We start from the raw sequence: 62500 nt of genomic DNA, 5'->3' as shown, positions 1-62500 counted from the left end.
TTACAAAAAGTGCAGTTTTTCTTTTATTTGCTTTTTTAAAACTTTTTGTATTATTTATGTATTTATATTAATAAAACATGTAGTTTTCATTCTTTTTAAAATTGCAATATTCTTTACCATTCATTTTAGTTTCAGTCTATTTCTTTTAACTCTATTGTATAATATGTATATAAGCAAATGTACAGAAAAAGTATGTGAACCCTTTGAAATTACCTAGTTTTCTGCATTAATTTGTCATAAAATGTGATCTCATCTGCATCTAAGTCCAGAGTATAGACTAACACAATGTGCTCAACCTAATACCACACAAACAAATATAATATTTCATGTCTTTATTGAATATATCCATTAAACATTCAAAGTGTTGGTGGAAAAAGGAAATTAATCCTTGATTTAATAACTGGTCGAACCTCCTTTAGCAGTAAAAACCTCAACCAAACACTTCTGATAGCTGCTGATCAGACCTGAACAACGTTCAGGAGGAATTCTGGACCATTCTTGCTTTCAGAACTGCTTCAGCTCAGCCACATGGAGAGGATGTCTGGTGTGAATGGCTCTCTGGAGGTCGTTCCACAGCATCTGTTGGATTGAGGTCTGGGCTCCGACTGGACCACTCAGATTTTTTTTTTTTAGTCATCCTGTAGTAGATTTACTTTGATGTTTAAGGTCATTGTCCTGCTGCATCAGCCAACTTCTACTGATCGTCAGCTGGCAGACAGCCACGCTGTCATTAACCTGTAGAATACCTTGATACAATTAGGAATACATTTTCCCCTCAATGATAGCAAATGGTCCAGGCCCTGAGGCAGCAAAAAAAGCTCCCTCCATCATTCTTCACTGTTGGGATGATGTTCTCATGTTTCAGTACAGGGCTCTTTTTAAACCATACATAAAGCTGCATATTCTTTATGAACAATTCAGCCTTAGTTTCATAAGTCAACAAAACATTTTCCTAGTAGTGTTGGGGAGTGTCAAGGTGCTCTTTGGCAAACTTCAGGCATGCAGTGATGTTTCTTTGGAAAGCAGCGGCTTTAATCTTGTGTGTGTGGTAGACTAGAGATGACTAGAGATGTTAACCTGTTCCAATGACTCCTTAAAGTCTTCACTTGTTACTCTGGAGTTCTTTTTTACCTCACTGAGCTTTCTGCATTGTGCCTTTGGAGTGAACTTGGCTGGACGCCCACTTCTAGGGAGAGCAGCCACAGCACTAAATCATCTCCATTTGTGGGCCATTTGTCTAACTGTGGACGGGTGAATACCTAAAGTCTTTGAGATTACTTTGTAACCCCTTCCAGTCTGATGCAAATCAACCAGTCTTTATCTCAGGTCTTCAGAGATCTCTTTTTTGCGAGGCATGGTTTACATGAGCAGATGTTTCTTATGAATAGCAAACTCAAAAGTTGTTTGTGTTTTATATAGGTCAAAGTATCTCTACACCTCACTCAAATCTTGTTTCATTGTTAGGACTCCAGTTTGCTAATTCCTGACTCCAATTAGCTCTTAATGGAGCCATTGGCCAAATTGGTACACTTACTTTTTCTAACAGCATTATGAATGTTTCATGGATATATTCAATAAAGACATGAAATGTTATAATTGTTTTTGTGGTATTAGGTTATGCACGTTGTGTTTGTCTATACTTGGGAATAAGATGCAGATCAGATCACATTTTATTACAAATTAATGCAGGAAACTAGGTAATTTCAAAGGGTTCACATACTTTTTCTATCAACTGTATGGGTATGTGAATATTTTTTTTGTGATTTATTTTTGTAATAATATGCACATAATTACTTATACTTTTCTTTAAAATAAAATAAAAAAATAAATAAAATAAAATAAAACTATATAGCATATTGTTTATCTGGGGGGCAACTTTTCCAAAATGATTCTGGTTTTTATCAGCTCTGGACTGACTTCTGGATAATAAAGTGAAAATGTTCAGAGGGACAGTAAAGGTGAGGAGGATGTTGGTGGGAGGTGATGCTGTTTTGCAGGTACATACACTGATTGAGCGCACGGGCAGCGTGGCCGTCGAAGGCGTCCAGCAGACCGCTGAGCATGTAGCAGAAGGCGGCGGGCCAGGGGCAGCAGGGCATCAGGTAGAAAGAGATCAGAGCCAACACGATGCGGGCGTAACCTGCAGGGACAAAGTACAAGAGACACCTGAAGCCCCGGAGCAGCAAACAAGGAGCTCTGACCCGTTTAACGGCTGATAAAGATAATAAACTCAGTAGTTCCAGATATAATTCCCCTACTCTACACCTCAGAGAGAAATATTGTAATTTTGTAATAATTCACTAAAAACAAAGCAATAAATGAGGAATAAAAATAAACTTAATCCAGTGTAACACACATTGGTGTGACTAGTCTCCCATTAGTGCCACTGTAAGAAAAAATAAATAGATTACATTATGATTAACTTGTTTTCTATCATCGTGTCTTTTTTGAGTCGAGTTTGGTGTTATTTGTCTCCCTTTAGCGCTGACTGTAAGATAGATACATAGATGGAGTAGATGGACACCATATGGAGTTTGGTATGAATGGTCTGTTTGCAGCGTCCACTGTAAAACTGATTGATAGATTACATAATGTCTGACTGAATTTCCCCACTGCGGGAGAAATAAAGACTCATCTTATCTTGTACTTGCTTTCTATAATAAACAGATTACATTATGATTAACTTGCTTTCTATAAACATGTCTTTTTCGAATGGAGTTTGGTGTGATTGGTCTGATAGCAGCGTCCACCATGAGAAAAGTAAATAGATTACATTATGTGTGACATTTTCTATAATCATGTCTTTTTTGAATGGGATTTAGTGTAATTTGTCTCCCATTATCACACCCTGTAAGATAGATAAATAGATTACACTATGTTTCACTTGCTTTATATAATCGTGTTTTTTTTTAATGGAGTTTGGTGTAATTTGTCTCCCAGTAGCACCCACTGTAAGACAGATAATAGATTACACAATGTGTTAGTTATTTTCTATAATCATGTGTTTTTGAATGGAGTTTGGTGTAACTAACGGATAAATAGATTACACTATGTGTGACTTATTTTCTAAAATCACGTCTATTTTTAATGGACTTTGGTGTGATTTGTCTCCTGCAGCATCCACTGTATGGAGGCTAAAGCTAAGCTAGCTACATGTTGGTTAGAGGCGGTAAAACTCACCGATCAAATTGGGAACGAAGAAGAAAATATTTTCCTCCGTCATCTTTGATGTTTCGGTGGATTTCTGTCGTTGTTTTGTTTCGGTTAGCTTCGAGTTTTGACTCGTATTTCACAGGAAAACTCACTAAAAGCGCCAGTTGGATATTTGTTGAGCGATGACTTCCTCTCAGCAGCGAAACGTCAAGTTTCTGATTTCACACCGACACAACGGCAACACTACTTCCTGCTTGTTTTCAGAATAAGAGCGCCATGTGACTACTTTTTAAACAAAACAATCTGAGAGCCATATAAAAACAAAACATCAGCTTTTTCGGAAATGTTCTGATGGTCATTTTTGTGTGTTAACACTGCACTGTATTTATAGTATGCACTGAACAAGACATTTTAATGAACAAAACGTTCAAATAAACTGTCATTAAGTGAAAATACAGTGTGAAAGGGTCAAAGTTATGAGACCAAACCGGTAAACGGCCGCACTGTATTATTTTTTTGTAAATTAAGTTGATCATTTGGAGCTGTTTTTATAGGCAATATTCATCACAGTATCATCAAGTTTTTTTCTGTGTTGTTTGTTTATCGTCCAATAAAGAAAATAAACACTAGTAAATATTTTTTCTGGCAATATCCAAACAATGGAGTGATGAATATAAAATAAGGGCACACTAGTTTATTTAAAATAATAATAATAATAAAAATAATAATAATACATTAAATTTGTATAGTGCTATAAAATGTACTCAGAGACCCTTGATATAATTGCAGTATTTTTTTCAGATATAGTATTTTTACTCAAGTACTGTACTTTAGTACAAATTGGAAGCACTTGTACTTTACTTGAGTCTCTTTTTTAAATTTATCTGACAGCTTTAATTACTTTAAAATTAAGATTTGTACACATGAAAAACATATGAGTTCATAAAATACAGTGTTCGTGATAAATAATTATGCCAACACTTTATACACGACACTGAAACAATTTATCAATAAGTAATGTTGTAGTTGACCGATATTTATGTTACGTTGTGCTTTTATTTTTAAGAGTCTTGTTTTTACCGAGTCTGTGTTTCCGGTTGGTCGTGTCGTGACGTCATGTGACGCGAGCACGGCGTGCAGCGCGCGCCTCCCCTTTAATAACGTCTCACCGAAACCCCTGATCGAAACAAACTGAAAGTTATTTTTAGGCTTTTATTCTCTGAGGTCACCGGAAGTGCATTTCCGCCACGGCAAGAAAATAAAAGTAAAAAATTAATTAATTTAGATACATAAAATAAAGACTAAATAAATATACCACATGAATGATGGGTGATCTGACTATTCAAAATTGTTTTTGTTATTTATTTTACGATAATGGTGTAGGTGACAATATTTAAGAGACTCCCAGGTCGCCACATAAAGACAATAAAGACTTCTGGGTGTCCACATAAAGACAATAAAGACTTCCAGGTGTCCACACAGAGACAATAAAGACTTCTGGGTGTCCACATAAAGACAATAAAGACTCCCAGGTGTCCATGTAGAGACGATAAAGACTCCCAGGTGTCCATGTAGAGACAATAAAGACTCCCAGATGTCCACATAAAGACAATAAAGACTCCCAGGTGTTCATGTAGAGACAATAAAGACTGCCAGGTGTCCATGTGGGAGACGATAAAGACTCGCAGGTATCCACAGAGACAATAAAGACTCCCAGGTGTCCATGTAGAAACAATAAAGACTCCCAGATGTCCACATAAAGACAATAAAGACTCCCAGGTGTTCATGTAGGGACAATAAAGACTGCCAGGTGTCCATGTGGAGACAATAAAGACTACCAGGTGTCCATGTAGATACAATAAAGGCTCCCAGGTGTCCACATAAAGACAGTAAAGACTCCCAGGTGTCCATGTAGAGACGATAAAGCGTCCCAGGTTTCCACATAGAGACAATAAAGACTCCCAGGTGTCCACATAGTGACAATAAAGACTCCCAGATGTCCACATAAAGACAATAAAGACTCCCAGGTGTTCATGTAGAGACAATTAAGACTGCCAGGTGTCCATGTGTAACGGAGTAGATCTATGCCAGTTAAAGCATGGCAGAAAAAGGTGCAACACCGCCATCTATTGGCGCAGTGGTTAGCGTGGGTTCTGCTCAGAGGAAAGAGGACTTTACTGTGGTGAGACGTCCTCTTGTGTGGTCCGGGATAATTAATTAATTTCTTCTAGTTCCAGATGTTTATACTTTATATTTTTCTATGTTACGTATTTACTGTGACCTATTCTAACAGTTTTGAGTATTTATTGTTATTTATCGGACCGTAAAATGTTGTTTAGAGACTTGTTCATGATGTTCAACTAGCTTAAATGTTTCCCCTCGTGTCTGGTGTTCAGATTGTCCCGAGATTCATGTTGGCTTCCCCTCACCACTGTGGCTGTGTGCTGTGTTGCAGGTGATATGTTGTGTACTTTTTGTGTGACTTTTCATGGTGTTTGTTTGGCTCACATTTGTTAATAGTTATGTTAATGAATTGAATTAGTTAATAAGCTACTTGGGATTTTTATACTTGTCATGTTAAATGTTGAACGTGTTCATAAAAGACATTTCATGTTATGTAAGGGTTATGCTGGGATTTTTCACCTATGATTTATGAAATAATATACTATACGATCACACAGGATGTAACTTTTATTTTTATTTTATATGGACAGGTTTCTGTATTTTATTTTATTTTATTTTATTATTAATTGAGTCAGAGGAAAGAGGACTTCACTGTGATTGTCCCGAGATTCATGTTGGCTTCCCCTCACCACTGTGGCTGTGTGCTGTGTTGCAGGAAAGAACAGTAATAAAACACCCATAATCCACCTGGTCGTCGTCTGTGGTCTGTAGGAGCAACAGTAGTGTGGAGCTGCATCTCACAGATAGCTGTGACCCGTCACACATGTGGGAGACGATAAAGACTCACAGGTATCCACAGAGACAATAAAGACTCCCAGGTGTCCACATAGAGACAATAAAGACTACCAGGTGTCCATGTAGATACAATAAAGGCTCCCAGGTGTCCATGTAGAGATGATAAAGGCTCCCAGGTGTCCACATAGAGACAATAAATTACTTGTTATGTAAAAATGTGACACACTGAAGTCCCGTTACTTCAATCAACATTGTTTACTTTTGGTTTCACAGAGCTTCCTTCCTTCTCTTCACTCTCACACTCCGTCATGTCTCTTCGGCCTTGATGGTCTCATTCATACAGTTGAAACCAGAAGTTTACATACACTATATAAAAAGTCACGGCACGACGAGGCGGAAGGGGGAACACGGGCCGTGGTGGTAAAGCACCCCAGGGCCCAAAGTCCCGGTCCTAACGTTACATCTTCCCCAGCCTGCCTTCACCCTCAGGGGTCCCGGGCTTCATGGGTGGCCCTGGGTGCAGACCCCTGGGTTGTTTCAACAATGATCGAGGGGTATCGTCTTCAGTTTCTGAGCGCCCCTCCTGTGAATTCGGTGCCTGCACTCTCCGTCATGGCAGATCACCAGCACAGAGAGGTCCTGCGCTCAGAAGTGTCCACTCTTCTGACCAAGAAGGCCATCAGAGAGGTAGGACTGGGAGACAAGCAGGCGGGTTTTACTCCCATTACTTTCTTGTTCCGAAACGCGATGGGACACTCAGGCCAATTCTGGACCTCAGGGGCCTGAACAAGTTCCTCCGGCCCCTGAAATGCAAGTTGTTGACTGTGCCAAGAGTGAAGCAGGATGTCCTTGTGGACGACTGGTTTGCAACAGTCGACCTCAAGGACGCATATTTTCAAATCCCAATTTGGGAGGGCCACAGGAGATTTCTCAGGTGTGCCTTCGACGGCAAAACCTTCAAATTCTGTGTCCTCCACTTTGGCATCTCAATTGGCTCCCCGAACCTTCACCAGGTGTATGGATGCGGTCTTGGGGCCTCTGTGGCGGCGGGGTCTCAGGATATTGAATTACCTGGACGACTGGCTCATATGCGCTCAGACAGAGCAGCAGTGTCGTTGCCATGTGCAAATGTCACACATCCAGGACCTGGGGTTGTGTATCAACGACGAAAAGTGCAGTCTGCAGCCAGGTCAGACCACTCGGTTCCTCGGCATGTGGCTGGATGCCAGGATGCTTTTTTTCTCACTGTCTGACATGAAATCAGACAATCACTTTTCCTGTTTTAGGTCCGTTAGGATTACCAAAATTATTTCTATTTGCTAAATGCCAGAATAATGAGAGAAGGATTTTTTTAAGACAATTTTTTATTACTTTCTTCAAAGTCAGAAGTTTACATACACTAACATTATCATGCCTTGAAACAATTTGGGAAAGCCCAGATGATGCTGTCATGTCTTGGTTCATCCTTGGGGTGCAATTTCCAGATGCTTGAAGGTGCCACATTCATCTGTTCAAATAATTATACCCAAGTCTAAACACCATGGGAATGTCCAGCCATCATACTGCTCAGGAAGGAGACGGGCTCTGTGTCCCAGAGATGAACGTGCTTTGGTCCAAAATGTGCATATCAACCATGGACTGTATAAAATGATATCAACCCAAGAACAAAAGCAAAAGACCAAGATGCTGGCTGAAGCTGGTAAGAGTGTGTCATTATCCACAGTGAAACGAGTACTGTACCAACATGGGCTGAAAGGCCACTCTGCCAGGAAGAAGCCATTACTCCAAAAGAAACTTAAAAAAGCCAGATTACAGTTTGTAAATGCACACAGGGACAAAGACCTTAATTTTTGGAGACATGTCCTGTGGTCTGACAAAACTGTTATCTGGCTGTTTTATGTTTCTTTTGATGGCTGGACATTCCCATGGTGTTTATACTTGGGTATAATTATTTGAACAGATGAATGTGGCACCTTCAGGCATCTGGAAATTGCACCCAAGGATGAACCAGACTTGTGCAAGTCCACAATTGTCTTCCTGATATCTTGGTTGATTTCTTTTGACTTTCCCATGATGTTACACAAAGAAGCAGTGTGTTTCAGGTGTGCCTTAAATACATCCACAGGTGTGTCTCGAATTAACTCAAATGTTGTCAATAAACCTATCAGAAGCTTCCAAAGACATGACAGCATCATCTGGGCTTTCCCAAATTGTTTCAAGGCATAATAATGTTAGTGTATGTAAACTTCTGACTCTGAAGAAAGTAATAAAAAATTGTCTAAAAAATTCTTCTCTCATTATTCTGGCATTTAGCAAATAGAAATAATTTTGGTAATCCTAACGGACCTAAAACAGGAAAAGTGATTGTCTGATTTCATGTCAGACAGTGAGAAAAAAAGCATATGTGACTTTTTATATAGTGTATGTAAACTTCTGGTTTCAACTGTATATACTATACATATATACCATGTATGTTTGATCTCATAATTTCAACCCTTTCACTGTATTTTCACTTAATGACAGTTTATTTGAACATTTTGTTCATTAAAATATCTTGTTCAGCGTTTGGTTGGAGTAACAGACACTCCAAGGAGTTGCTGTTCAGTTTTCTGAGGTAAGTAACGTACATTTAGTTTTTGTTTTTTGCCAAATATAACATCCCAGTTAATGCTCCAGTTAATGCTAACATGAATCAGTCAGGTTGAGGTGTAGAGAGGCGTGTAGTCAGTGTCGTCAGATCTCTCTCGCTTCTCCACAGTCCTAATATGGTCTGCTCCCCGTATCAGAAACAAGATGGCGACAGGTGTAACTCCAAATTAGATGCCTCAAACGAGCCTCAAACCAAGATGATCCATGATAGACAATTGTTTTTTCTGGCTTTTGACAGCATTTATGTGTGGATTTAAAAAAAAAAAAAAGGTCTACCTGTCTTTAAGGATTCAAGTTAACTTCAACTTAAATGTGTCAGTGAGAGACACCGCCGGCTAAACCCTGACAATGTGGAAATCTTTATTTAGAATGAACAAAAGGAAAAACTTGAGTCTCAGTTGTCCTTATAACATTTTATTACAACACAAGTGTATGCATATACATGAACACAGAAATACTAAAAAATATATCAGAAGGTTTCAAAATGACTTTTGGACGTTCAAACTTTTTGTTAGAAAAACAAACAAAACTTTTGATTTCAAGATTTTAAACCACAGATGGATTTCATCCATTTGTGCATATTGGACTGATTACAATGTTATACTGGGACAACAGCTGTGATGGGATTTAGACGAGCTGATTCAGTTAAATTGTTCATCTTTTCACCGTTTTAGAGTGCTGCCCCATCCAGAGCTGTTTTTCATTATTTTATAAAATTAATAATTATTTTTGATAATTATTTACAACTTTGAAAGCCATCTTAACACATTTTTTAAACCAACATCAGTGGTGCCCAGGTTTGAGAAATAGTGAATCCCAACAGAGACAAACCTTTTAGATTTACAAACAGAACTTTTAAATTTACATTAAGAATTTAGATTTGCAATCAAAACAGATACATAATCAAAACTTTTGGATTCGCAAACACTTCTTTCATTGACATTAATACATTTTTTTTTTATCACAAATTCTTTTGATTGAAATAAAATAAAATCAAGATAATTTAGCTCTTAAAATCTAAATATAGAAACAAAAGAAACAGTCAGAAATCAAGATGTAGAGTAGAGAAAGCATAGTGCGCATCTAATTCAACAATAAGAAACATCAAAATAAAAAGGAAACACTCGTAATATGTCAAATATGAAGTGTTTTAGTGAAACAATTAACATTTTGATCATCAAAGAGATTAAATCAGACGAATTAATGTTTTGTGTTTGAGTCTGAGACAGATCTGCTTCACAGTGCAGAGTGAGTGATGGTGAACAGACTGAACTTTGATTTCAGTCAGCAGAGTTTCTGTCCACAGGAGAGACTCTCAGACCTGCAGAGGACACAGAGACACTGAGGAACCAATTGACCAGAACCTAAACCCAGGATAAAGAGGTTGAGTGAATGTGGTGTTGAAGGTGTGGAGGTGGATCAGTGTGTCAGAGGAGACTCTGTAGAAGGACAGAGTGCCAGCAGGACAGTCCACATACACTGCTACTCTACCAGAGGAGGAGGAGGAGGAGGAGGAGGAGGAGGAGGAGGAGGAGGAGAGGCGTGTTTTGCAGTCATTGTGGAGGACAGAGTAACCACCATCAGAGCACCTCAGACTCCAGGACTGATCATTCACTCCAGACCCACTGTGATCACTGCGTCCTCTCCTGCTGATTCCTCTGTAACTCACTGATATATGAACCCAATCTCTCCAATCGACCTCCCAGTAACAGCGACCAGTCAGACCAGTTCTACACAGCAGCTGAGACCAATCAAATCTGTCTGGATGTTCAGGATATAACTGATCCTCCATCACACGTGTCACCTTCCTGTTGTTGTCAGACAGTTTGAGAAATCCGTTTACTGTGTTTGTGTCCAGTTCCAGTTCACAGACATCTGATGGAGAAAACAAGACACACACACAACAGCTGCAGGTTATCATCTGTTGATTTATTAACAACTTTACTGACAATTACTGAAAGAAAATCCTTCAAAGTTTCAAAGTGTAACAGGAGATGTAACAAGATGCTTTTCATCAGACAGGGGCAACATGCAAAAAACTCAACACACAAATTATCAAACACATTGTTTCTTGTGCATATGTGTCGTACATGTGGTCGCAGGTCTCCCAGTCAGGGAGGAACTGGAAGGTAAATCCACCTCAACTCACTTTATTCAACTTCTCAACATCTGTTCACATTAAATATGTCCTTTTTTCTTTATGACTTATAGGTTTTTCAACACCAATTTATTAAAGACATCCAGAGAAGAAAAGTGAAGGAACAAAACAACTTTTATTTGTCAAACTTGTGAAGTTTACGTGCAGCACCTGAAGGCAACAGAACTCTTGTATCAAATCAGTGAGAGTCAAGAGAAGAAGAAACAAAGTCAGCTTTCTGTTGGCTCCATTCTTAATGAAATGTATTTATTAATTTGGTTGGATCACTGTTTTCACTTTCGTTGTGTTGGAGGATTTTAAATGGATTGATTGAATTCTAACATCTTTACAGCCACACTGACTGAAAACAGAAGCTGACTCCTGATTGAATCTCTGGAGAAATTCATCATCCAACTTGAGTCAAGAAAAAGTCTAAATGTGCTGTTACATGTGCAGCTGAGTTCTGATGAATGAAGATGAAACACACTTACACTTCCTCACACCAGGTCTCAGTCTCTGCAGTCCACCATGGTCCACCCTGCAGGAAGAGACACAGTCACAATCAACTTCATATTAAACATCAACCAGAGACACTCAGTCAGAGACAGAGACACAGTGGCCCTCATTTATCAAACGAGCGTAGAAACCAGCGCAGATCTGAGCGTATATTTCGTCTTACGACAGGGTTCACGTGGGAAATATCAAACGATCGTATCTCTCCAATCGCAGCGTAAGAATAATCGTCTGTTGATAAATGTGGCAGCTCGAAACAAGCGTCATTCAAATGTCACGCCCTAATATATACTCGATTCAGATGGCTCGCCTTCAGAGTTTACGACACAGAAGGACGCAATACGGCCAAAAGGAGGATTTTTTCCCCCTAAAGTCAGCTTTATTAGCAAAGTGCACCGTTACAAATAACAACAGTAGCGAAATAGGCATATTACAGAAATATGCAGCAAACGGAGGTTTATGAAATAAAAGCACTTATAGTTATAAACTCAAACAAGTTCACTGAATATTTTACATTTGGAGCACGGACTTAGAAGTTTTCACAGCTTTTTGGTTGAAGGAGGTAAACAATGTTTTAAAGTACGTTTTAATTCCAAAAGAAGAGGAATTTCTCTGAGGCAGAAAGTGAAACGCTGACGTCCAACAGCTGCAACACAACAAACTGGTTTTGTTTGGCAGCAAAAAAAGTGAAAAACAAGGAAATCAGTGGTGCTGTCAGCAAAGTAGCAGACCATTAAACTCCCGGCCAGGTTTGAGTAATTACATTGTGATATATAAAGCCTAATAATCTATATAATATCCGAATATTGCTATTATTATGATGGAGATATATTATTCACCTCTTTACATTTACTAAGAATGATGTCCTTGTCAGAGGAGCGTGTGGCAGCGCTGATTGGAAATGTTTCTATTCGAGCAGAACCGGTGGTGAAGGAGACACTGACGCTCCGGTGTCGGAGCTGGATAACAGTAAACAGCAGAAGACAACAACATTTAATATCCTCTGCTGGTATTCTGTTTAAAGAATTTCACGATCGCAGGGTGTATTTATTTTTGGATTATGTTTTAATGATAAATGATGTAGTCTAAACATGTTTTGCTTTGTCACCATTAAAAATCAAAACACCACAGAGTTTTATCAGCTCCAGGCATCGATACAATAGTCTGAGATCAATTCTCAGACTCAGACGTGTGGACTTCACGCTGACTCAAATTTGCGTACACGAGCTGAGAGCAGACGTGAGATCTGATCGCACCCTCCGCTCACGTCCAAATTGATAAATGCCGAGGCTTGTGTAGAAATTATCTTACGCCCACTTTACGCTCACTTTCTGACGTACGCTCGTTTGATAAATGAGGGCCAGTGAGAACTGCCCACACCTAAGAGTGTCCACCTGTCTGTCTGTCTATCTGTCTGTCTGTCTGTCTGTCCATACTAGAGAGTGCCCACCTGTCTGTCCATACCTGAGAGTGTCCAGTCTCCAGTGTGGATCCTTCAGTCCAGCAGACAGGAGCTTCTCTCCTGAGTCTCCTGGATGATTGTAGCTCAGGTCCAGCTCTCTCAGATGGGAGGGGTTGGAGCTCAGAGCTGAGGCCAGAGAAGCACAGCCTTCCTCTGAGATCATACAGCCTGACAAACTAAACACACACACACACAAACAAATGCGTTTTAGTTGCTCAAAAATTGCACAAACGTAAGCATAGTGGGTAGAATTCTAAAAAATCGTTTGTTTCTGATTTAATTCTGACCTAAGAGTTTCCAGTCTGCAGTTTGGACTCTTCAGTCCAGCAGAAAAACACTTCACTCCTGAATCCTGCAGCTCATTGTTACTCAGGTCCAGGTCTCTCAGACGAGAGGACTGGGAGCTGAGGACTGAGGACAGAGCGTCACAGCTTCTCTCTGAGAGCTTACAGCCACTCAGCCTGGAGAGGAATCAGCAAAACATGAGAACAAATACAAACAATGGAAACTACATGTGATGTGGATAGTGATGTGTGCACTTACAGACACACACATACACACACACACACACACATTATGATTCTATAAATTTGAATTATTTTCTTGCTGGATGACACATTTGTACTGTGTTAAAAAATTAGTTTTAGATGCTCAAAAATCTCACAAACTTAAGCATAGTGGATAGAATTCTAAAAAATCGTTTAATTCTGACCTAAGATTTTCCAGTCTGCAGTGTGGAATCTTCAGTCCAGCAGAAAAACGCTTCACTCCTGAATCCTGCAGCTCGTTGTTACTCAGGTCCAGGTCTCTCAGACTAGAAGACTGGGAGCTGAGGACTGAGGACAGAGCTTCACAGCTTCTCTCTGAGAGGTTACAGCCACTCAGCCTGGAGAGGAATGAGCAAAACATGAGAGAACAAATACAAACAATGGAAACGACATGTAATGTGGATAGTAATGTGTGCACTTACAGAGCTTTGTTGGAGGCTTTGACAACTGGCAGCAGCCTCAGAAGAGCCTCCTCTGAAGCAGAGTATTTCTTCAGGTCAAACACGTCCAGATCTGTTTCTGATGACAGTAAGATGAAGACCAGAGCTGACCACTGAGCAGGAGACAGTTTATCTGTGGAGAGACTTCCTGATCTCAGGGACTGTTGGATCTCCTCCACTAGAGAACGATCATTCAGTTCATTCAGACAGTGGAACAGGTTGATGCTTCTCTCTGGAGAAAGATTCCCACTGATCTTCTTCTTGATGTATTCGGCTGTTTTCTGATTGGTCTGTGAGCTACTTCCTGTCTGTGTCAGCAGGCCTCTGAGGAGAGTCTGATTGGTCTGCAGAGAAAGACCCAGGAGGAAGCGGAGGAACAAGTCCAGGTGTCCATTCGGACTCTGTAAGGCTTTGTCCACAGCACTCTGGTAGAGATGTTTTAGTTTAGGTTTGTCTCTGAAGACTTTGGACAGTCGGGAGGCTGTTGGTACTTCTGCCATCACATTGACTCCAGACTTGATGAAGGTCAGATGGACATGAAGAGCAGCCAGAAACTCCTGAACACTCAGATGGACGAAGCAGAACACCCTGTCCTGGTACAGTCCTCTCTCCTCTCTAAAGACCTGTGTGAACACTCCTGAGTACACTGAGGCTGCTCTGATATCGATGCCACACTCTGTCAGGTCTGAGTCATAGAAGATCAAGTTTCCTTTCTGCAGCTGATCAAAAGCCAGTTTTCCGAGGGACTTAATCATCTTCCTGTTCTCTGGACTCCACTGTGGATCTGTCTCAGCTCCTCCATCATACTTGATGTTCTTCACTTTGGACTGAACCACCAGGAAGTGGATGTACATCTCAGTCAGGGTCTTGGGCAGCTCTCCCCCCTCTCTGGTATTCAACAGATCCAGAACTGTAGCAAAGATCCAGCAGAAGACTGGGATGTGGCACATGATGTGGAGGCTTCTCGATGTCTTGATGTGGGAGATGACTCTGCCGGCCTGCTCCTCATCTCTGAATCTCTTCCTGAAGTACTCCTCCTTCTGTGGGTCAGTGAACCCTCTGACCTCTGTCACCATGCCAACACAGTCAGCAGGGATCTGATTGGCTGCTGCAGGTCGTGTGGTTATCCAGAGGCGAGCAGAAGGAAGCAGTTTCCCCCTGATGAGATTTGTCAGCAGCACATCCACTGAGCTTGACTCTGTGACATCAGTCAGGATCTCAGTGTTGTGGAAGTCCAGAGGAAGTCGACACTCATCCAGACCGTCAAAGATGAACACAACGTGGAACTCTTCAAACCTGTAGATTTCTGCTTTTTTGGTTTCAGGAAAGAAGTGATGAACAAGTTCCACCAAACTGAACTTTTTCTCTTTCACCACATTCAGCTCTCTGAAAGTGAATGGAAATATGAAGTGGATGTCCTGGTTGGTTTTGTCTTCAGCCCAGTCCAGAGTGAACTTCTGTGTTAAGACTGTTTTCCCAATGCCAGCCACTCCCTTTGTCAGCACTGTTCTGATTGGTTCATCTCTTCCAAGTGAGGCTTTAAAGATGTCTTCTTGTCTGATTGTTGTTTCTTGTCTGTCTGGTTTCCTGGATGCTGTTTCAATCTGTCTGACCTCATGTTCATCATTGACCTCTGCAGTCCCTCCCTCTGTGATGTAGAGCTCTGTGTAGATCTGATTCAGAAGGGTTGGGTTTCCTGCTTTAGAGAGCCCCTCAAACACACACTGGAAATCCTTCTGAAGGTTAGACTTTAGTTCACGTTGGCACACTCCAGAATGACTTCCTGAATGAACAAACAACAGATGAAATCAGTGAGTGCATCCTTTATTTAACATTTCATCTTTCATCATGTTAAATTTGAGATAAATCCACTTACTGCTCTGCAGACAGTCAGCCAGCTCCTCCTGCTTCATTCTTCTTAGGAAGTGAAGTGTGATCTTTAGGAACTCCTCTCTGCTTCTCCTCCTCTGCCCCTCATCCTCATCCTCAACCTCCAACACCTCCTCATCCTCCCACTGACTCTCTAAGCATTCTGGGTAATCTGGACTCAGAACCTTCTGGATCTTCTTCAGCTCGTTCTTCACAAAAGTGATGATGTTCTCCTCCAGCAGCTGGAACAGAATGATAAACTGAACCTTTAGTTTAAATCTCACAACATGTGATTCACCTGTCAGTCTGAAGGCCTGCAGCATAGAGCCTGTTAGGACCTGAAAGGTAGTTCAGCATTAATCTGTAGTTTATAGTGAAAGTTGCACATACCATAAATATGGAGTCCAGATCTGTTTGATGCTGTGGGGCAGACTGACCACTGAGGCCCTCTGAGCTCTGCTGCTGAACTCTGCAGAGAAAACATCAAGTTTAATGACATAAACATGCAAACAGCTTTCTAAAGGAGTTCTGAGATGATGATACAATGACAGAACAGAGGCTCATACGGAGCCCCAGAGATGACATGGGGAAAAAAAAAAATATATATATATTATTTCGTTCGCACAAATTAGTATTTCGTGGCCACGAGATACTTATTTTGTGGGAACGAAATAAGTATTTCGTGGCCACGAGATACTTATTTCGTGGGAACGAAATAAGTATAACGTGCTGCTGTTTACAGACAGGCTGGATGACGTGGTTCACATAGTGGTGAAGATCGCTGGCTTAAATAGATGGATTAATGTGAGGAGATCATTGCAAAAGTTTTCAATTTCATCAGAGTCAGATGTGCTACATGTGTTGATAACTGGACAGAGTTAATTATGGACTATTTCCCCGCACCGGTAGGTGAGGAGACGAGAGGAGAGAGACAGCCGGACCTCCAGCTAGGACGCTAAAGGTCTGCTGTTTACCGGAGGAGACGTGAGAAGACGCGACCTAGTTAAAGAGATGACTGATGGTAAGCGCTTAAACTTTATCTACACGATCCTCTTTTTTCTGGTAATAAGGGCTAATAAAATCACTAGAGCAGGTTAAGAAAGCAGCTAATAATGCTGTGTGATAACAGCAGTGTGTAACGTTAGCCCAGGTGTGGGCGTGTCTCAGGTGTCTACTGTCTCCTATAAATTACATTTATTAATATAATGAGGAAAATCAGTGTTTGAACATAATCCAGGCAGTGATTACTTTATCACCACACAACTGAGGCTAATTATTTAACAGTAATATACAAACATAATTTGTAGGAGACAGGTTTGCTGTGAGACACAAAGTTGAGGAGATCTTTAGGCTATAACAAAATAAACAGCCTAAAGTATGGTAAAAGTATAGTAAAAGTATTGTTTAAAAGATCTGATATGGTGAATCATAAACTGTGTGGTAAATATGTTATGTTTCTGAATATGGGGCTGTATTAAATCCTGTGCAGTCTATCAGTGAATACACTGATCATATTGAAGCAATAATACAGAAATGATCAGGCCTCATTCAACAATGATTCAATGTGATTTAGCCAGCCCAAAATGTTTGTGATGACTGGATTTTTCATTTTTGCTATCGTATTTTGTAGATGAGAAACATTTGGTCCATCTTGTGAAGCTCCATACGACTCTATGAGAGGATGCAGTGTGAGAAGCAGCAACACCAGCGGACTGCCTACTTCCTTGATGCATGTGACAGTTTAATTATGAAATAATAATAAATATGAAATAATATAAAATATATTCTGTATTATTATTATATTAAAAGGGTCATTGTCTGTATATATATTTTTAATTATATGGATATGCACTTGTAAGTAAGTGTAAGTACATGTGTGCACGTGGCTCGATATTTAATATTTTATAAATATTCTTGATATTGATATTTTTTAATTACTATTATATTTAAATACCCATCATATTGTATTACGTCATATGTACAGTATATTTGTTCATATATTATCATTATTGTATTCCATATGTTTTGGATACTTGTCTACATGGGCTTCTAGGCCTGTACTGTGTTGTGTATGTGCTCGTGCACGAGGTCACGTGCACGTGTATGTGTGACAGTATGAGTAGACTACACATACAGATGTGGGGTATCACCTTTGACCCAAAAATATTGTGTTCATTTGGAGTCTAGTCTTAATAAATGTGTTTTAATGTGAAACATGGAGGAATCTGTATCATTTTCTTTAAAGCCCTTTTTCTCAAAACTAACTTTTGATAACAGTCGAATTTTGGATGATCATATCATGGAATATTTGGCGTAGAAACATAATTTTGGTATTGACATGAAGCTAAGAGTCTCCTCTTTACATACACATCAAAATCTCAAAATGTGTTTCGGGGTCAATGTGACTCACATTGATGGAGCAGGTCACATATTAAGAGAAGCCCCTGGCTGCAGCCTGCAGTTCGGGGCGGAGCTCAACGGACGTTGAGGTGGGTGGAGTCAAATGTAGAGCTGGAGGAGTATGTTAGATTTACTCAACGGCACCACTCATTGATGACAGCCGCGAAGCACCGTTCGGTTGTTATTACTGGCCGCATATAAACAAATAAGGAGCATATATATATTTATATTTTTGTATGTAATGACTCAAGTAAAGAAATGAGGACTATTAGTTTTATATGGAATGACTATTCAGCATTCACAAGTATAGTTAATTTTGACTGACTTGATATAAGCAATGATAATGTTATAAAACAGCAGAGAGTTGTATGAAAGCAATTAATGCATGTCCAAAAGCATTTATAATTTGTTGTAAGGAGAAACTGCTACTATGATGAGCACAAATGACTAAATGTTGAGGAGGTTGAACTAACTGTTGTGCAAATGTTAATATTGATGTGAGAAATGCACCAAATGACAAATAAGGGAGTTTGAAGCGGCATTAAAACTTTAAAAAGCTGTTGTCATTCCCATTTTCATCATGCCAAAATAGTTTGCATCCTTTTGAAGTCTAATGTCGAGTTTTTTTTGCCTTTAGTGAATTCTAGTAAAATATGGGTCATTGTTTATTTTGATAAATGTTAAAACTTTATCTATCCTAATTTATAATGCTATTATGATGTGTCATTTGTAACATTTTACTTGTACTAGAAAAATTCTGTCAGACACACTGACAAGGTGAATGTGCTTTGTACATAAGGTTATACCACTTACGTAAGAGATCAAAGACTGAGGTGACTTTAACATCATCTTTATTGAACTGAACACAATTAAAAATCAAAGATAACATATTTAAAAAATAAGAAATAACTGAATTAAAAATCACAGCAAAACCCCTCTATTAAACAACATAACACACTACTAAATTCAAAAATCAAAGCAAAAAAACCCTCTGTTAAACAACATAGCACACCAATAAATTCAAAAATCAAAGCAATACACAACACAGTACAGGCCTAGAAGCCCATGTAGATAAGTATCCAAAACATATGGAATACAATAATGATAAAGTATGAAATAATATACTGTACATATGATGTAATACAGAATATATGATGGGTATTTAAATATAATAATACTTAAAGAATATTAATATCAAGAATATTTATAAAATATTAAATATCAAGCCACATGCACACATTTACTTAGTTACTTACAAGTGCATATCCATACAATTAAAAATATATACAGAAATGGCCCTTTTAATATAATAATACAGAATATATTTTATATTATTTCATATTTGTTCATTATTATTTCGTAATTAAACTGTCACATGCATCAAGGAAGCAGGCAGTCCTCTGGTGTTGCTGCTTCTCACACTGGATCCTCTGATAGAGTCGTATGGAGCTTCACAAGATGGACCAAATGTTTTCATCTACAAAATAAGATAGCATAAATGAAAAATCCAGTCATCACAAACATTTTGGGCTGGCTAAATCATATTGAATCATTGTTGAATGAGGCCTGATCATTTCTGTATTATTGCTTCAATATGATCAGTGTATTCACTGATAGACTGCACAGGATTTAATACAGCCCCATATTCAGAAACATAACATATTTACCACTCAGTTTATGATTCACCATATCAGATCTTTTAAACAATACTTTTACTATACTTTTACCATACTTTAGGCTGTTTATTTTGTTATAGCCTAAAGATCTCCTCACCTTTGTGTCTCACAGCAAACCTGTCTCCTACAAATTATGTTTGTATATTACTGTTAAATAATTAGCCTCAGTTGTGTGGTGATAAAGTAATCACTGCCTGGATTATGTTCAAACACTGATTTTCCTCATTATGTTAATAAATGTAATTTATAGGAGACAGTAGACACCTGAGACACGCCCACACCTGGGCTAACTTTACACACTGCTGTTATCACACAGCATTATTAGCTGCTTTCTTAACCTGCTCTAGTGATTTTATTAGCCCTTATTACCAGAAAAAAGAGGATCGTGTAGATAAAGTTTAAGCACTTACCATCAGTCGTCTCTTTAACTAGGTCGCGTCTTCTCACGTCTCCTCCGGTAAACAGCAGCTAGCAGGCCCCGCTGTTGTGAAGCTTGCGGCTCGACTTGTACTCCCGAGCTATCACAGTCTCTTTAACATTGTCCTCGTTTAGATAACTACAGTCAGAGACATTGTATGCTACCATCGGCTCATCCATGAGCGCAATACACCCCTGCCCGTCCTCTCCGCTCTGCATCAGCCAAACAGCTGGCGACTCCCACCCTGCGTGGGTCAACTCGCCTCAAAACCACTTCCAGACTTTTCTCTGTCTTGGCTCCCAAATGGTGGAACGAGCTCCCCACCGACATCAGGACCTCAGACAGCCTGTACATCTTCCGCCGCAGGCTGAAGACTTATCTCTTCCAACAATACCTCGGTTAAGCCATGGTCACCTAACACATATATATATTAAAAAATAAAAATAAAAAAAAAATAAAAAATTGCTATTCTTCTTCTTCTTCTTTTCTATTCTTTTCTTCTTTAACATATAGCACTCCTGTAGCAATGACAGTTAGCTCTTAAAGTTATGTACTTACTTGATTCCTGTGGTCTATGTCTAGTACCATCAGGTTGAATGCACTTATTGTAAGTCGCTTTGGACAAAAGCGTCTGCTAAATGACATGTAATGTAATGTAATGTAATATCTTCCTCCTCATCTTCCTCCAAAACTCACTCTCTCCGGCATTATCTTGGCTAACTAGCCGGACCTTTAGCGTCCTAGCTGGAGGTTCGGCTGTCTCTCTCCTCTCGTCTCCTCACCTACCGGTGCGGGGAAATAGTCCATAATTAACTCTGTCCAGTTATCAACACATGTAGCACATCTGACTCTGATGAAATTGAAAACTTTTGCAATGATCTCCTCACATTAATCCATCTATTTAAGCCAGCGATCTTCACCACTATGTGAACCACGTCATCCAGCCTGTCTGTAAACAGCAGCACGTTATACTTATTTCGTTCCCACGAAATAAGTATCTCGTGGCCACGAAATACTAATTCGTGCGAACGAAATAGTATTTCATGGCCACGAGATACTATTTCGTGGGAACAAAATAGTATCTCGTGGCCACAAAATAATTTTTTTTTTTTTTTTTTTTTTTTTCCCCCCATGTCATCTCTGGGGCTCCGTAGGCTCAGGAGGAAAAGTGGGTGGTATAAAAGCATTTCACACCAACATTACTAAAGCATTACTAAAGTGTCCTACTGACAGAAGCTTTAGAGCAGCTGATCATGTTTGAGCTGACTGTACCCTGGGCCAGACAGAAAGAGGACCATATGTCAGATGTTATAAACTCAGATGTTAGAACAGTGTCTGTAACTCTAACTGTTGATGTCAGATGCGGAGGATTTTCTGTCTGATTGTTCTGCAAGTCATCAGGATCACATCAGAGTGTCTGAAAAATCCAGATGGTGACTGACCAGAGGGAAGGATCTATGGGGTCTGATCAAGGTGGGATGGGTCACCTGGGAGATGGAGTCCACCAAGAAGAGAACTGAAACACCCAAAGTCACCAGATCACATCACTGATTTGTTAAAGTGCACCGTTGGGTATATCTCAAACCATTAAGTCTGGTTTAGCCAGTGACACCTAAAGACAGACTTGGAGACAAACAACAACAGGTTGGTGATGACTGGAGGGACAGCTGGCAGCAGGAAGGTTAGCAACCCAATCTGCATGTTCACTGAGGAAGAACTCAAGTGAGCTGCAGACAGACCTTCAAACAAATACTTCCTGGTGTTGGTAGGGGATGAGCACCTCAGCAAGATGTATTATAGGACAATGATCTTTACAAAAAAATTACTGTAACAAGTATGACATCCATCTGTAGTAAGACTTGCAGCTGTGCATCAGGAAGTAGAGCTGTCGTCCACTGATCACGTTTGTAGGTTTTATAGCTCACAAAGTGTCCTGAATCCACATCGATTACTGGAAATATCAGTGAGTAGCCGCTAGCATTAGCCGGTCGCCGGTCAGTACATAGATATAGTGTCGAACTGAGGTCAACCGGAAAGGGGGCCATATTAACCCGCTGAAACGACTCATATCGGCACCCAGTGTTGAGGAGGAGGACATGTTCCCGTCAGACATTCAATTTTCTCAGTTGCATGTAAAGTGGGACTAGGACAGAAGTCCTTTTAGATGCATATATTGATTTTTAAGCATAGCTCGATTAAACTGTGCATGTAAACGCACTGAGTGAGTTTGAGTCCCAGAGTCATTTCCTGGACAATGTCTTCACACTGACACTTTGGATGGGTATAACTGAAGGTTTCACCATCACAGCGGTATTTGGTCATGGCAGCTGATACAACAGATGGATCCAACAGCTTTTTAAAAAATGTTTTATGTGGGCAGAGATGGATCCAGATTTCTGGTACTGCTTCAGGTCTTACATGGGTTTGAGCCTCCGGCACTGACTTAGTTCGTAATGCAGAAGGGTAGTTATGGAAGGCGAACAACCAGAGAGGACAGTTTGGTAAAATACAGACGTAGCAAGTTTGGGCACTTCTGGAAAACTCCTCCAACTGAATTAAAGAATACTAATCAACTAACTTCTAAACATGAACTTAAGAGACTTAAGCAAACCAAATGTGCAATCATGAGTAATCTTACTACCTCATTTCTAATACTCCAGTCACTTTGATTACAATGACAGTATTAGTCACTGTCATTGTCATTGTTTAGATATTTCTGTATTGTATTGTGGTATACTGTAGTGCTTGCTGAAGCATTGTACTCACCTCGTTTGTCAGTAATATGTAATATTAGGTAACTCTGGCACATTAACATTGTGATGAAAACTGAAATGAAATTATTTTGTTTTTAGAAAATTCATTCAGCTTATTTGTTAAAAGCAAGAAAAAGAAAGAAGAAAAAGCTTGGGGTCCAGTGGCAACTTCTCAGCTAAAATTTGGTCAATCATGTTAATGATATGGGGCTACGCGGTGTGGAGTTTGCATGTTCTCCCTGTGTCAGCGTGGGTTCTCTCCAGGTACTCCGGCTTCCTCCCACAATCCAAAAACATGCACATTTAATTGGTGACTTGCCCGTAGGTGTGAATGAGCGCGTGATTGTCTGTCTCTATGTGTCAGCCCTGCTGACATTGGCCGCCTCTCACCCGATGTCAGCTGGGATCGGCTCCAGCATCCGCGACCTGAATGCGGATAAGCGGTTAAGTAGAATGAATGAATGAATGTTAATGATATCTTGCCAGAAGGATTTCACTATCGCACATTCCCATATACAGTGGTACAATGTTCTTCTTGCTTCATTGCATTTAATACATGCATCAGGGATGTTATTATTAAATTTGTGCAATTTGACTGGGGTTATGTATGTGCGCATCAGCTATTTATACTGAATAAGTTTCAGATTGCTGTTAATTAGGGGTGTGACGAGATCTCGCGAGATTAAACTCGACGATATTTCTCGTTGCGTTAAAAATCAGTCTCGAGAGATTTGTGAGTTATCCAAACTTCTATTTGTGACCTGTGGGGCAGTAAAATGAAAAGAAGAAGAGGAGGAGAAGGAGGGGCAGTCTCTCCCAGCTGCAGAGCCGGAGTCTGCAAATTGCTAGCAGGCTAACAGTTAGTTCTGTAGCAGTACAGTGTGTATGTGCTGCTGCTGCTGCAGGAGGTGTTCACTTAGCGATCTCTGTTTGTTTACAACAAGCACCAGACACTCTGTGCACAGTTAGCGATGCCGGTTAATTCATGATCGAATTGTTTATGATAATTAGTCATGCTGCTTTGTTTTGATCAGCTGCTGCGTCTCCCGTCTTTAATCCATCGCGTATGTGATCAAGGTCGAAACTGTCCCTAAGCGATTACGAGACGATAGAAAACCATACGTCACCTCCGGAGTCTCATTAATCCCTGTGGGGGATTTCAGTTTTTTATTTATCTTATTTTAACATTTATAAATTTTAGTTTTAGTTTCAATTTGTGGAAGTTTATTAAAAGCTCATGCTTACATCATGCATGTAAAGAGTTATAATAAAACATTTCAAAATGCATGTGCAACTCGGTTAAATAAAAGTCTGTTGGTGCAGTCATTTTGTCATTGTAGTTTTCTTAAAATCTTGTCTCGTCTCGTTCTCGTGAACCCAATATCGTGTCTCGTCTCATCTTGTGAGCTGAGAGTATCGTCACACCCCTACTGTTAATTGTTTGATTCTGAGCTTTCATGCATGCCTCTTTCCAGTGTTGTAGTGATATTTCATCACTCATCTTCCATCCACAGTCTCAACTTATGTTCTGAAGATTCATTAGACCCGGATATGAATAGGTCGTACAGGGATGAAATCAAACCTTTATCATAACAATGTCCTATTATTACTGTTGCTAATAAGGAATTAATAGGCATGTCCAATGAACGATTTTGAGATGAAAAAAATAAATAGAAAAATAATAAAATAAAATATATATATATTTATATATCAGGTAAAAGTCTCATTGAGATTAAAAAAAAAAATTAGGGCCGGGACTTTAACGCGTTAATTAAGATTAATTAATTACACAAAAATGAACGCATTAAAAAAATGTACACATTTAAATCGCACTTATTTTTACACCGTGGAACGTTTCTCACTGGATGAGTTTCAGGCGGACCGATTAAACTGGAGCACCAACTAGCGTTCATGAGTTCAGACAACAACAAACCACAGTGAACATGAACGAAGAAGCTGATGAGAGCGCTTTGGTTGGCTCCATGGATGGGAAATTTTTTGTTACAAAAAACAAACAGATGGAAGCGTCGATAAAAGCATGGTTGTGTGCAAGCTATGCAACAAGGAATTCACATATCACGGCAGCACATCGAGCCTCAAGTATCACCTTAATGCAAAACATATAGCAGCTAGCGGCTATTGTGGTAGCTAGCGTGCAGCTAGCGGCTAGTGTGGTAGCTAGCGTGGATTGTGTTTTACTTAAAAAACCAAAGTATTATTGTTTACAAAAGGTCTACCTACCTATAGGCTACCTGAATTTCTGAAATGTACTATATTTCTAAATATGCTATTGCTACACCTAATGGCAAAAATTGCACTGGTCTGTTGGACTTGAACAAAAATAAACAATATTTTTGTTGCTTAAACTTATGTATTCAGTCATTATTCAATGGTACACTAAAAATCCATGTGAAAAAAATTACTTCTCACTGTTCTCAGGTCAAATATTTATATGCGATTAAAATGCGATTAATTTCGATTAATTAATTACAAAGCCTCTAATTAATTAGATTAATTTTTTTAATCGAGTCCCGGCCCTAAAAAAAATATTTTCCAGGAGACCTGGCCAAGAAAGCAGCATAAAAAAGAGACAAGTTACAACATTTAAACACAGCTATCATAAAAAATTAAATACAATTAAATACAAATACAGCCATCATAAACACACTGAAGGAGCCTCAGTAGCCAACTTATAAGGAGCAGTCACACCGACGAAGGGAAGAGATTTCTTTGTTCTTTAGAATCAATTTGAATTCACAGATTGTGATCACTTCAGACAGTTTTAAGTCCTTTTGCAAATTGTTCCATGATCAAGGGGCAACGTATCTAAAAGCTTTCTTATCTAACTTAGTTTTCTCTCTTGGCACCAGCATCTGTACAATATTTTGAGAGCACAGACCATGTTGAGTTTTCTTTCGACACATGTATGCACACAGGTATGAGGGAAGCAGCCCAAAAATAGATTTATAGATGAAAACTAACCAATGAGACTGCCTGCGAACATACAAAGACGGCATTTCAGCCGTGGTATACAAAGCACAATGATGTGTGCGATTTCCCAAGCCAGTAATGAAACGCAGAGCACAATGATAAACACAGTCCTACTTCTTAAGGCTCTGATTTGTTGCATTCATAAAAAGCAGATCACCGTAGTCCAGTAAGGGCAAGAAAGTTGTAGAAATCAAATATTTCCTTGACTAATAGGAGAAGCAAGATTTGTTTCTGACAAAGAATCCTAATTTTAGTTTCACTAAACTCTGTCACAAGGCTTTCAATATGGGGTTTAAATGACAGCTTCTGATCAATAGTGATCCTTAAATATTTATAAGCCGTGAACCTTTCAATTTCATTACCTTGTACTGTAATTATCTTTGGCAAATTGGATGTCAAGTCTTTACCATTTGAAAAGATCATAAATTTTGATTTCTCTGCATTCAATACCAACCTGAGTTGAGCTAGATGGGATTGAACCACATCAAAAGCAGATTGCAGGTATTGAAGGTTCTGAACTAGGGAAGGGGATGAACAATAAATGACTGTATCATCTGCACAGAAATTAAATGAGGCATTTGATACATGATCACAAACATTATTAATGTACATCAAGAACAAAAGAGGACCCAGGATCGTGCCCTGGGGCACACCTTTTGACACAGGGAGGAAGGCAGAGGAAGAGCCGGAAACCTGGACAGATTGTACCCCGACAATAAATAATTGGAGAACCAACCAACAGCATGTTCAAAAAGTTTGTTTGCCAAGACGTTATGGTCTACTGTGTCAAAAGCCTTTGATAAATCAATAAAAAGGGCTGCACAATATTTTTTGCAATCCAATGCCTGGATAAAATCATTCATCGCTTTTAAAGCTGCAGATGATGTACTGTGCGGTTTTCTACAACCTGATTGATGGTGCAATAAAATACTGTTTGTATCCAAAAACTCTTTAAGTTGCTCACTTACCAGTTTCTCTAGAATTTTTACTAAAACACATAATTTAGAGATTTGCCTATAATTATTGAGAACAGTGGGGTCACCTCCTTTCAGCAAAGGAAAAACAAATGCAGATTTCCAAATAATAATTTAAATAATTTAAAAACACATGGCCATTTGGTTAGTTTTTCCTTCACAGCTTGAGTTTTATGACCCTTTGTGTGACGAGCTTCACCCGACACACACACACACACACACACACACTTTCCTCTCTTTTGTAAGCCTACACTAGATTAGACTCTTTGTAGAACTCTACATTTTATAGATGAGTGCTTTTATTTTATTTTCTTGTTATTTAAAATAAATACCTTTTTGATTACAAATGCTGTCTATTTAATTTTGTACACTGTGAACGATATTCCATCCTCTTCGGTGTCAAGAATTCACAATTCCTTCAACCACTACTAAATGTTAATATGGTAATAATTATTAATCAGTGTTCCAAATTGATAGTTTAGTAACTTTATGAGACTGATTTAGGTGAATTGGCTATATTTTTCTGTTTTACAGATAGTGCCCCAATGAGCTATGACTTAGAGAAAATCAAGTCATATTATATCTTATAATTATTAATTATTTATGATAATTATTAATAATTCTGATAGCCATCTAACCACACTTTTGAACCGTGAGATCCACACAAGCGTTGCTCACGTTCATCCTTACATATTTGATATCCTTATGGGAGGGATAGCATTTATGATAACGCCCTTTTATTTACATATTTAACCCCTGTGCAAGGTATCATTTATTTATAAAAGAGGCATCCTTAATTCCCAACATAAATGGTGCCCCGCATGAGGCATAGTACAGTTGGCAATCGTTTATAATTGTGCAATATTAATATCAGCATAAACATTTTTGGTCCACACCAAAACATTTTGATTCCAAATTTTAGACTTGCCAGAAGTCTTTCCATTTTACACCAGTAGTCTACTACAGGAGTAGATCCATCTGTACTCACAAAAGTACATTGTGGTGTAAATTAATTTATTCATAAATTTAAGTAAAAGCAATTACAGTATTGTGTAGTGGTGTTTACCAAATTTAAACCATTCATTGTGCTAAGTTAACCACTTGCTGTTGATAACTATCTAAGTTAAGACCTACTCTGTAGAAGTTAATAAGTTTGTTTCAGTATTTGAATACAGAATATTCAATGCTACCTTTTCAGATATTTGCTATAAATTAAGTGCTCCCCTGTTTCCTTTGTTGAGTAAGACACAGCGTCCCACAACGCCCTTTTATTTATATATTTAACGCCCTGTGCAAGGTGTCATTTATACATAAAAGAGCCATTCTTAATTCCCAACAATTGTGATGAATCAAATAATGGACCAGAAGAAATAAAATGTTCACTAAAACAATTCAGAATCGCTGATTTATCCGTTAAAATACATTACAATACATTACTTTCAAAATACGACGTGACAAGTCATTTGAAGTAACTGTGTCATATGAAGATTGTATAGTCTTCTAAAACTTTTTTGGATCATTAAGATTACTTGTTGTCTTAGATAAGTAAAAACCAGATTTGGCCCTTTTAATAAGAGTGGTACAGCAATTTTGCAGTTTTCAAAAAATCAGCCAGTCATCCTGTGATTTAGAATTTCTCGCCCTAGCCCAAGCAACATCCCTTTCCTTTAAGAGACTGGACAGCTGAGGGGTAAACCATGGGTTATCCCGACCATTCACTCTGAATTTACGCAACGGAGCATGTCTATTAATAATTTGAGCGAAGGCATCATAAAAGAAATTCCAGGCCAGTTCGCAATATGAAATTCCTAACTTAAAGGTATTTAAAGAAATGCATTTTTGGGATGTTATATTTGATTGATACTTCTGAAAAGGTCATAAATACATCATCTTTTCTGTACATATCTTGCACTTTCCTTAATCCCTTTTCAGCCCATGTTCGAAATCCTCGATCATTACTCCCTGGCTTGAAATTGGCATTACCCCAAATTGGACTAAAATGTGACCAAGACGGATTGATGTTCTAGTATTTACAAGTATCAAACCAAATGTTAATCATATTTAATACAATAGGGTTGTCTGTATTTCTCCTCAGACCTTTCCGATCCACTGAAGATAAAAACAAATGAAGTGGTAAGCTATGCCTCACCGAGCAAGATTTCAAGTCTATCCAGGCATGGATGTTTTCAGAAGAGATGTAAAACATGATGGACCGTAATTGAGCTGCCAAGTAGAACCACTCGATGTGTGGGCACTGAAGGCCTCCTCTATCGTATGGTAGATATATTTAAGATAAACGTAATCTTAGGCGTTTATTTTGCCAAATAAAGTTGGTTAACAACTTTCTAGTTCTAGTAAAAAAAGGAGGAGGGAGGGGGTAGGTGAATATTTTGGAATAAATAAAGGAATTTAGGAAGAATATTCATTTTTAGGGTATTTATCCTGCCAATCATTGAAATTGGTAATGATGTCCAGCGTTCTAGAGACGAGGCTGTAGCTTCCTGCAGTGAGTCATAGTTTGTTTGAGAAATTTTGTTGTTAGTGCTGGAATGGAATTATTCAAATCTTTAAGGATAAAATTATGTTGTCGGCAAAAAGAGCTTTCTTGTGTTCCACCTGACCCTTCAAAATTCCAGATATATCTGTTTGCATCCTAATTGCTATAGCAAGTGGTTCTATTGCAAGAATAAACAGTAGTGGGGATAAAGGGCTTCCTTGCGGGCAACTTCTAGAGATATTTAAGGATTTAGAGAGAACATTATTGGTTAAGACTTCTGCAGTAAGTCCTGTACACAGCAATCTGATCCATTTACAAAACCTATCCCCAAAACCAAAGCGGGTGAGCACTTCAAACAGGTAGGGCCACTCAACTCGGTTGAAGGCCTTCTCCGCATTAAGTGAAAGCAAGGCTATGTCTTTCGACCCTCTTTGACTGTGTAAGATATTGAGTACTCGCCTGACATTGTGAAACGCTTGTCTACCTTGGATAAATCCATTTTGATCCCCTCCCACTAGCAGAGGAAGCTGCCCTTCTAATCTTCTTGCAATAACTTTGCATAGTATTTTTGTGTCTGAGTTTAAGAGGCTAATTGGCCGCATATTTTCACATTTTATGTTGTTGTTTTATGTGTTTTATAAAGGTCTATGGGAATGCCACCAAGGCCCACCGCTTTTCCAGCCTGCATAGAGCCTATGGCATCTGCTATCCCCTGGATTGCTATTACTTCATCTACTATCTTGCTCTCCTCTTCAGAAAGTTTGGGGATATTGAGGTCATTCAAAAATGCTGTCTGCCCATCCAGGCTGGAAGACCATTCAGAGCTATACAGTCTCTCATTGAAGACCCTGAAAGTCTCACTAATTTCTCCAGGATTCACAACAGTTCTCCCATTTGAAGTTTCTACATAATTAAGTTAATAAGTTAATAAATAAGTTCTGTATGCTTTTCTGGTGAGCTAGATTTATTTTGATAGATATCAGTTTCAATTTTTTAAAATTTCCCTTCTAGCGTTCTCATTTCAAGTTGTGCTCTCTTTTTTTTAGAACTAGTGAAACAGATAATTTGACCTCTAATGAAGGCCTTAAATGCCTCCCACCTTGTACTAGCCGAAGTTTCAGAAGTGTTACATTCGAAATACAGATCAATTTGCTTATCTAAGAAATCTACAAATGCAGGGTCCAGAAGCCACTCTGGTTGTAGGCGCCATTTTGGGGGGTCTCTTACAAGCTTAGCATCTTCGTATGTCAAGGATACTGCTGCATGGTCAGATAGAACTATGCTACTATACTGGCACTCCTTAATTTTGGAAACAAGTAGTGCTGAAACTAGGAAGAAGTCTATTTGTGAATGGATTTTATATGTACTAGAATAGCAGGAGTATTCCACTGCATCTGGTTTTCCATATCTCCATATATCCAATAAGTGCAATTCTTTCATAAAATGGTGTATTGTCTTCCTCGACCTGGTATGGGTGTTATCAAAGCCTGATCTATCCCTTGACGGCTCTAGTGTGCAGTTGAAGTCACCAGCTACTACATTGTCCAGAGAGATTGATATTGTCAGGAATAAATTGTTATAGAATTTGGGGTAATCTTCATTTGGCCCATAAACATTTATCAAATTTATATTTTCAGATAATAGTACCATGGACAATGATATATCTGCCAGTCGGATCCCCAATACCATTATGGATTTGTAAGGGGACTGACTTATGTATCAATATCATGACTCCTCTACACTGTAAACCCGAACAGTACTGCTAACTCATAAGAAATATGGGCCCAGAAATCAAAACCAGCTAATGAGTTAACAGAGCACTTAACTATTAAGTGCTGTTAACTATTAATGTTGTTTTATTTTGTTTGTATCAATTTTTCTGAGTGAACATCTGTGTCTAAATCATAACTTCTGAGTGAACGGAGGGACGTAGCGTCATCAACATCACGACGTTCAGGCTGGGACTTCACGTTTCAAAAGAAATCAAGATGGCTACCGTTTGGCGAACGACAGGAATTTTGAAGTAACGGAGGAAAACTTTTCATTTACTGTGGGTAAGTTACTAAAGTCAAGAGAATACAATTATATCTGTAGCACTGTGAAAGAAAGATTTGTTCTGTGTTCTTTTGTTTTTGTTTTACATCCGTGGGCTTGGTTTATCGGAATGAAGAAGCAGTTTGGCGCGTTACTGTTGCACTAACGTTAGCTAAAGAGTAACGTAACATCAATGTTATGCCTATGACTGAAAACGGTTACTTTTTGAACGCTGTTGTCCTTTCTTACAAGTGCTTTGGTGTGGTTAGTAAAACGTTTACAAAGTTTCGGTTATCAGTCGTCAGGCGCAGTAAAGTTAAAGAAAGGCTAACGTTTATTGAAGTTAGTACGTGTTAGCGGCTAACACACTGAAGTTTGAATTGCACCGTTAGGAGCTGCTGTTCGTCAGCATCTTATGTGAAAACCTTCATGGTAAGGAACAATAGAGCTTAGTTTAAACCTTTTTCTTAACATCAGTTGAATAGCCCGATAGATGGATAAAGGACGAGGAAGGAAAGAAAGAAAGAAAGAATGATATAATAGTAATATATGTATTCAAAAATTAAATTACCATCAGATAAATATATTGATGCATAGTATGGTTTTTCGTTCGTAAACATTTGTTTGCATAATGTAAGCTTGACCAGTATATATTATAACTATTTAACATATCCAAGTCCTGCATGTATTTTATGTTAACTTCTATCTGTTGTAAGTGATCTTTCCTTGTAGGTTCAAGTGGAAGCACCAAGTTTCCTCAAGCTCCAAAGACATCTTGGTAAGTATCCTGAAATAGTGTAGGATAGTGTAGAATAGGACCGGCCCACAATCTAGCTGTCTCCCTATTGGCTGGTGAAATACACTAGTTTAAGCGCAGGGCGGGACATCGTTCAGTCTGAGCAGACACCTCAACCTGAGAGGACGTGCGTGTTCTGGGTGCGAGCACAAAAGTTTTGAGAGCGCAGAGTTGAGATCTGAGCGCGTAGACTTTAGATTTGAGTGCGCACAGGACATATTTGAGTGCGAGCAAAATGTTTGTGTCCAAGAAGAAGAAATGTGAGCACAAGCATGTGATTTTAAAGTGCACGCACACATTTTGAAAGAAAGCAGCAGAAATCTGAGGGCGAGCGCAAAATGTGAGCATGAGGAGAACAAATCTGAGCACGAGAAAGACAAATTATGCTCTCAAACTGAAGATCTACGCTCTTGAATAATGATAGGATAATTCTTCCATAAACTTCTTGTTAAGAAGACTATTAGAGGAGTCTTAGAAAGTCATGACATCTGCTAGTGAAACCACTCTGGATGCTCTGGAGTCAATGCAGTTATGTACAGTAACATTCTTGTCAGTGCCACAGCTTAAGGGGAGGATTACCCTGTGGTAACTCCTGTACAATATGTGCTAGAGCCAGGGCACACAGCAGTGTACATTACCATTTTCGAGATGATCCAGACAATGTTCAGACATACTAACATTTTTCAAGCGTGTTGTACATGACACACAAAACTTTAAGAATGTGATAAAAACACTAGCAAACAGACATCAACACATGGTTGCATACCATCTCAGTGCCCCGTCTTTCTTTAAACCGCATTAACAGACGTCAGATGTCTCTTCTGTTATGGTATCAGTGCTTCCTTGCACAGCCATACATTAAACAATTAACAGACAGCAGCTTGATTTACAGCACATCAAAGGTCAACATCGATGGAACTGATTATGGTCTAGAAATGTTTGTTTCTATGGGACAACAGGGAGGACTGCCTCAGTTTTGCAAATTTGAAAAGATTCTCCTTGTAAACAACCATGTTGTCTTTGTTTGCAGAGAACACAAATCATATCACATCAAACACCTGCGATCCTATGAACTTTCACCAGGGAATTTGACTGTTTACACTGTATCAGAGCTCAATGACAAATCGCCTCTCTCTGCATACAACACAGAAGGAAGACTGGTCTTCACACTCAAACAGTTCATATTACTTCACTGAAAAGTAGGTTTCGACTATGCTTAATAATGAAGTCCACTTGATTTGAGCACCAAAGGAAGCCACAGAAAAAAATAATTAAAAGATCAAAGTTAATTCAGTTTTATATTTTAGTTATTTGGACCTAAAATACAGCATACAGCATCATTGACAGGATTTACTTTTCCAAAATGATTCATACAAACAAACAAACTTTATTAACTTTTCATCTTTTTTACTTACAGCAGAGCACATCAACAAAAATCAGGAGATGGCTGCTCCCCAGAAATTTCTGCTCAATGTATATGTTGCCACAGACGTTGCCATGAAGCTCACTCTACTTGAGCGACCACAGTCAGTAGAAGAGCTGAAGAATATAATGCAGGAGAAATTCAAGCCAAGACTCGACTGTGACTTTACCCTGCAGTATAAGGATCCTGACTTTGGTGGACAACTTAGCGTTCTTGTGGACATTCAGGAATTGCCAGAGAAGGGCACATTGAAAGTAGTGAGATCTGAAAGTGATGCCACGTCAACTGCAAGTTCTGATACAGACATACTCCCACATGTACCTCTAACACAGCATCAGAAGAACTGGCCTGATTGTTTCCCACTGCCTACTTTTTTTATGAAGTGGAGAATGTATTGTATTTTACTGACTATAAGGCGCACATAAAATCCTTTAATTTTCTCAAAAATCGAAAGTGCACCTTAAAATCCGGTGCGCCTTATGTATTAATTCTGGCTGTGCTTACTGACCTCGAACCGATTTTATGTGGTGCCCGGCGCTCAAAAATCTGTCTATGAAGCTACACCGCTTGATAGATTGTTGGAGCATTACGGCTACCGTAGTCAGGAGCCTCGCGGAGTAATACGTACTTCTGTGCTTCAACATACTGGTAATATATTACGGTGTGTGTATAAGGACCCCAAAATGACACCTGTTAAGACTCATCCTTCACTGTAGTTCTCGATTGCCAGGCTAATGGCCAGAAACTACCACCCATGGTGATTTTCAAGAGGAAGACTTTGCCAAAAGAAAAGTTTCCAGCTCGCGTCATCATCAAGGCTAACCCAAAGGGCTGGATGGACGAGGAGAAGATGATTGATTGGCTGAGAGAAGTTTACGTTAAGAGACCGGATGGCTTTTTCCAAAAATCTCCGTCCCTATTGATCTGCAACCCCATGTGCGCCCATCTCACCAATACTGTCAAAACACAAGTGAAGTAAACTAATTCTGTGCTTACAATCATTCAGGGTGGATTAACCAACAGCTAGATATTGGTGTCAACAGGTCGTCTAAAGTTAAATTTCGAGCTGCGTGGGATCGTTGGATGACACACATTCACCAAGACAGGGAGGCAACGCCGGGCGAGTTACGGCACTATCTGCCTATGGATCGTGGATGCCTGGGCTAAGGTATCAGTCTCAAGTGTCGTCCGAGCTTTCATGAAGGCTGGAATCATCACTGAAGAGCTAAGTACCGGTAACAGCAACGAGACTGACTCGGATAATGATGAGAGGGATCCGAAGGACAAATTGTTTTTGAAAATTCTGGAAAGACAAGAGATTGACAAGAGAAATTGACAAGAGCCAAAAAACATGACATACAGTTCAAACCATACCTAAATGACAGAGAAGTGGCTATGGCAGCTGAAACTCTGATTACAACTTATCCGTGTCTCAGAGAACTTGGAAGTCGCAATGGGTGGTATGGATAGAAGGTCTCCCTGAAATTTAAGATGGGGAATTATCAGACCAAGCTGGCCAAATCTGAATATGCTGAAGTATCTATCAAAACAGGCAGGAGGAGCCGAAGCAACCCTGACTGGGGATTTCCACCGGGTGCAGAATGGCCGTGGAGCGGCTCCACTGTGGTTTTGCTGCGTCATTTGACCGGTGTCAATTTTCACCGGGCTCGGAATGGCAGCGTAGCGAGCCAGCCTTATTCACGCGAGATAAAGAGAACACGCTATAATACTGAATGTACGGGAGACCGCGAGATCCTGTCATAAACTGTGTGTATAGAGTAAACAACAACAACAAACAGCTTACTTTGCTTCTCCGACGTGGAAGATCTGTTGATATGACCATCTATTCTTATAAAAACAATGTGTTATGTCATAAATAACTGTATGCTGTTCCACTTCAACAATCAGTCTCTCGTCGTCCATGTCGACAATCCTCTAACAATAATAATAATACATTTTATTTATGGGCGCCTTTCACGTCGCTCAAGGTCACCTTACAAACAAAAGCAAAAAACACTAGATAAAAACAAAACACAATCAGCTACATAAAAACAACAAACAGAGCAGAAATTAGGATGGCAAGGTCAAACAGAAAAGGCTAATCTAAACAAGTGAGTCTTGAGCTGTGATTTGAAGGTAGAGAGGTAATGTCGTGGATGGTTTGTGGGAGAGAGTTTCAGAGACGGGGAGCTGCACAGCTAAAAGGTCTGGACCCCACTGAAGAGAGGCGGGCAGGAGGAGTAGTGAGGAGCATGGAGGATCGGAGGGTCCTCTGAGACCCTTTGATTGATTGATTGATTGATTGCTGATCTGGTGCCCCCGGTCATAACATAATGTTGATGTGAAGTAGTTTTAGGCTGCATGAACTGCGTATTGTGTTTTATTTTGAAAGAGGGTGGAAGTGTATTACGTTGATTGAGTCGGATTTCCTGTCTGGTGCAATCTGCTCTGTTGAGCTTGGCGCGGTTCAGCAACGACTCGCGAGAAAAATAGAAGTGCTACAGAATGATAGCGCTGCAGAGCGGAGAGCCGAGGCTGGGACACTGCTGAGACGTTATGTGGTGTGCCCGGTGGAAATGCTCTCATTGATTAGAAATGCTCTCATTGAAGGGTGACCGCGGCGCTGTTGCTACGTGGCGCTGTTGCTACGTGGTGCTGTTGCTACGTGGCCATGCTGCGCCCGGTGGAAATCAGGCTTGAGAACGACCACCCGCATTCCAACATCAAAAGAGCCAGACGAGCTGAAGTAAACTACCTGCCAAAGTTTCCCAGAGGAGAGAACGAAGCCACTCTGGAACAAATGAGACTACAAATAATACAAGAGGTTGAAAAGACAGAGAGAAACCAGATACTGATTGGAAAGCTCATGCACTTTTGCCCTACGACGCCAAGATATTTTTCAAGGAAATCCACAGGTGAGGGACTTATTGGAGAGATGGCCAGCCATACAAATGGAGTCGCAGGTAAAAAATGCTAACTTTTGCTGCTTAAAATGTGTAATGGATGCATTATGTTTTCCTATAAAAAATCTAATCTATGTACGTTTATGTGTTTGTATATCTGCAGGTTGTTTGCTGAGTTTCATCGCATTACAAATGTGAACCTCCGTAATCAGTTCTACTGTGAGCTTGACAGACACACACCTCAACTGAGGTGAGAACTATACAGAGAGAAGGCCTCACGGACAGGCAAGACAGCAGAGGCACCCCCGGGAGATCTTCAGGGTTTATGACTGCCATGTAAGTTTATGTTTGCTGTGAGCACAATAATGTTTATTGATGATCATTTTATGATTATGTAAGGTGAACTGGCTTGATGTGCTGGAAAATATTTCTATAATGATTATTATGTTTGGTTGTCAATCTAGGAACAACATGATATAAACACGAGACGCAGTCTGGCCCTTCGTGCCCTCCCAGTGTATCTAAGAGAGGATGACTGACTTCTTCAAGACGTGGAATGTAAGTATTGTAAGTGCATTCATAGAAATGTCAATATCAATGACATGTAACATGAAATATAGTATGGGAAACCAACTTTAATGCCTCTTTTCAGGTTCAAATCGATAGACAGGTTTATTTCTTAACTATGAAATCATCTTTAAAATCATCCTGTATTTGATCAAAAATCAATTTTTTACCACCCTGTCTATGAAGTTCTGAGCGAGTCAGATATCAACAAACAGTTTTAAATTCTTACCTTCCATCAACAGCTTGTCCAACTTTAAAGGCAATAGGGCGACCCATAGATCGGTCACTCTTCATGGAAACACAGCTGGGTTCAGGTCCAGGTCCAGGTTGTCCAACTTTAAAGGCAATAGGGCGGCCCATAGACCGGTCACTCTTCATGGAAACAAAGCTGGGTTCAGGTCCAGGTCCAGGTTGTCCAACTTTAAAGGCAATAGGGCGGCCCATAGACCGGTCACTCTTCATGGAAACAAAGCTGGGTTCAGGTCCAGGTCCTGGTTGTCCAACTTTAAAGGCAATAGGGCGGCCCATAGACTGGTCACTCTTCATGGAAACAAAGCTGGGTTCAGGTCCAGGTCCAGGTTGTCCAACTTTAAAGGCAATAGGGCGGCCCATAGACCGGTCACTCTTCATGGAAACAAAGCTTGGTTCAGGTCCAGGTCCAGGTTGTCCAACTTTAAAGGCAATAGGGCGGCCCATAGACCTGTCACTCTTCATGGAAACAAAGCTGGGTTCAGGTCCAGGTCCAGGTTGTCCAACTTTAAAGGCAATAGGCCGGCCCATAGACCGCTCACTCTTCATGGAAACACAGCTGGGTTCAGGTCCAGGGTCAGGTTCAGGTTCAGGTCCCTGCTGCTGCACCTCCTCTCTGTCCTCACATTGATCCATTGCAGAGTCCACACCTGCAGCGAGAGATTCACTCTGTCACTGCAACAACAACAACAACAACAACAATAGAGACAATATTCTCTGGAAGATGCTCAGCTGCTGTATTAATTCAGTCACAGTCTTTGAAACACGAGAGAGAAGAAGCTGCTGATTGTTCTTCATCAGTCCATCCGATATGAAGCAGAATTTTTGTTGGAGTAACTGGAGAGAAACTGAAATTCCTTCCGGGAATCAATTAAGTATTTCGGGTTCTGATTAATATGGCCTTAATTACTCTGTCAAAGTCCTGATCGCCGATTGTTTCCCCTTTGGTCTAACATGGAGGTGCACAGCCATCCATGATGCACAGATCCCTCTCTCCCCGGAGAAAATAACATGTGGGTGGCAAAATGCTTTCACAATAAATCAGGTGTGGTGCATAAATTATCCTGTATCTGATGATTAATTGGGACAACAAGGTGTAGGCAAAGTGTGGCTTATAAAACGATGTGTAAACATGATTTTGGCAGCATTACGCAATGGCTGCTCCGTTGGCGCTGGAGGACAGAGCCAATGTAGCGTTCGGAGGGAGCGTGTGTTTTGGGACCGCTCTGATTTACTAGCACAGGATGATACGTGTACAATGTATTACATGATTTTAGAACTTCCCTGAACTCACCTTAATATCAGACGACTTTTTTTTTTTTAAACTTCTGCCATGGTGCGGCTCTATGATCCAGCTGCGTTAACAGCCACAGTGACACCTTGCCACTGAGTTTACTTGCGCTTGTTGCTGATCCCAGAGCTGAGGCACATCTTTCCTGCCTCCACCTCGGGGATCAGCACGTTAACCTTGCACACAGTGGCAGCACAATAATTTGACATTGTTCTTCCAAAAATCAGTGGGCAAGTTATAGTCATTTATAGTCATCTGCATAATCATTTGCTGGACGAGCTGGCATGTGGTTGGTGGCTCGTGCATGTGCACTCAATTCTACGCAGATTGATTTATCAAGGAAAGATGCACAGAACCTGGTGTGAGTTTGAGTTTGATTCATTTGTTTGTTAATAACTGAATGGCATATTTAAGCCCTAAGGTCTCAAATATACATGCTTTTGAACCACACATACACATAGTACATACGTAGTACAAGCTAATTATAGACAACAGTCCGTCATATTGCATCTCGCAGGTGTTAACTTCTGAGGACGTTCACAACCAATGGTCCAAACCACCACAGGTATAAGATGCAGGTGATCAATGAGAGAAAAACAGTTTGAACAAAAACACATTAAACACAAGAAATAAATACTCACTGTGTATTAATCTCAATCAGGAGAGATGAACATTTAGTGACTGCAGACAGGTGTGTGCTCCTCCTCCTCCTCCTTTCTTCAGAACTGAAAACTGGTTTTCCTTCGTTCCATCTGAGTTGAACAACCTTTCGTTGTTTTTTTTGGCACAACTTCAATTATGGCTTGAGTTGAGTCTCAAAACACACAAGGAAACATATTGGCAAAACGTTTCTCTGCTGCTCAGCTCGTCTTTAACAGAGACAAACCTGAAGAGAAAACACACAGAAATAGTGGCTAGGACAGTTGAATTATGATAAAGGTCCACAACACACACACACACACACACACACACACACACACACACACACACACACACACACATACATATGCAGGCATTGTTTTGAAGTAGAGATATATATTTGTGAGCCCTCAGGAGTTAACAAGATAATCACAAAAAAACAAAAACAGTGATTTTTCCCTGACAGAACTCAGGATCGGCAGGTCCCCCAACTGACCTGATCACATCGTTAGTTTCTTAATTTTTTTGTTTCCAAATCCCTTAAAACAAAAGCTGGAGAACTGCAACTGAGTGCAAAATACCAAAATAAAACTGAGCAATGTTAGATTGTACTCGGGCTGCAACTCACAACTATCTTCACAGTCCAATACTCATCAATTATTGAAGCCATTGCTCGACTAATCTGATAATTAATAGCACATTATCATGGCTCTAATTTAACTATCAAGCTTTTGAATTTAGTTGGTGGTTCTTTTAAACATGTGCTGACTAACAATAAAGACAACAAATATGACTTCGTATCATAGACTCTTTAAGGCAAGGTGAGAGCTTTAACCCTCCGATGGCGAGTCCTGGGTGGAAGAGGTTAAAAGCCAAAACAACTCTGTCCGAGACAGCTGACGTTAGCTAGCTGAGAAGCTAATTATAGACAACAGTCCGTCATAATGCATCTCGCAGGTGTTAACTTCTGAGGACGTTCACAACCAGGTATAAGATGCAGCTGATAAATGAGAGAAAAACAGTTTGAACAAAAACACATTAAAAACAAGAAATAAATACTCACTGTGTATTAATCTCAATCAGGAGAGATGAACATTTAAAGGAGTGACTACAGACAGGTGTGTGCTCCTCCTCCTCCTCCTCCTTTCTTCAGAACTGAAAACTGGTTGAACAACCTGTCATTGTTTTTTTTGGCACAACTTCAAGAGTTGAGTTGAGTTTCAAAACACACAAGGAAACATATTGGCAAAATGTTTCTCTGCTGCTCAGCTCGTCTTTAACAGAGACAAACCTGAAGAGAAAACACACAGAAATAGTGTCTAGGACAGTAGAATTATGATAAAGGTCCACAACATACAGCTGATTAATAAACTGTAACAAACAACAACAAAAATAGTTAAGTCTGCTAGAAAAAGTTGGAAAAAAATTCCCATTAAAAGACACACACGCGCGCGCACACACACACACACACACACACACAGTCTCTCTCTCTCTGACACACCCACACATAGTCTGCTTAGATTACATACTTTGTGTGTTTTGTTAACTTTTCTTTCCTTATGAATAAATGTTTTTTGGAATATACATGCTGTCCATTTATTGTTGTACATGTATGAGTAATATCAACCTCCTCTATGGAAGTATCTCAAATTTCCTTCAACCGCTATTATTGATATGGTACTTTGGTTATAATTATTAAGTTCATTATTAATCAGAGTTGCATTAGAACAGGACCCAGGTGATCAATGAGAAAGAAACTGAACACAAACACATTTAAAGAAAAGAAAAATGACTCACTGTGTCAAATCAGAAGCATAGATAAACATTAAAGGAGTAAACGCAGCAGGTGAGAGCAGACAGGTGTGTCCTCAGCTGACATCTCTCAGGTGTGTTTCACTGCAGGAAGCTTTCTGATCCCTGCTGGGTCCTAGTGCTCAACCGTCTGCTCCACATCAGTAACTGACTGACCCCACATCAGACTGAACTCGTAAAACTTCCTTACAACTAACTAAACTAGTTCACAGTTAGCTTTACTAGCTGACTATGTGTTGCAACAGTGCATTTGCTTGAACAATGCAAAAAAGGTGCTAACGTTTCCAGCTTACTTTCTGTGTGTTGTCTTGCTTAAAATAAGCTTTCAACTAACTAGCTAACAACCACCTTGCAACCAGTTTACAGGCTTAGTATCTTCAACGCTGAGTGTCACTTAGAAACAAAAGTGAAGTAACCAGAGAGAGACAGGCAGGAGACATTGGCCCTCATTTATCAAACGAGCATACGTCAGAAAGTGAGCGTAAAGTGGGCGTAAGATGATTTCTACGCAAGCCTCGGCATTTATCAATATGGACGTGAGCGGACTGTACGATCAGATCTCACGTCTGCTATCAGCTCTCCATCATAATAATAGCAATATTCAGATATTATATAGATTATTAGGCTTTATATATCACCATGTAATTACTCAAACCTCGCCGGGAGTTTAATAGTCCGCTACTCTGCTGACAGCGGCACTGATTTTCTTCTTTTTCACTTTTTATGCTGCCAAACAAAACCAGTTTGTTGTGTTGCTGCTGTTGGATGTCAGCGTTTCACTTTCTGACTCTGAGAAATTCCTCTTCTTTTTGAAAAACTTACTGTAAAACATTGTTTACCTCCTTCAACCAAAAAGCTGAAAACTTCTAAGTCCGTGCTCCAAATGTAAAATATTCAGTGAACTTAAGTACTTTTATTTCATAAACCTCTGTCGCTGCATATTTCTTTAATATGTCTACATTGCCCCTCTTGTTAATTGTAACGGTGCACTTTGCTAATAAAGCTGACTTTAGAGGGTGAAAAAATCCTCTTTTTGGCCGTATTGCGCCCTTCCGTGTCGTCTCTGAAGGTGAGCCATCTGAATCAGGTATATATTAGGGCGTGGTATTTAAATGACGCTCGTTTCGAGCGGCCACATTTATCAACAGCCGATCATTCTTACGCTGTGTTTGGAGAGATACGATCATTTGATAAATCCCACGTGAACCCTGTCGTAAGACGAAATATACACTCAGATCTGTGCTGGTTTCTACGCTCGCTTGATAAATGAGGGCCATTGTGTTTATGGACAGATAGATGGTAGAGAGCGATGATAAGTGTTGGCTGAATGCAGGAAGACAGAAAGGAACTAGAAGAGTTGAGAAACTGAGTGGGGGAGCCGTCTCTTCATGCACTGATAAGGATAGAGCACTGATAAAGGGAAACTTCAACAGAACAGATGTATGTGGGATTTTATAATGTCTTTCAGATTGTCGATGCACATGAGTTTTAATGATGCGGTAGGGATCAGCTAGGGGATACTAGGATGGCTGCTGTGCTGAATGGATACATTTAAAAGATTTTAGAGGAAAGAGTAATATATACTCAGTTACAAGTTAAAGTTCAGCATTCAACGTTTACTGTCTTTGTAAAAGCTTCAAAACCAAATTAAATTACCAGTGACGTAACATGTCTTTCTATTATCCGACCAACAGCTGAAAACCTAAAGATTTCAGATTCTCCTTGATCGAGTTCTATGAAAACATTTTAACGTAAGCCATCAGAGTTTTCCTCAGTTGTCATTGTCTGAGAGTCGAGATCAATAATTCCCACCAAGGGTAATTAAAATTAGGCCGATAGTTGGTTATTTGGAGCGTCTTTAACCAAATTGTGGATTTTGAGTTCAGGCAAATTCTCCAGAACAGGAACACTGATGTGCAAAACTTTCTCTTCAGGGTCAATTTTGGATTAACTGAAGGAATAACTTGATGAGAATCAGTTGTTTTTACTTCAATATATATGAGTTTATTATGTGACGGTCCCCGTCTAGTGTTGAGGTGCTGATCATGTGACTGACAGTTGTTTCTCCCATGTGTCCCTGAAGGCACCATCAACAGATTGCAGATTGGGAGCACCTGGTTCAGGCGCTCCTTAAAGCATAAAAACCCAGAGTCAAGGTGGCTCTTTCTCTCTGGACTCTCTCTGGGCTGCATCCTGCCAGCAGCATTTTGTCTTTGTTTGGTTTCTGCTTTGTTTCCACTTTACAACATTTACACTTCATATTGCTCACACATCCACACTTACATTACTGATGTTACTGACTTACACACTTCATATTTGTACTTATTACCTCGGTTGTTTAAGTTAAGTTAATAAATTCATTTAATTTCAAGACATCCTTTGTGTCCTGTTCCGTATTTGTCATGGCCTAGGAGCCGGGTTATGACAAATTGGGGGCTCGTCCGGCCGTGTTTGTTCCCGTTTTGTGCACGATTATTTGTAAATGTTTTGGTAAATTTGGTATTTGGTTGCAGTATATCAGTAGGGTGGTTGCTTAGAATTTCTAGTGTTCTTGTGGTAACTCACACTTAGTATTTGGTGCGCGTGTGCGTAAAGTTGTCAGTAGCGCTAGTGGTGCGCTCTGGTATAGACCCTTTGTTCTCCGGTTTACCTGTGCACGTGCAGGCCGGTAAAAGTTTGTTTGCTCTTCTGGGAGAGTGTAGAGGAACGGACGCTTTGGATGAGTGCATTTTGGGGTAAGTAAACTTATTCAGAATGACTGTGTAGTGTTTCTTACCTGAATTTGGCCATTTAAGTATTTGTTTGACTGCCGGTTGTTTTGTGCGGCTATCAGCTGATCGGATAAACAATCGCAGGTTGCTTGTGCGCAGTCTTGTAAAATGGTGAGGAGTTTTCCCTTGTAGGCTGTAGCAACGTTCTCCTTTGGGTTCGTTGAGCGGGGGTGTAGTGTTGTGGTGAACGTGGCTGAAGCTTTGCTTGGGAGCATGTCCGTGGTTTCGGGAGGGTTGCTGGCTCGCTAGTCGCCTTCCTGAGCCAGCGGTCATCAGTGCATAAATACCCACCACAACTAACCACATGAAGACTAGGGAGGAGTTTAGTTAGCCGGTTGGTTTGAGATAGCGGGGAAACTCCAAACTGGATGGAGGTGTGTTCCTCTCTGGTGCGCACGAGTGAACGGCGTTGTGGTTATTTGATCCTTTGATGTGCGTAAAAGTTTGGTGTTGGCCTGGTTTGTTGTGCTACATGTTTGGTAATGGCTGAGGTTGAAGCGTTTATTTCAGACCCATCTCAGGAGTCCCTGGATGAATGTACAAAAGAGCAGTTGTTGCGGATTGCTGCACATTATTCAGTGGAGGTCGAAGGTGACAAACGTATCAAAGAAAACATTAGAGCGGCTATAAAAACTAAACTAATTGGAGATGGTGTAATGTCTGCTAAGGGGGATTTTTTGCCAAATCCTCCTGCTGTGTCTTTTCGGACCCAGGGATTAACTTTTGAGCAACAAAAAGAGATTCTGATGTTGCAGTTGGACCATGAAAAAATTAAACAAGAACTAGACGTTAAAAAACAGCTTGAAATGGAAAGAATCCGTCAGACATCTGAAAAGCGAAAATAGATTTGGAGAGAGAGCGGTTGTCTCTGGTGAGAGATGGCTTATTGTCCGGCGAGGCTGTGAGTGGGCAGCTGGCGAGATCTTCTGATCGGTTTGATATTAATAACTTGCGCTTGTTGCCACGATTCAATGAAAAAGACCCAGACACCTTTTTCTTGCTGTTTGAACGTGTAGCTAAGGCTAGAAATTGGCGTGATGCGGATTGTGCACTCATGCTTCAGAGTGTGTTATCAGGAAGGGCGCAGGAGGCGTATTCATCTTTGACTGTGGAGGATAGCTCTAACTATGAAAAAATAAAAGCAGCCGTACTTAAAGCGTATGAACTTGTACCGGAAGCATATCGTCAGCGTTTTAGGTCCTGGGAGAGGAAAAATGGTCAAACATATGCAGAGTTTGCCAGAGATTTGTCAACTCATTATAAGCGGTGGTTAACTGCGCTCGAAGTCACTACTTTTGAGGAGTTATGTGATTTGATGATTTTGGAGCAGTTTAAGAATAGTCTTCCAGAACGCATTGCAACATATATAACGGAACGGAAAATGACTACAGCTGCTGAAGCTGCTTTTTCAGCTGATGAGTACGTATTGCTCCATAAGAGCAGTTTCAGAGAGCGCTCCGTGGCTCCTGATGTTGGTGCGCGAGCTCAGTACTTTGATGCAGGTACGTTTGACATGACGCGTTCAAAGAAAATTGGACATTTTAAATCTGTCCATAACGCAAGTCCTAATTTTGACAACGCGGATATTTGTAACTATTGTAAAGAGAAAGGACATTGGAAAGCAGATTGTGCCGTGTTAAAGGCTAAAACCTGGGGAGTGAAAGCTAATGTGAGACCTGTTGCATTTGCTGCGCCTGTTAAAGATTGTGTTTCTGAGTTGCTTACCCCTCACACTTGTGAATCACAGGTTTTGGAGGCTTATGCTCCTTTCATTCGTGATGGATCAGTGTCACTGGTGGGAAGTGATGTGGAAGTCCCAATAAAAATCCTGAGGGATACAGGGGCATACAATTCCTACATTGTTGACTCTGTATTGTCTTTTTCAAGTGACACTTTTACCGGTGACTCTGTTCTTAGCCGGGGAATGGGTTTAAGCGTTTTCCCAGTACCTTTACACAAGATGGTTCTGAACTGTCAACTGGTTCAGGGTGAGGTAGCTGTGGGTGTGCGACCAGCGTTGCCTATTGAAGGCATACACCTTATTTTAGGGAATGGCTTGGCTGGAAGCAGAGTTTGGATCGACACTCCTCCGTCACCTGTAGTCACACTTTGTCCTTCTGATTTGGTCTCTGAGAAGAATCCTGATGCGTTGCAGGAGGTTTCTTCGTCCTGTGCGGTTACACACGCTATGTGTAAAACACAGACTGAGGTGTCACCTGGCAGTAACAGTACTGAGGTGGTTTTTGAGGTTCCATCTTTGTCTGAGCTTCCTTTGTCACTGTCTCATAGTGAGGTTGTTCAAGAGCAGGGTAATGACGTCTTTTTGAAGGAAATATTTGAGCGTGTTTTGCCTGCCTCGGAGATGAGTAATGTAGCAACTGGTTACTTTTTACATAATGGTTTGCTGGTCAGAAAATGGGTTCCTGTGAGTGAGGATGGGGTAAGAAATGATGTTTTCCAGATAGTGGTTCCGACAAAGTTGCGTTCCCTCGTCTTGAAAGTGGCACATGAGTGTGGACATTTTGGTGTCCGGAAAACATACCTCAACCTCCTGAAACATTTCTTTTGGCCTCGGATGAAAAGGGACGTGTCGGCATACATTAAAACCTGCCATGTATGCCAGCTCACAGGAAAGCCAAATCAAAAAGTTAAGCCTGCACCACTGCAGCCTATCCCGGCGGTGAGTGAACCTTTTACTCATCTCATTGTAGATTGTGTGGGTCCGTTGCCATGTGCCAAGTCTGGTTGTAAATATCTGCTTACTGTGATGTGTCAGAGCACTAGGTATCCAGCTGCGTACCCGTTGAGGTCAATTACGACCAAAGCCGTCGTGAAGGCATTGTCTCAGTTCATTTCTATATTTGGCATACCCAAAGTGATCCAGAGCGACCAGGGGTCGAATTTTTCGTCTCATATGTTTGGACAGGTGTTGAAACTGTTGCGAATAAAACAAAACCAATCATCGGCCTATCATGCACAAAGCCAGGGTGCTTTGGAAAGATTCCATCAAACTCTTAAGTCTCTTTTGCGTGCCTACTGTACTGAGCTGGATAGAGACTGGGAAGAGGGGCTTCCCTGGTTAATGTTGGCTGCAAGGGAGGCAGTACAAGAGTCAGCTGGGTTACGTTGGTTAGATGATATATTTGGGCGGAGCAGGCTATCGGTTTCCACCTGTTTACAGTCTTTATGCTAGACTAAACTGTGTGTGAATGGTGAGCAGAGAATGTCATTGCAGATGCACTGTCTCGTGCTCCTCTGTAGTGAATCAGTTTGTGTGATTTTCCAATTGATATGACCTTTTGTACTACTGTTCATCTGTTCCTGCTGTGCCTATCTTCTTAAATTGCTTCTCAGGTACCGGGTTTGCTGACGATGGGTGGGGGAGGTTACAGTTGAAGAATCCAGCATAAAGGTCATGTATTGTCATTGTATTTTGAATATTTTTTTGTTTTTGTACCTGCGTGGTATGGTGATGGTATGCCGGTGATCCTTGTGGGACACCGACTTTTTAAGGGGGGGGGTGTGACGGTCCCCGTCTAGTGTTGAGGTGCTGATCATGTGACTGACAGTTGTTTCTCCCATGTGTCCCTGAAGGCACCATCAACAGATTGCAGATTGGGAGCACCTGGTTCAGGCGCTCCTTAAAGCATAAAAACCCAGAGTCAAGGTGGCTCTTTCTCTCTGGACTCTCTCTGGGCTGCATCCTGCCAGCAGCATTTTGTCTTTGTTTGGTTTCTGCTTTGTTTCCACTTTACAACATTTACACTTCATATTGCTCACACATCCACACTTACATTACTGATGTTACTGACTTACACACTTCATATTTGTACTTATTACCTCGGTTGTTTAAGTTAAGTTAATAAATTCATTTAATTTCAAGACATCCTTTGTGTCCTGTTCCGTATTTGTCATGGCCTAGGAGCCGGGTTATGACAATTACAGCATGTGTACATGGACACAGATACACTTTACATTCTTTCAGCTTTATACAGTGTGTCCCAGTGACAGATGATCACAGCACCAGGGAGGAGGCAGGTGTTACACATCAGGAAATGTTTCTCGTGAAACATGTTGATCATCAAGGTGATGAAATCAAACAAATGAATGTTTTGTGTTTGAGTCTGAGTCAGATCTGCTTCACAGAGCAGAGTGTGAGTGATAGTGAACAGACTGAACTTTGATTTCAGTCAGCAGAGTTTCTGTCCACAGGAGAGACTCTCAGACCTGCAGAGGACACAGAGACACTGATCCAGACCAGACCCCAAAGCCAGGATAAAGAGTTTCAGTGAATGTGGTGTTGAAGGTGTGGAGGTGGATCAGTGTGTCAGAGGAGACTCTGTAGAAGGACAGAGTGCCAGCAGGACAGTCCACATAAACTGCTACTCTACCAGAGGAGGAGGAGGAGAAAAAAGACAACAAGGACGAGGAGGAGGAGGAGGAGGAGAGGCATGTGCTTCTGTTATTGTGACTGACAGAGTAACCATCATCAGAGCAGTGCAGACTCCAGGACTGATCATTAAATCCAAACCCACAGTCTGTACTGTCTCGTCTCCTCCTGATTCCTCTGTAACTCACTGCTATATAAACATTTCCTCTCCATTTGACCTCCCAGTAACAGCGACAACTCAGACCAGTTCTACACAGCAGCTGACACCGGCCGACAAATCTGTCTGGATGTTCAGGATATGACTGATCCTTCTCCACACGTGTCACCTTCCTGTTGTTGTCAGATAGTTTGAGCCCTCTGTTTACTGTGTTTGTGTCCAGTTCCAGTTCACAGACATCTGATGGAGAGAACAAGACACAAAACAGCTGCAGGTTATCATCTGCTGATTTATTAAGAACTTTACTGACAATTACTGAAAGAAAATCCTTCAAACTTTTACAGTGTAACAGTAAGTTAACATGAGAGTCAAAATGTCAGTAATATTGTGTGTTTTCCTCGTGTGGACTCAAGGATGACAGCTGATGGAGATCCACATCAATAAACACGTTGTGAATAAAGTCTCACTAATAAAAGTGACACATCATCTTCCACTGCAGCACAAAGATGCTCTGAACCATCTGCTTTATCAAACTGTTATTAGCTCCACCAAAGAGGTCACATTCAGCACAAAATTCACACCTTTGATCATTAAATGTCAAACTGTCCACTGCTACAGAAAACTTTCAGCACAGTCTGGATTTTGAAATGAATATCAGAGGGCCGTGGCTCCACCGACTGGCTTTAAGGTGCTTTTCATCAGACAGGGGCCACATGCAAAAAACTCAACACACAAATTATCAAACACATTGTTTTCTTGTGCGCATGTGTCGTACATGTGGTCGCAGGTCTCTCAGTAACTGGAAGGTAAATCCACCTCAACTCACTTTATTCAACTTCTCAACATCTGTTCACATTAAATATGTCCTGTTTTCTTTATGACTTGTAGGTTTTTCAATTGAAAACATCCAGAGAAGAAAGGTGAAGGAACACAACAACTTTTATCTGTCAACCTTGTGAAGTTTACGAGCAGCACCTGAAGGCACCAAAACTCTTGTATAAAATCAGTGAGAGACAAGAGAAGAAGAAATAAAGTCAGCTTTCTGTTGGCTTCATTCTAAATGAAAGGTATTTATCAGTTTTGTTGGTTCTGTGTTCATTTTCTTTGTGTTGGTGGATTTGAAATGAATTGATTGAATTCTAACATTTTCCAGCCACACTGACTGAAAACACAAGCTGAATCCTGATTGAAATTCATCATCCAACTTGAGTTGGATGATTAATTTAATGTGCTGTAACATGTGCAGCTGAGTTCTGATGATAAAAGCTGAAACTCACACTTCCTCACACCAGGTCTCAGTCTCTGCAGTCCACCATGGTCCACCCTGCAGGAAGAGACACAGTCACAATCAACTTCATATCACCATTAAACATCAACCAGAGACACTCAGTTAGAGACAGACAAAGTGAGAGCTGCTGTCTGTCTACTTGTCCACACTTGAGAGTGTCCACCTGTCTGTCTGTCTGTCCACACCTGAGAGTGTTAACCTTTCTGTCCATACCTGAGAGCGTCCAGTCTCCAGTGTGGATCCTTCAGTCCAGCAGACAGAAGCGTCTCTCCTGAGTCTCCTGGATGATTGTAGCTCAGGTCCAGCTCTCTCAGATGGGAGGGGTTGGAGCTCAGAGCTGAGGCCAGAGAAGCACAGCCTTCCTTTGATATCATACAGCCTGACAGACTGAACATGAACAAGAACACACACACACACACACACACACACACACACACACACACACACACTGTAATTGTCACATACACTAAAGGAGTCTATGTGTTTGTGTCCAGTTCCAAAACAATTTAATTCTGACCTGAGAGTTTCCAGTCTGCAGTGTGGACTCTTCAGTCCAGAAGAAAAACGCTTCACTCCTGAATCCTGCAGGTCGTTGTTACTCAGGTCCAGGTCTCTCAGACTAGAGGACTGGGAGCTTAGGACTGAGGACAGAGCTTCACAGCTTCTCTCTGAGAGCTTACAACCACTCAGCCTGGAGAGGAATCATCAAAACATGAGAACAAAGACAAAAAATGGAAGCTAAATTTAATCTGGATAGTGATGTGTCACCTACAGAGCTTTGTTGGAGGCTTTGACCACTGGCAGCAGCCTCAGAAGAGCCTCCTCTGAAGCAGAGTATTTCTTCAGGTCAAACACGTCCAGATCTGTTTCTGATGACAGTAAGATGAAGACCAGAGCTGACCACTGAGCAGGAGACAGTTTATCTGTGGAGAGACTTCCTGATCTCAGGGACTGTTGGATCTCTTCCACTAGAGAACGATCATTTAGTTCATTCAGACAGTGGAACAGGTTGATGCTTCTCTCTGGAGAAAGATCCTCACTGATCTTCTTCTTGATGTATTGGGCTGTTTCTTGATTGGTCTGTGAGCTACTTCCTGTCTGTGTCAGCAGGCCTCTGAGAAGAATCTGATTGGTCTGCAGAGAAAGACCCAGGAGGAAGCGGAGGAACAAGTCCAGGTGTCCATTTGGACTCTGTAAGGCCTTGTCCACAGCACTCTGGTAGAGACTTGTTGGTTCAGGTTTGGAGGTTGTTGGTTCTTCTGCCATCAGATTGACTTCAGAGTTGATGAAGGTCAGATGGACATGAAGAGCAGCCAGAAACTCCTGAACACTCAGATGGACGAAGCAGAACACCCTGTCCTGGTACAGTCCTCTCTCCTCTCTAAAGACCTGTGTGAACACTCCTGAGTACACTGAGGCTGCTCTGATATCGATGCCACACTCTGTCAGGTCTGAGTCATAGAAGATCAGGTTTCCTTTCTGCAGCTGATCAAAAGCCAGTTTTCCCAGAGACTCAATCATCTTCCTGCTCTCTGGACTCCAGTGTGGATCTGTTTCAGCTCCTCCATCATACTTGATGTTCTTCACTTTGGACTGAACCACCAGGAAGTGGATGTACATCTCAGTCAGGGTCTTGGGCAGCTCTCCTCCCTCTCTGGTTTTCAACAGATCCAGAACTGTAGCAGAGATCCAGCAGAAGACTGGGATGTGGCACATGATGTGGAGGCTTCGTGATGTCTTGATGTGGGAGATGATTCTGATGGCCCGCTTCTTATCTCTGAATCTCTTCCTGAAATACTCCTCCTTCTGTGGGTCAGTGAACCCTCTGACCTCTGTCACCATGCCAACACAGTCATCAGGGATCTGATTGGCTGCTGCAGGTCGTGTGGTTATCCAGAGGCGAGCAAAGGGAAGCAGTTTCCCCCTGATGAGGTTTGTCAGCAGCACATCCACTGAGGTGGACTCTGTGACATCAGTCAGGACCTCAGTGTTGTGGAAGTCCAGAGGAAGTCGACACTCATCCAGACCGTCAAAGATGAACACAACGTGGAACTCTTCAAACCTGCAGATTCCTCCTTCTTTGGTTTCAGGAAAGAAGTGATGAACAAGTTCTACCAAGCTGAACTTTTTCCCTTTCAGCACATTCAGCTCTCTGAAAGTGAATGGAAATGTGAAGTGGATGTCCTGGTTGGTTTTGTCTTCAGCCCAGTCCAGAGTGAACTTCTGTGTTAAGACAGTTTTTCCAATTCCAGCCACTCCCTTTGTCAGCACTGTTCTGATTGGTTCATCTCTTCCAAGTGAGGCTTTAAAGATGTCTTCTTGTCTGATTGTTGTTTCTGGTCTGTCTGGTTTCCTGGATGCTGTTTCAATCTGTCTGATCTCATGTTCATCATTGACGTCTGCAGTCCCTCCCTCTGTGATGTAGAGCTCTGTGTAGATCTGATTCAGAAGGGTCGGGTTTCCTGCTTTAGAGATCCCCTCAAACACACATTGGAACTTCTTCTGAAGGTTATATTTAACTTTACTTTGGCATTCTCCAAAATTGCTTCCTGAATGAACAAACAACAAATGAAATAAGTAAGTGCATCCTTTATTTAACATTTCATCATGTTACATTTTTAGAGAAATCCACTTACTGCTCTGCAAACAGTCAGCCAGCTCCTCCTGCTTCACTCTTCTCAGGAAGTGAAGTGTGATCTTCAGAAACTCCTCTCTGATTCTCCTCCTCTGCTCCTCATCCTCACCCTCCAACACCTCCTCATCCTCCCTCTGACTCTCTAAGCATTCTGCGTAATCTGGACTCAGAACCTTCTGAATCTTCTTCAACTCGTTCTTCACAAAAGTGACGATGCTCTCCTCCAGCAGCTGGAACAGAACGTTATATGAATAGCTCCATGTTGGACAGACTAACAGTCCACTGGTCTAAACAGTGCAGCATGGAGATACTTGTGAACAGAATAGATGTGAAAGTAGCTGTTGTACATGTACAGACCATAAATATGGAGTCCAGGTGTGTTTGATGCTGCTGGGCAGAGTGACCACCGGGAAGCTCTGAGCTCTCTTGGTCCACTCTGAGGAGGAACCATGAAGAGCGCATGAGGAATTTAGTTTTGCCATTTATCAAATGAACGTACGTCAGAAAGTGGGCCTACGGTCATTTCTACGCAAGGCTCGGCATTTATCAATGTGGACATGGGCGGAGGGTAGATCAGATCTCACGTCTGGTCTCAGCTTGTGTAAGCAAAATCTGTCCCAGACAGAGGAGTGTGAGGCAGCTCTGATTGGAAATGTTTCTATTGGGGCAGAACCGTGGTGGAGGAGACACTGACGAACTGGATCAATCCTAGCTGGATAACAGTAGTAAACTAGAAAATTTCCTCTGGGGAAATTCTGAAAGGGCCACGGGGGCTACTGCCGGTGTGTGTACACTACGATGAGATTCTTCAGAGATTTCAAACTATGCCCTTTAACCTCAAAATATGTGTGTGTTTGTGTGTGTGTGTGTGTGTGTGTGTGTGTGTGTGTGTTTGAAGCATGTGTATGCATGTGTGAGGAGTGTGCGTGCTTACGCGCATGTGTGTGTGTGTGTATCTGTAACTGTAATCACATCAAAGATCAAAGGCAATCGGATCAAAGCAATCAACAGAATTAACTGACACCATCTGTTAATGAAAGAGTGACAGCAGCCAGAGGTGGACTGGAATTTCTGGCCTCGAACAGAAAGCAACTATTACTCTGACAGCTTTACCAGAGGATTGTGAGTGAGAAGACAAATTTTCCTACATTTCTATGTATAAATTATTTCTGTAGAGTGGAATTTGCGGCCTGGAGCGCAGTTTTCAAATTTATTTTTTGACAATTTATTCTCTCCCTCTACACTCTGAGCGATGACATCACACACTGTGACACGAACATTCCGTGCAATACACACCCATTATAATCTCAGAATTTCTCCAAAAATGATCATGGTCATTGAACAGGGATTGATAAAAAACTATATGACCTATCGAAACGTGGATTAATACACCGATACACAAGACTTGTGTCTACTGTTTAAAGTTTAAATGGAGTCTCTAGGTGAAATTATGCAGGAGAAGTAGACGTTTAAAAATCTCCAATTATTGTTCTTTTTCGCTCATTTTTTGTCGGCCGTCCCATTCATTTCAATGCAAAATTTTGGGCAGTTTTTCGCAACTTACGTCGCGAAAAATTCGTATTCTGTAGAGAAAAGTAATAGCACACCGAGCACTGGTCCCTACAGCTATTGCTGTATGGGACCAGTGCTCGGTGCGATTACCCCAAGGCCCTAACTAGGTTAGTAGCCTGTTTAAAGAATTTCACAGTTGCAGGGGTTATCTATTTTAATGATGTTTTAATTATAAATTATATAATCATGCTTGTCACCATTCAAACAAACCCACCACAGAGTTTTATCAGCTCCAGGCATCAATACGATAGTCTAAGAACAATTCTCTGACTCAGACATGTGGACTTCACGCTGACTGTGAGATCTGATCGTACCCTCCGCTAACGTCTACATTGATAAATGCTGAGCCTTGTGTAGAAATGATCATACTTAATGCTCACTTTCTGTCCTACACTCATTTAATAAATGAGGACCATTATCATTTTGAAATCCTCACCTTTGATCAACAGAGTGCCGTTCATCTTTGAAGAATAAAGGAAAATCCATCGACCGGTCACTCTTCATGGACACACATCTCGGTTCAGGTTTTTCCAGTTTCCTCCTGATAGAAAAAGATAAATTCTGAACTGAACCCACAAGAAACATCACAGCTTGCATGATTTAGGATCAATATTTTATGGAGACCCTTCGGTCGTCTGAACCTTTTGCCCACATTTTGTATCTTCAAGGTTGTAGTGGACTCAGTTTTAATGCTGCTTCTCCTGCTGATCCCACTGAGAATCAAAATCAGTCTGCAGCTTTCAGCTCACTGTTTTCTAAAGCAGTCAGTTTGGTTTAATCCCAACAGCTCTCACTGACCCTCCATATAACTCTCCCTCACTCTTCACTTCTGAAGTCAAGAGTTCACAAGAAAATGAAGCTTTATTAAGCTATATTTTCCTTTTAATATGGATTTCTGCAAGAATATTAACATGCTTGACATTTTGTTTACTTATTTATTTATTTATTTTCCTTAAAAAGCTAAGAGAGTTTGTGGGAAAAAAACACTTGACTATAGGCAAGTCTTGACAAATTAAAATATGGAAAATCTTAGACAGGGACGCCCTGAAAAAGAGACACATCTTTTTGTTTTCATTATCAGTTTGTAATCCTCACCTTTGATCAACAGAGTGGAGTTCATCTGTGAAGCATAAAGGAGGATCCATGGACTGATCACTCTTCATGGACACACAGCTGGTTTCAGGTTTTTTCAGTTTCCTCCTGATAGAAACAAGATAAATTCTGCACTGAACCCACAACAGACATCAGGGTCTGCATGATTCATGATCAATATTTCATGGAGATATGTTTCAGTGTTTATTTTAACCCCATAGGTGGGTCTTCTGAACCTTTTGCTCACATTTTTGTATGTTATAGTAGGCTCCGTTTTGAAGCTACTCGTCCTGCTGATTGCACTGAGAATCAACAGCTTTGTCTGCAGCTTTATGTAGCTTTCAGCTCACTGTTTTCTTTATCAGTCAGTTTGGTTTAATCCCAACAGCTCTCACCAACCCTCCATATAACTCTCCCTCACTGTTCACTGCTGAAGTGCTCTGGAGCAAAACACCCAGAACCTCCAGCTGCTCAGCGTCACACTGGTTCTACTGGACAGATCCCAGTGTGAATGTGTTTTACTAAGAAAAGGTTTAGAAACAAGTTAGAGTCAGGTTGAAAGACATGATTTTGTTTTATATCAAACCTCACCTTTGATCAACAGAGTGGAGTTCATCTGTGAAGCATAAAGGAGGATCCATGGACTGATCACTCTTCATTGACACACAGCTGGGTTCAGGTTTTTCCAGCTTCCTTCTGATAGAAACAGATAAATTCTACACTAAGCCCACAAAACATTTGACACTCCTCAGGTATTGTGTAAAACTGTATTCAATGCCATGTGCAGCAGGAATTTATTCTGTAGGGTGACCTACTAATAGTAATGTGGTCCAATTAGGAGATGTATTGTCTGATATGACAGTGAGTGTGAATAAAGATGGTGGAGTGACTTGAGTGCTGAGCTGACATGAAAAAGAGTCCTGGGGCCACATGTATGAAAAATGAACTTGCCGTGGGAATGTGCGGACCGCTGCACAATCTTTTGAGGTGCCGTAAGAAAGTGCGGTGGCACCACAAACTTTTGTTTGGCGGAAAGTACTGTCTTTTATGCTGTATTTAAAACGTGTTTCATATGTAAACTCAAACTACACGCAACTAGCTTTGTGTTTACAGTTTATAGCTCTCGGAAATTGTAGGAAAAATGCCGTTTTCCACCCTCAATAATCCCTTCTAAATATGAAGGGGATAGATGATTTTTAAAAAATCTATTATTATATTTTAGATTTCACCTGAGTACTGCTGCTTACTTGTGCAATAATAGTATGTTGAAGTCTGTATGTTTTTTAAGATTGTATATTTTCTTAAGTCTATATATTTTGCTATTTCCACTATTTTTATATACATCTATACCGAATTTCCCTCCGGGGATCAATAAAATATTTCTGATTCTGATTAATATGGAGTGCACAAATTTTTCACAGATAACCTGCCGTAATCACTGTGTCAAAGTCCCAATCCCTGATTGTTTCCCCTTTGTTTTAACATGGAGATGTTAACGTTACAGGTGCACAGCGATTCATGACGCACAGATCCCTCTCCCCAGAGAAAAAACGTGTGTAGGATAAGTCAGGTGTGGTGCATATTTGATCCTGTATGTGTGGCTTATAAACTGATGCGTAAAACTAATTTTGGCATGCATCACGCACTGGCTGCTCTATCGGTTCTGCAGAAAATGAACAACGGTGGACTTTAGACGGAGCGTGTGTTGAGGGACACTTCTGCCATGGTGCAGGTCTCTGATCCGACTGCGTTAACAGCCACAGTGACACTTTGTTGCTGATCCCAGAGCTGAGGCACCAAAAAGCACATTTTCCTGCCTCCACCTCAGAGATCACCACATCCAACTCGCGCGCAGTGGCAGCACGTTGATATGCCATTGTTTTTTCGATAATCAGCAGGCATGCGAGTTATAGTCACTTGCATGTCATCTGCGTATTCATTTTCGGGAGGAGCCAGGGCGTGGTTGGTGGCACGTGCATGTGCGCTCAGTTCCACGCTGATTGGGATGGATCAAGGAAAGGTGCGCAGAACCTGGCATAGGAACAGTTTGATACATATGGAGGTGAGTTTGCGTTCGTACTTTTCTTGTTTTGGGAGTATGCCATCTTTCAGTATGAAAGCTACGCACACTTTGATACATGAGGCCCCTGGACAGTTAGAGATCCTCATCTCACCTCTGAGCTTTGGTCTGGCTGTCATGTTCCCCACACAGAGAGGTTTCGGAGGGAGGGTCTCCATCCTCTCTGTCCTCACACTGATCCATAGCAGAGTCCCTACCTGCAGGGAGAGATTGAATTAATCCAGTCACAGAGCTGCTGATTGTTCTTCATCAGTCCATCTGATGTAAAGCTGACGTCACCTCATCATCACTTCACTCTCCAAGTGTACAAACATCAGATCTACCTTCTACTGACAGTTGAGGACAGAGCACACCACCATCATTATAACAACCAGGAGACTTCATATAAAGAGCAGATCCAAACATTTGACAACCTGCTGCTCAACATTAGCAGAACTAAAGAGCTGACAGAGAGTTGAAGATACATGAGCCTGTCTGCACCACAGAAGCTCTTCTTTTCTGTTGCTTTGGATGTAAACTCTCTGATATTTAGTACCCTAAACATGGACTCAACATTAAAGTGTGAGTTCATTCTTTAAGCCTTTTGCAGCAGCGACTGTTTCCTTAATTTCTTGTTTACTTGACACTTAATTTATTCCTCCTGGAACTGGTCCTAAATATCGTTATTATTGTTATAAACTGAACATTATTGTTGTTAATAACTGAAAATTATGTTTTACTGAATGTTATTGTTTAGGACCGAACAAAAATATTGCTTATAACAACATTACAGAATAATGTAGAAACGACATGCTTAAATAACAGTAAAGACAATAATTTGGTGATTACGGCTGCGTCATAATGGGACAGTGAACTAACCAGAGACCTTTTACCTCCCTCATCACAACATGTGTAGAGAGCTCCAGTTACAGCATATTACCACACTCTATTATACAAAAGAGACGAACCCAACACACACACATTAAACATTACATTCCTTATCACAGGCAGCGACTCTGTTTACCATCAGCCACATTTAAACACCACATCCTCTGCAAAATACCAAGGTCAATCACAAAAATAGTATTTATACTCAGCCCTAAAACATGCCTTGTCAGCAACAACCACCCTACAAGTTACATCTTGATATAGCCCAAAAGTCAACATGTAGACAGCTAGTTCAAGGAGTTTTCACCAGACGAGAGAGCTGCTTTTCACAGTTATATTGATAAGATAAAACTTCAATATTGAGGGGGAAATGGCTGTGCAGCAGCTGCCACAACACAGCAAAGAGTATAAATGTAAAGAGTGTAAGATAACCATGAGGTATAAATAATGTGCAAATCCAAAATATTCCAATATATACTGACATTTTCCAATGACACCAGACAATTAAGAACCCAAGTTTAGTTATTTATGGTGCATTACAACTTAACTGGAAAATCTGAATTTTTATGTTCCAGGTCAGGCATTTTAAGTGAAACACAATAATGTCAGATTTACAACTCAGAAAGTCAGAGGAACCTCACCAACAACCTCAGGATCCACGATGGCTGACTCTTATTTGTGTCGTTCAATCGTACACACAGTACTGTCCAGCTTCTATCTGTGGACATGTTGTCAGGGGGTTTGTGAGCCTAAACACCAGCGTAATGTGTTGATATCAACTGGGATTGCTAACAATGGCTAACCTGTTTAATGGAACCCCACTTCCACCACCCCGTGAAATAACAGCTTTCTGACTCGTTGTCTTGACTATTTTACATTGATCTTAAATTAACTTACAACTACTTACTCTAAGCTTCAATAACTCACATGTAACAAACATCTAGCACAACTAATTTACAACAAACACAGATAACTTTGAAGAAGTTAGAAACTAGTTAACAAAACTAGCTCAAGGTTAGCTCTGTTTACTATACGCTTAACAGTGGATTTAACTAGCACAACTGGTTTACAACAAGGCCAAAAACTAGCATTAATACCTTAGAAGCAGCTTAAAACGACCAGCTAACTGTGTCGCAGCAGTACATCTGAAACATTAAATTAAACTAAATTGAACTAAACAAATGCTTAAAAGGAATCGATGTTTACAATAAGCTTACAAACAGCTTAACTTAGTATAAGCTCAACTAACTCACATGCCATACAATTAGCACAACTACTTTAAACAACCTTAAAACTACCTCAATAACAATTAGTTCACAAATGGTTTAATTAACCCAACCAGATAACAAGCTTGATTATTTTAAATCTTAAACGATCTTACTTACTGTGTGTTTAAGTTGTATGTTATCTTGATTGACTTCTATGGTGAAATAAATGTTGAAAAGGAGCGGATGTTTAAAATAAGCTTGCATCTATAGGTAACAGCCACCTTGCAACCAGTTTACAAGAAGTTTTGTGTCTTATTCTAGAGTTATTTGACGCTGAGTGTCACTTACTAAAAGTTTAACAGAAAAAACATCTGCGTCACACCAAAGGGAAGTAACTAGAGAGAGAGAGAGAGACTGTATAACCTCCCTTATCAAAATGTCTACAGAGCTCCAGTTACAGCACTTTATGACTAACACTATTTGAAAAAAAGGTATCAATGCAAAATACACACACACACACACACACACACACACACACCTCTAATATAATAATATCAAAAGAATGAATTCCTTCAACCTTTACTAAATATAATCCCCACCTCAACAGGTTATGGGCACAGGCAGAGTTGGACTTGAGATAGCATGAAGAAGTACAACGTGAAGTGTTACACAAAGCTTCTATGAGCTATAAGTTAACCTACTTGGAAATAAGTGAACATTGTAAACTCGGAAGAAGTTTAATGTGACGTATAACGCGAAAGTCAATGAAGATAACAAGCTAGTGCAGCAAAGAAAAAGGCCAAGGTGAAATTGGCGCGTTGTCAGAATGGCAAACAGAGCAGCAGGAACGCTAGCACTGCAGCTTTTCTGCGACGGGACCGAAGATAAGTATGACCTTTGGGAAACAAGATTTCTAGGTCATTTACACATTCTGAAGCTGAAAGGTGTCACTGGCCAAGCTGCAAATGACAGACAAGGAGAGTGTGACAGACTACCTCATAAGGGCAGAGAACATCATTATGGCTCTGAGAGATGCAGACGAGGCCATGAGTGATGGACTAACTGTTGCCATGATACTAGGTGGACTTCCAGAATCCTTCAAGCCTCTAGCTACGGTGGCCCTGAAGTGCGAAACACACCAGCAATTCACACAACACGCCAGCAATTCACACAACACACCAGCAATTCACACAACACACCAGCAATTCACACAACACGCCAGCAATTCACACAACACACCAGCAATTCACAACAAATACATTTTCGGCGCGACGCAATTTGATATCACGTGGAGTGTCCATGTAAAGTTAACACTTCATCTCCTCTCTGCAGGTAAGTTTTATACTGCAAAGTGAAAAAGAATGACAGTAAAGTGTTTATCCTTCATGTCAGCTCGCTCTGGACCGGCTCAATGAATTTACCATAAATATCACAATACGGGTGCACTACATGGGCGACTGGTTTTACTATGGAGAAGTGAATGACGGCAGGAACCAATCAGGAGGAGGATCAGTGTCCAATATGTACCTACCCTTTCCGGTTTGATGAATTGCTGGTGTGCTGTGGTGAAATGCTGGCGTGTTGTGTGAATTGCTGGTGTGTTTTGCACTTCAGGGCCACCGTATCTAGCTGTCCATGTAACACAAAATGAAGATAATGTCACATTGGCAGACTTTAAAAGAAGACTGCGAGTCTTTGAAGAAGCGGATTAGGCTGCTGCCACACTGAGAGCTGAGCTAATGTTTCTAGCGCGCTAATGGACATTAGCATCACAACCTTTACAAACTACATGGAATTACTACAGAATTAAACACACACACACACACACACATTTACCTTCTGTATATTACAATCAGTCCCCAACCAGGTGGTTTTATTCCCTGTGAACAGAAATTATAGAAATATTTGATAATTCTCTGTCAACATCAATTGATTTCACATAGCTAATGTAAGCTAACGTTAGCTGCTCCTGCTTTAGGCCTAACAACCTCTAGCTCCAACAGCTGCTGTTATTTCTACAACTTGGCTAAAACTTTGATTAAAACAGTAAAATAGTATTTACATGTCTTAAAGTCATGTTATAATTCCTGGGCGACTTTCAGAACTGAACTGATCCCAACAAAGAAAGTTCAGCTAACAAAGCCAGTTCAGACCGGTTCAAACTGGTTTAGATCGGTTCAAACTGGTTCTGTCAGTGAGGCGATGACATCATTTGACAGTGTGCGAACTGAATAAACTACATTTAATGTGATAGATATTGTTAGGGATTAATAAAAAATAGCAATAATCACATTATGGCTTTTAGCAAGAATGCTGCTTAGAAAAGTATTTGGCTAAGTATAAAACCATAGTATAAAACACATTTATATGCCAGGCACAGCACACAGAAATAAGGAGTATCAAAAGAAAGGACATACTGATAAGGATTTTACTCTCTTCTCATCTGTTCTGCAAAAAAACGAACTCTAACAATATTGATTTTATTTATGTATATTTTATGTACATCTCTCTCTCTCTCTCTCTCTATATATATATATATATATATATATAGAGAGAGAGAGAGAGAGAGAGATTGGAGGGGGAAAAATGAAGTTTTTTTTCAGATTTGGATCATCTTTATATGAATTTTTTGTTTTTGATGACTTAGGAAAATGTACATTTGATGTAAACATCCATGAAATAACTTATAGAATTTAGTTTATGGAATGTTTTTTTTAAGTAGGAAAACTATGGTAAAAAAGATGAAATGTCCAGAAAAACAAATAGAATAGTAAAATACATTGAATCTATTCTATTAAAACATTAATTAACAGAACAGTATTATTTATTTATGTATATTTGAAACATTTCACACACAAAAAAAAAAAAATCTGATTTGGGGGTTCATATTAAAAAAATGTATTTACTAATTTATGAAAAATGTATATATTATGTAAACATCAATGGATAACTAATACAATATATGGAAATATATATATTTTTTTTTTAAATGGAAAAAAACCTATTTCCTCAGTTGGAAAAATAAAATTGATCCAGAACAGTTAAAATGAATAAAGTTTGTCCTGTAAACTACTTATTTATGTATAAGTTAATGTGAAACAAACATTAATAAACAATAAAAACAAAGCAACACATCTGTTTTTGTTCATTTATTTCTCCAAAATTATTTTGTTACGTTTCTGTACAACTCGTTTTCTCAACTCTACTCTGAACATTTTTGAACCTGAACATTTTAAACTCGACGTCCTGCTGAAAAAACACTTTAAATCCATCCGTCACACATCCACCGCGCTCTGCACATCATCTTCATCCTTCCTGTCAGTTTAT

General features: G+C 40.3%; 2 protein-coding genes and 1 pseudogene across 2 annotated transcripts in view; all 3 read right to left on the bottom strand.

The window, feature by feature from the left end:
- Positions 1 to 3363, bottom strand: part of cdipt (CDP-diacylglycerol--inositol 3-phosphatidyltransferase (phosphatidylinositol synthase)) — an 8635-nt gene extending 5272 nt beyond the window's left edge. The window contains exons 1-2 of the mRNA XM_059348663.1: positions 3181 to 3363; positions 2006 to 2140 (exon numbers count right to left, since the gene is read on the bottom strand). Coding sequence (XP_059204646.1) covers positions 2006 to 2140; positions 3181 to 3223 — 178 coding nt within the window. The 5' untranslated portion in view covers positions 3224 to 3363. The remainder of the gene's footprint in view (positions 1 to 2005; positions 2141 to 3180) is intronic.
- A 6259-nt stretch (positions 3364 to 9622) lies between these two features.
- LOC131983392 (NACHT, LRR and PYD domains-containing protein 3-like) lies at positions 9623 to 38871 on the bottom strand. The gene is made up of 11 exons (XM_059348112.1): positions 38768 to 38871; positions 37998 to 38046; positions 37352 to 37914; positions 16081 to 16159; positions 15698 to 15932; positions 13804 to 15604; positions 13546 to 13719; positions 13121 to 13294; positions 12836 to 13009; positions 11350 to 11396; positions 9623 to 10596 (listed from the first exon to the last, which is right to left on the bottom strand). The coding sequence occupies exons 1-11, from the start codon at positions 38869 to 38871 to the stop codon at positions 10037 to 10039; spliced, it is 3960 nt and encodes a 1319-aa protein (XP_059204095.1). The 3' UTR covers positions 9623 to 10036.
- Positions 38872 to 47941: 9070 nt separating this feature from the next.
- LOC131983391 (NLR family CARD domain-containing protein 3-like) lies at positions 47942 to 57457 on the bottom strand (annotated as a pseudogene).
- Between the last annotated feature and the right edge of the window lie 5043 nt (positions 57458 to 62500).

The sequence above is a fragment of the Centropristis striata genome, chromosome 13 (genome assembly GCF_030273125.1).
Source record: "Centropristis striata isolate RG_2023a ecotype Rhode Island chromosome 13, C.striata_1.0, whole genome shotgun sequence".
In the NCBI taxonomy this organism is placed as follows: Eukaryota; Metazoa; Chordata; class Actinopteri; order Perciformes; family Serranidae; genus Centropristis; species Centropristis striata.
Note: the sequence above shows the minus strand (reverse complement) of the source record. Positions and strands in the feature narration are given on the sequence as shown.

Coding starts and splice junctions, on each gene's coding strand:
- LOC131983392 (XM_059348112.1), bottom strand. CDS start 38,871: ATGTCAAATTATTGTGCTGCCACTGTGTGCAAGGTTAACGTGCTGATC. Junction 16,160..37,351: donor GGACAAGCTGTTGATGGAAG/GTAAGAATTTAA, acceptor TTTTCTCTGCAG/AGTTCAGCAGCAGAGCTCAG. Junction 13,010..13,120: donor TGCAGACTGGAAACTCTTAG/GTCAGAATTAAA, acceptor GTGTGTGTTTAG/TTTGTCAGGCTGTATGATCT.